The following is a 72,089-nucleotide window of genomic DNA, read 5'->3' as shown; positions in this document are numbered from 1 at the left end:
AATTTTTTATTTATTTTGGAGGAAATCGACTACAACATTTAAGGAGCGAAGGAGGAGATACTCGGGCCTACACGTGAAAAATTGAACAGTTTTTAGATTGTTAAAACAAAAGTTTTCGTGACGCAAGCAAATCGTTAGGCATATTCGTGGGATTATTTTTTTTCAAACCATTCATAATTTTGTTTGAACTTAAAAAATACATATACGCCTCTCTCGTTATCTCCCTCTACTCCCCCTCCTCCTTCCTTTCCGCCTTTTTGTTTTTATTGTAGCCTTCAAGAAAGACATGTTAATCTATCTATATACTACTAAAACTCAACTTTGTTTACATGTTTGAATATTTATTTGTTTGCCTGATCGACTATTGTGATATGTTCGACTCTATCTGGAAAGCTGTAAAATAGTATGCAGGTAGAGAATAATTTTTTAATGCAGACAGACTGTTGATCACAAATTTATTTAAAGACGTTAATTAATTTATTGATTTATTCATAGTTAAATTAACCGTATTTTTTTAAAAATGTTAATACTTTGAATAAACTTTGTGGGGATAGTGACGTCCCTTGATGTGTTTACTTTTTGGTTCAATAAAAATGGCGGACTCATCATAGACTTTGTGGCCCATACAAAAGTTTAACGCGTTACAAAGCTAATTTTCTGCCGGCTATAACTTAAACAATACGTCCGTTTGCTGTATTTATTACGTTCCAACACTTATATCAATTTTCAACTGTCTTTTTCATTTAGTTTTACGATAAATTTCTCTAGATCTAAAGATCAGCTGTCGAAGGGAAGTTATGAATCTAGCCTAGATCTAGCCTAGATCTAGATCTAGATTCTAGGTCACTACTAGACTCAGTGTAAATTCTAGATCTAGACTTAATGTAAATTCTACATCTAGAATCTATTTCAGGCCTTAATACATCTAGAATCTATTTCAGGCCTTAATTATTTTATATAAATCTTTGTTTGGCTAATTTAAGATTAAATTTAATTTGAAAGTTACTACTACTAGATCTATGCGCGGAGACTCAAAAGTATAGTATAAAAATTCATTTGTGACGTCACGAGTAAATAGCTAAGTTGGTAGCGTAGCCCGCTCTCATGTGGGTGGCACAGGTTCTAGACCAATATGTCAATGATATTTTTTTTTCAATATTTTTTTTTTAGATGTGAATCATAAAGTTGCCTATCTGAACTTGGCAGGATACAGGGCAGGTGAAGTAGAGTTCATCTGTTTCTTTGTCCTAAGCATATGAAAGGATAGTGTGGTCAGAGACATGCTCGGCTGGAATCGTTTTTTAAACGATAAAAACAAGTTGTCTGAGACTTGGCGGGACACTGGGCAGGTGAAGTAGAGTTGAGTAGGTCACATGTGACGTCAGTATATGAAGGGATAGTCCGAAATCGGTGTTTTCGGTGTTTTTAAAAGATAAAAAACATATTTTTGAATGTGGGGTCTGTTTTTTGTGACCATAAGTGACCATAAGTGACACTGCAGTAGCGTAGCGAGGAGGGGGGGGGCGGGAGGGGAGGCGGGGGGGAGGCGGGGGGGGGGGGGAAGGGGAGGCGGGGGGAGGTGGAGGGGGGGGGCGGGGGGACATATGTTGGGGCGCCAAAATGGTTTGGAAAAATAAATTGAAAGGTTGAGGGGGGTGCAAATCGAAAGTTTGAGGGGGGGGGGGGGGGGGGGTTGAAAATCGAAATCTTGGGGGGGGGGTGGGGTTAAAATCGAAAAGTTTGTTCCCGGGCGCCGGGAAGGGTCGCTATGCCTCTGAGTGACAGACGTGATGTTTTTTTATGGATGACCCCCGAAACCCACAGTTATCCAACGGATGACGGGTATTCTAGTATACTACTAAAAGTCAAGTTTGTTTACATGTTTGAATATTTATTTTTTTGTTTGTTTGCCTGATTGACTATTGTGATATGTTCGACTCTACCGGGACAGCTGTAAAATAGTATGTAGGTAGAGAATAATTTTTTAATGCAGACAGACTGTTAATCACAAATTTATTTAAAGACGTTAATTAATTTATTGATTTATTCATTGTTAAATTAACCGTATTTTTTTTAAAAATGTTAATACTTTGAATAAACTTTGTGGGGATAGTGACGTCCCTTGATAGTGACGTCAGAGTTTTTTGTTGACTCTTTAGTACAATAAAATGGCGGCGTCTATCGAAGAAAATTGTGTTCCCATTCCAAAGTTTAACGCGTTCTAAATCTAATTTTCTGTCGGTCATAACTTTAACAATACGTCCGTATTTATTACGTTCCAACACTTATATCAATTTTCAACTGTCTTTTTTCATTTAGTTTTACAATAAATTTCTCTAGATCTAAAGATCAGCTGTCGAAGGAAATTTATGAATCTAGCCTAGATCTAGATCTAGGTCACTAAACTCAATGTAAATTCTAAATCTAGACTTAATGTAAATTCTACATCTAGAATCTATTTCAGGCCTTAATACATCTAGAATCTATTTCAGGCCTTAATTATTTTATATAAATCTTTGTTTGGCTAATTTAAGATAAAATTTAATTTGAAAGTTACTACTTCTAGACTAGACGCTCGAAATCAAGTTGCATCAAAGTATAGTATAAAAATTCATTTGTGACGTCACGAGTAAATAGCTAAGTTTGTAGCGTAGTCCGCTCTCATGCGAGTGGTACAGGTTCTAGACCAATATGTCAATGATATTTTTTTTCAATTTTTTTTTTTAGATGTTAATGATAAAAAATGATATTTTTTTTCAATTTTTTTTTTTAGATGTTAATGATAAAGTTGCCTATCTGAACTTGGCAGGATACAGGGCAGGTGAAGTAGAGTTCATCTGTTTCTTTGTCCTAACCATATGAAAGGATAGTGTGGTCAGAGACATGCTCGGCTGGAATCGTTTTTTAAACGATAAAAACATGTTGTCTGAGACTTGGCGGGACACTGGGCAGGTGAAGTAGAGTTGAGTAGGTCACATGTGACGTCAGTATATGAAGGGATAGTCCGAAATCGGTGTTTTCGGTGTTTTTAAAAGATAAGAAACATATTTTTGAATGTGGGCTCTGTTTTTGTGACGATAAGTGACACTGCAGTAGCGTAGCGAGGAGGGGGGGGGGGGGGCGGGTGGGGAGGCGGGGGGGGGGGGGGGGGGGGAAGGGGAGGCGGGGGGGGGGGAGGGGAGGCGGGGGGGGGAAGGGGAGGCGGGGGGAGGTGAAGGGGGGGGGCGGGGGGACGTATGTTGGGGCGCCAAAATGGTTTGGAAAAATAAATTGAAAGGTTGAGGGGGGTTCAAATCGAAAGTTTGAGTGGGGGGGGGGGAGGGGGTGCACATCAAAAGTTTGAGGGGGGGGGGGTTGAAAATCGAAATCTTGGGGGGGGGGGTTAAAATCGAAAAGTTTGTCCCCGGGCGCCGGGAAGGCTCGCTATGCCTCTGAGTGACAGACGTGATGTTTTTTGATGGATGACCCCCGAAACCCACAGTTATCCAAGGGATGACGGGTATTCTAGTTGCTTTTAAAAATTCTCAATGGTATAGTCTATGTTTTGTTCGTCAGAAAAGAGCCAGTGTTATTTTTAGATCGCCCTGCATTTTAAATTTCTCAGATACTTCGAGATTTCATTTTTCAAAAGAATTTTCTCGAATAACTTAAAAACCTGATAAGATCTTGGCAAGCGAAACGTATTGTTTTTAAGCGCTTCCTAAAATACCCCCGCTGAATTTTTAACGATGAAAGATCTTTAAATCGATTATGATTAGTGTATTGATTTATTTTGATTGTTTATAATTTTTACTTTCTCGTATATACGAAGTATAGAGAAAGTCTTGTAATCGTGCAAAAAAAAAAAAATCGAGATTTTTGCAAATCTCGACGTTTTACATCTCACTGATACGGAAAAACATAATTTTGCAATCTTGTCCGTATGTCTGTGTGTCTGTGTGTGTGTGTGTCTGTGTGTGTGTGTGTCCGTGTGTAAACACGATAACTTGAGTACCGTTACAGCTAGGTTGATGAAATTTCATATACAAGTATTTTATCAAAATCGTAGATCCGTATCAACTTTTGAGCGATTTCCGATAACCGGAAGTGGTACTTTTCCTACTTTGAATTTTTTAAAAGCCTATAACTTGAGTACTATTTCAGATAGATAAATGAAATTTCACATGTAAGTAAAAGATCTAATTCTCTACCTTCTGTTAAATTTTGAGTAATTTCCGTTGACTGGAAGTAGTAATTTACGCTACTTCCGATTTCTCAAAAAACTAATGTAAATTTTAAAAGTACTAATAATATTGCGCACTATTATGCGCTTTTTTTATTTGCGTTCACTTGGTGTGCAATTAATTTGTCTACGAGATTTTATTCTATTTTTAAAACTTTAAGTATTTAAAATGGATTAAAAATCATGTCTATAGCCCGAGTTTCCATCCCCTGTTATTTTATATAAGAATATTCGAGAAAGTTTAGGGGAGATCACTCCCGGTTTATTTTAAACGTGAGCTTCAGACTAATTTAACTTCAGCCAACTTAACGTGGTGATTGTGTTAATTTTTTTTTATATTCCAAAGAAACTATTGAAAAATGGATTTTTGTTTTGCGAAACTTTTTTTTTGGCGTATCCGGTTTTACTTTTTTTATTGGACTGCTGTAAGCTAGACTAGTGGTAGGGCATGGATACATTGAAGTGATCAAAAACATTAAAATTTATGATCGGAAGTTCGGCTCTATTATCTACATCCCAAGCGCCCTTAAGCCTTAAACAATAGACGCTAAGGGCTAGATAAAAAAAAAGTGTACCCACTCCCAAAATAAAACAAACAAATTTGAGTCTCTAAGGAATTAAAGACTTTTGGAGGCTTTAGTGCCTTTAGGGTTTAAGAACAATCCGCAATAAGATAATGTGCCGGGTCTTAAACTTGTATGAATTATGTAGAAAATGGCAAATAGATTATTTACTTTACTTTGTTTTAAACTTGTGTTTACATTTCTTTTGACACGTAGAGGATATTACGTTAGATTGAAATGACAACGTAGAGACTATTACTTTGACAAGGTGTAGGTTTAAGTACTTAATGGTCCAGTATGTTAGAGGTCCAGTATGTTAGAGGTCCAGTATGCTAGAGGTCCGGTATGTTAGAGGTCCAGTACGTTAGAGGTCCAGTACGTTAGAGGTCCAGTAGAGGTCCAGTATGCTAGAGGTCCAGTACGTTAGAGGTCCAGTACGTTAGAGGTCCAGTAGAGGTCCAGTATGCTAGAGGTCCAGTATGTTAGAGGTCCAGTACGTTAGAGGTCCAGTACGTTAGAGGTCCAGTACGTTAGAGGTCCAGTACGTTAGAGGTCCAGTACATTAGAGATCCAGTACATTAGAGATCCAGTACATTAGAGATCCAGTACATTAGAGATCCAGTACATTAGAGATCCAGTACATTAGAGATCCAGTACATTAGAGATCCAGTACATCTAGAGATCCAGTACATTAGAGATCCAGTACATTAGAGATCCAGTACATTAGAGATCCAGTACATTAGAGATCCAGTACATTAGAGATCCAGTACATTAGAGATCCAGTACATTAGAGATCCAGTACATTAGAGATCCAGTACATTAGAGATCCAGTACGTTAGAGATCCAGTACGTTAGAGATCCAGTACGTTAGAGATCCAGTACGTTAGAGATCCAGTACGTTAGAGATCCAGTACGTTAGAGATCCAGTACGTTAGAGATCCAGTACGTTAGAGATCCAGTACGTTAGAGATCCAGTACGTTAGAGATCCAGTACGTTAGAGATCCAGTACGTTAGAGATCCAGTACGTTAGAGATCCAGTACGTTAGAGATCCAGTACGTTAGAGATCCAGTACATTAGAGTTCTAGTAAATAAGACTTTCAAACATCTATCCAAACGACATAAAAAAAAAACTTTATTTTTGCTCATTTACTAACAGCTGTTGTGCGACTTCCATGTTTGGTTATGTTTTTGTTTTTAAGCTAAACCTGATACCACTGGCTCACACTCTCAGACATGGCTGACTACCAACAATAAAACTCATGTTACTGGAGCTATTTCACGATCACCGGGGACACTTGACAGTTGTTTGAAGCCGTTGCTATGGCAACTGCCATCAAATGTTATTGGTTACTGGGATGCCTGTGTGATCGTTCCCAAACATATATACACCGGACTGACACTGTGTTTATATGTAATAAAAAAAAACTTTAAAAACTTTAATCTAGATCTAGATCTACCATTTATCCTAACACCCCCCCCCCCCTCTCCAGCCCTTAACAACATAACAACATTGATAATAACAGATTATATAATACAGTTCTGGTATTTTGAGAGGGTAGAAATGAAGTACCCTAGTAAATCTTATCTTTAAACCACTGGTAGGTTTCAACAAGGTCGCCCTGATCCAGAATTTATTCAGGCGCGTCTCGGGGAGAAGTGAAACTGCCTGGAGGTCTGGGTGTCGAGTGGTCGTGAGAGAGACAGTCTGACAGGTATTCATCGACCGTTCTACTCATTGATCAGGGGTAAAGCATCCATCGGTGTTGTGGTGCAGTGTTGTGGGGAGGGGGGGGGGGCATGTGGGTGTGGGTGTGAGGGGGGCTTGTAAAATAGTCATGAGAGTGCCTTGTGTTAAAGGAAAGAATTGCCGTGAACGTGTTGAATAACACGAGGAGATAAGTTAGGATTGGGATACATATTGGAGATAAGTTAGGATTGGGATACATATTGGAGATAAGTTAGGATTGGGATACATATTGGAGATAAGTTAGGATTGGGATACATATTGGAGATAAGTTAGGATTGGGATACATATGGGAAATAAGTTAGAATTGGGATACATATGGGAAATAAGTTAGAATTGGGATACATATGGGAAATAAGTTAGAATTGGGATACATAGGAGAGATAAGATAGGATTGGGATACACAGGGGAGATACTATAGGATTGGGCTACTTAGGGGAAATAAGATAGGATTGGTATACATAGGGGAGATAAGATAGGATTGGGATACATAGGGAGATAAGATAGGATTGGGATACATAGGGGAGATACTATAGGATTGGGATACATAGGGGAGATAAGATAGGATTGGGATACATAGGGGAGATAAGATAGGATTGGGATACATAGGAAAGATAAGATAGGATTGGTATACATAGGGGGAGATAAGGTAGGATTGGGATACATTGGGGAGATACTAAAGGATTAGGATACAGAGGGGAGATAAGATAGGATTGGGATACAGAGAGGAGATAAGTCAAAGTTGGACTACCCAAGGAAAAGAAGTCTAGGTTTGTGTGGGGTTTGTTGTTATAGTTTGTTTGGTGCTGGTTGCCACGGTTTGTGTTGGGATGGTTGTCACAGTTTAAAGAAAGGTTGCCATAATTTTTGTTTTATCACAGGTAACCGTGGGTTGTCTCAGCTTGGTTAGGTTGTCCCTAATGACCGGTTAGGTTGTCCCTAATGACCGGTTAGGTTGTCCCTAATGACCGGTTAGGTTGTCCCTAATGACCGGTTAGGTTGTCCCTAATGACCGGTTAGGTTGTCCCTAATGACCGGTTAGGTTGTCCCTAATGACCGGTTAGGTTGTCCCTAATGACCGGTTAGGTTGTCCCTAATGACCGGTTAGGTTGTCCCTAATGACCGGTTAGGTTGTCCCTAATGACCGGTTAGGTTGTCCCTAATGACCGGTTAGGTTGTCCCTAATGACCGGTTAGGTTGTCCCTAATGACCGGTTAGGTTGTCCCTAATGACCGGTTAGGTTGTCCCTAATGACCGGTTAGGTTGTCCCTAATGACCGGTTAGGTTGTCCCTAATGACCGGTTAGGTTGTCCCTAATGACAAGTTATTATTGCTTCATTTGTGATAGATACCTCTTTATAGAACCAGTGGTTCCCCGTGTACTATTTATAGTATGTATAACTAATGTATTTTTATTATATGTAATATTTTTCTACCCTTTAAGTCTTTATAATTCAAAAAAGTTAAATCTTTGAACTTAATCCGAAAACCTTTTACTACTAAAACCACTAAAGGGTATTATCAAGCTTTAGATTGTTAAGAAATGAAAAAAAAAATGTACACATAAATCTAACGGCTTTTAAAAATGTAGTCCTAATTTAAAAAAAAAAGATCGTTTTTACCTGGTAAAAAGAAATAGCACAATCCTCACAAAAATATTAAATTAAAAAAAAAAAAACAACAAAAAAAACTGCTGTGTTGTTTTTTATCTCCTTATCTCTGTTATTTTGGAAACAGCCAAATGGTGAACTACACACTTAAGTAGTCTTCACACTTCTAGGTAAATAACATGTAGCTAACTCGCCCTTGTCCGAACGTCTACGGTAAAATCGTGTTCATGTTCAGCTGAAAAAGTGCCTCAGTTCTAACGCGCCTCGCTCTTACACTTTTTTTTTAAAACCTCCCACAAGACTCTCCTCAACAGGTAATCGATCCAAATCGATAAATCGATAAGTGGTTTCGTAAAGCGCCGCTTTTAAAGCCTCACGTAGGGGGGAAAGGGCTGTTTATATTACTGAAAGCAAGGGGTGGATTCTTACATTTAAATTTTATTTGTTACTTGAAAAAGGTTTTTTCCCCCGTTGCGCATGTCAGTGGCGTGACGTCACGCGGTGATTGGTGACGAAAAAGATGGGGGCCGACGATTGTCGCGACGTCGTGTTGTTGTCATGTGCGGGGTGAGAAACGTCAGCGAGGTTAGGGGTCGACCGTAAACGACGTCACACCTCATAGGGTCGGACTTCCGTAACGATGTGTGACGAAGGGAATAGGGAGGGGGGGGGGGTGAGATTTTGTTACATCACACGTTAACATTTTTAACAATAAATGGGTTTTCGATTTGTTAAGAATTTTTTTTTCGTAAATTGCGACAAACAAAATTGACCCAGCCCTGTTAAGATTTTATTTTTAAAAAATCGCTGTTTGAAAAATGTATACAACAGATGTTTTTAAATAAACTAAAAATTAAATAAACATCCGCTCATATAAAATCGAACCGCTGAACTAAACTATCGCACCGAATGGTGTGAATAGTGCAAAATGATGAATACTTTATATAGCAATCTATAATTAATTAAAACATTAAATCTAATTATTTTAAAATTCAGGTCACATTGTGTTACCATGGGATCTCGACTTTGAAACAATATCAGTTGGGTAAACGTGGGGGGGGGGGGGGGGGGAGGAGGGGGGAATTACGTTTGCGTGTTTCGTCTCTTGACGAAGACAATCGAATGAAGCACGAATGAGGAATCAAGTTAAATAGTCTGTATGTCAAATTGCCGTAAAAAAAACGCCGTATTCGCCCGCGTCGCCCAAATATAGTAGCTTTTCACTTCATAGTTTCGATAATAAAAAAGGCTCGCATAATAATAACCTTGGTACCATTAAAAATTAGATTTTAAGCCCTCTAATTATGAGTAATTTTTTATAGTTATTGATATTAAACAATATATTTCATTTACCAATAGAAAACTATCACCGAGATGATTTTTCAACGGCAGTCGAGTAACGGATTTTGACCCCTCAATCATTCAACTCGCGGGCCTTTTTTGACCGTTCAACACATTTTTTACAAATATCTGTAAAATGTGCAGAGCCTTTAGTGCAGTGGTTCCCAAACTTTTTCGAGTGGCGACCCCCTTTTATAAAAAAGTAAGTGACCCGCGACCCCCATAGAATTAAAAAGCCGATATTCATATTTTTTGTGTCTTCCGAATAATTGTTTTGTTTCCTTGGGATGTTGCTAGCGTTTCTTTATAAAAGTTGTCTATGTCATTTCCCCCATAGTGTGGTGTTGTGATGTAAAATTTTAGAATGCTCTTTATGTTTAACCCTATGTAGTTTGTGCTAATGGATGATAATGTGGTTCTATCCTTATTCTATCCAGGTGTTTTAATCGGAAGGTGTTTATTTTAGTATGGATGTCATGTAGCCCTATAGGGCTAGTAAGTAGGTCACCAATCAGTTCTATGGCTCATGCAGGTTTTATTGAGCCGTAGAACTGGTTGGTGACCTACTTACCAGCCCTATACCTCAATTTAATTTCTTTTGTATTAGGGTTTTTTGGCTAATGTTTCTAATCGTGTTTTTGAAAATGAACTCTCTAATGTGCTTGTTTGTTTAATAAACGAGTTGGGTATTGTAGAGTTTGTCGCTATGAAAATTATTTTTGGAATAATAAATCTGTTTTACTAATGCAGCTCTGTAAAAGATTGTTGTATTACAGTATTGGTATTTTTCCAGAAAGTGATTTATTTTATTGTACAGTGTGGTCCAAGTTTCTTTGTTGTCTTTTGACGTTTAGCTACAGGAAAAATAATTTTAATACGTCTGCTTATTGATCCTAGAAAAGCATTCTTTAATGGAAGAAATCTGTGTTCACTATAATCAAACAGAATTTTAACTAGCGTGAACTTATATGTATACAGGTTAAATATTATATTTTATAAAATATTTAACTTGTATATATACTTGTGTCAAAAAATAATAGAATATACATGTTTATGCTAGTAAATTACACTGATAACACGTGTCAATTTCCTATTAATTTTTTTCTTTTTTCCAATTTTATTCAGTAACAGAAAGTTATCTCCCTTTAACGATATTTAACTTAAGCTGCTAGTAGCAAGATAGGAAGTAGCCAGTTAGCACTATTCCGCTCTTTAATGCAATGTTTGGTTGTCATCTATTTTTATTCAAATGTATTTCTAAAAGTAAAACCAACAACAGATATGCTACATGTTTTAATTAGTTTAAATGAATATTTTAAAGATATGATAACTGGTGTGCTCTGAATTAAATGGGAATAAGCGAGAATAGTTTATTAAAGTTAAGGCAAAGTGAATTTTGTGGCTATCGCTATGTCGATTTAAATTTTTATTCGATAGGTTACAATGTATCATATAGAGAGGCCCTAACGATTAGAGATAAACTTCAATTGTTTGACATCTACCATTTAGAGAGGTAGTAATGAGTATAGCTAGGTTTAGATTGGTTGAAATGTCCTATTCATAGATGCCAAGCTTGGATTGGATATTGTCTTTGGCTAACGTTATTCTTAAATGTACTGTAAATGGTCTCGAGTTCAAATCCGGGTTCAAGTCAGTAGAACACTCCAGAGTCCACCCAACTCTGATGGGTACCTAACTTAGAGAAAGTAAAGGCGACTGGGTATAGTCCTGACCAGACCACACTATCCCTTCATATGCCGAAGTCACAGATACAGGTGAACTCTACTTCACTTGCCCCAGCCCATGGACCGTCGGGTTCGAAAAAGGAACTTTAACTTTTTAAATGGCCTCAAGGATTGGAACTTTGATCATTGTGTAGCTTATACAAACGACTGAAACTTAACATTAGTTGTTTAATGAATGAAGGCGAATAGTTTAATATCATCAATCACGACCAAGTTTAAACACGAAATAAACAAAACATGAAACGTTTCTCTAGGCCGGTAAGTAAAGTGGAGTGTGAAATGTTTTTTTTTTCCTTAGTCATGTAATTAACAAAATCAGTTTGCCGTGTCCCCATATTCGCTTTACTGTTACACCTTTGATTATCAGCTTGTGAAAATTGATGCAGATTTCTGAGTCTGACATTCATTGAAATGTTTAATTTATACACATTACAAAACGTCAAATTCAGTTTTTAGATCCTGAAAACTTTAAATTTTATTGTAACTTAGTAATTTCTTATCATGTGAGGAGTTAAAGATGTCGCAAAAAAAAATTGAACCTGAAATAAAAATTGTATTTGTATTTTATAGTCTGTGGCATTTCCTTATGTGTTTGTAACGGGGGGTGAAAATAATGTGGTATTAAAAAGATAATAATATTATAAGTAGTAAAGGTGGTGTGTAGGGTAGAATGAAACATTTCAAGTTAAACATTCCTCAATTTTAAACAATAATATTCAGTATCGTGACGAGCCGGGGGGGGGGGGGGGGTGCGAATTTGGTCTACACCAGCTGACACCATTTAGGATGCGACATCTAAAAGAAAAATGTTTATTATTAATAAAGTTATTAGTCTTTTTTTTTTTGTTGAAATGGCTGAAAATGATAGGGCCGTTGTTTTCATTAAACTCCTCTTTTTTTAATAGCCTCGGACAAGCATCGCGATGTTCGCTTAATATTAGTTACCTGAAGATGTAAATGTGCAATTAAATTTTGTTTCAACGTTTTGTAGAGAGACGAGGTAAAAAAATGTAAATATTAAGTATAAAGGTAAATTTGGGTGGGTTGAGGGGTATTGGCATATAACTAGAGCTTATATAAATTTGGGATAAAACATCGAAACTTTGGCTTACCAGCTACATAATACTTTCTTAATATATATTTATTTCATCTCTATAAGCTGGATATTTAATAAATCTTAGTGTTGCCAAGTTAAACTAGAATCAATAATAATTCTATAGCCCTTAAAAATTATATAATTTTTTGCACGGTTTTTTTTTTTGTATTTATGTTCAATTAAAAAAGTGTTATACTAACTCGGTTACTTGTTCTTGTTTATATTTTCTTCATTACTGAATTTCTCTCTAATTTAAAGCAGTGTTATTTCCCTTATTTATGTGGATTATTCTATTTTTAAATGGGGAATAACTAACAAATAGTATATGAAATCAATTCAAACTATTCATAACACTTAAGTGTGTCTATAATTATTAAATAATTATGGCGAACATTACATAATTGATTGTGAAAATAAAAACAATGAAAATAATTCGTGTATTTTATAATTGAGTACAAATATGAAATATTTAAATGTTTTAATGCAAAATATATGTTTGTTTTCATAAAACTGATAATATCGTAAGCAACTGGCAGTGGCGAAACCAATACTATGAAACACGGAGGTTTGATACGTTTAATGGTTTCTGTGTGTGTTTTATTCTTATTTTTTTTATGCATTTAAATTTTATAGCTGTCATTCTTTATTATGCCGAAATTTTAATAATAATTAAGAGAAAAAATTCTTTTTAATTTGCTTAGTACAAAACTATCTTAGATGAGCTTTATGGGCAGCTCTATTAGATTATTAAACGATGAACGGTTACTCATGGAAGCGGTGTGAAAATTTGCCTATCTTTCACACTACAGCTAGTGTAGTTATTTTTGTCTACGCAAGAAAATGGGTAAGTTGCTGTAGAACAATCACTGAGGTAATAGATCCGTTTTTTTTTTGTTTTACAAAGCCACTAGTCTATTTAGGTGGGGACAAATATTTTTTCTGGTCGGATTTCAGGCCCAATAAATGGTTGGGGCCCCCTAAATGACTTGGGCCCCTTAGCTTGCTCTCCCCGCCCCGCCCCCTACGTTGAGGGGTCTAGCGGTATATATATATACTAGCTGCATCCCGTGCTCCGCCACGGTAAATCTTTTTTAAATGTACCAACAGAACAAAACTAAACACAATACAAACGAACGCAAAAAAAAAAATAAAAAAAAAAAAAAACAACGAAAAAACAAACACAACACTCATAACATAAACACAATTTAAATGCAATCATAAAGGCATATTGCTCACAGTCTAGCCCGTAGCGCCTAATCGCGCCCTTTCCGGTGATTTGCAACCCCCTCAAACTTTCGATTTGCACCCCTTCCACCCACCCGCCCTAAAACTTTCGATTTCCACCCCCCCCCCCCCTCGCAAATTTTTTCCAACCCACTTTGGCGCCCCTTAAGGTCGGCACCCGGGGACATATGCCCCCCCTCGCTACGCCTCTCCTATAAAACCCGAAAGATAGAATAATAATTAGAAAACAGTATAAATAATAGGCAGTATCCATAATATATACAATATTTCACTTTATCCATTCACGCATTTTTTTTTCCAGTACTTTAAATTTTAAAAATTTACAATAGAGTTTCATAACTAAAACCATTGCGCACCTAATGAACGTGATGACGCGCCTATAATAGTGCTGAATAGTTGATTAAAAATTATAAGTAATAAATAGTAGGGCCTACATTCAGTGAATAAAATAAATAAAAGATTGCCTTTTATCAATCCATGCTAATTAAAATTTTCTAACACTAATTTCCTCTTACACATCCGAATAATTTGCATTCACATTTTGCTAATTATATTATTGCAACACTAATTCCTTCTATGACGAACGTATATTTGCATTCACATTTTTTATTAGCGTGAGTTTAATGTATTTTTAAATTACTTCCTTTGTCAAAATTAGAAAAGAGTTAAGTTAATTTGATTTTTCTACCCTGCTGTTATTATGTTATTAAAATGTATCCACTTTTTCTTGGAGCCTAAACGAAAATGATATTTGACATTAATCTTTTTAATACGTTTTAGCAGTTTGCGTGTATTTAATATTTTCTTGACGTTATGCGAAAGAGTAAAAACCGTGGCAATTATAAAATAGCTCTATGCCGCTATATAAACAAACCCTACTCTAATACTTATAATAAGACACTGCTGTGCACTGAAAAGCACAGCATGGTGCGAATGTTTACTTTTATGGTTCAAAAATCTATAGCGATGACGGAAGGAAGGAAGGAAGGAAGGACTGACACACTACCAGCAGCGTTATATTATAGACTAGCTGCATCCCGTGCTCCGCCACGGTAAATCTTTTTTAAATGTACCAACTTGGGAACAGAACAAAACTAAACACAACACAAACGAATGCAACAAAAAACAAAAAACAAACGAAAAAACAAACACAACACTCATAACATAAACACAATTTAAATGCAATCATAAAGGCATATTGCTCACAGTCTAGCCCGTAGCGCCAAATCGCGCCCTTTCCGGTGATTTGCACCCCCCTCAAACTTTCGATTTGCACCCCTGTCCCCCCCCCCCCCGCCCTAAAACTTTCGATCTCCAACCCCCCCCCCCCCCTCGCACATTTTTTCCAACCCAATTTGGCGCCCCCTAAGGTCGGCACCCGGGGACATATGCCCTCCCCTCGCTACGCCTCTCCTATAAAACCCCTAGCTTGTCCTCAAACCGAAAGATAGAATAATAATTAGTAAACAGTATAAATAATAGGCAGTATTTTAAATATCCGTGTTTTACCTACAATATTTCACTTTATCCATTCACGCATTTTTTCCAGTACTTTAAATTTTAAAAATTTACAATAGAGTTTCATAACTAAAACCATTGCGCACCTAATGAACGTGATGACGCGTCTATAATAGTGCTGAATAGTTGATTAAAAATTATAAGTAATTAACAGTAGGGCCTACATTCAGTGAATCAAATAAATAAAAGATTGCCTTTTATCAATCCATGCTAATTATAATTTTCTAACAATAATTTCCTCTTACACATCCGAATAATTTGCATTCACATTTTGCTAATTATATTATTGCAACACTAATTCCTTCTATGACGAACGTATATTTGCATTCACATTTTTTATTAGCGTGAGTTTAATGTATTTTTAAATTACCTCCTTTGTCAAAATTAGAAAAGAGTTAAATCCATTTGATTTTTCTAACCTACAGTTATTATGTTATTAAAATGTATCCACTTTTTCTAGGAATATTAACGTAAACTATATTTGACATTGATCCTTTTAATATGTTTTAGCAATGTGCGTGTATTTAATATTCTCTTTACGTTATGCAAAATTGTACAAACAGTGGAAATTATAAAATAGCTCTATGCCGCTATATAAACAAACCCTACTCTAATACTTATAATAAGACACTGCGGTGCACTGAAAAGCACAGCATGGTGCGTAGTTTACTTTTATAGTCCCAAAATCTATAGCGATGACGGACGGAAGGAAGGAAGGAAGGAAGGAAGTACAGACACAGCCCGCTTATATTATAGATGTATATATATATATATATATATATATATATATATATATATATATATATATATATATATATATATATATATATATATATATATTATATACTATCCATATACTATCTATTCACCGTTGGTTTCATGATGTTTATCTCATGATGCTTGAGTGTTTCATGATCTATATATGTTTATTTCTCGTGAACTTTGGTTGAGTGTATTCCACTATCTTCAGTTGTGTCCGCCCCCACAGGTCTGGTATCTCTAGAACTTTGATACCAATGAAACGAAAAAAAAAGGATTGCAGTAAACAACGTTGTACCGACGTCATTATACCCACCCATCAACACCAAACGGATTATCCCAATCTTACCTCCACATAGATTATCCTCAGCCCCACTCAGATTATCCCACAAATTATCCCTTTCTCCCCAACCCCACACAGATTACCCTCATCCCCCCCACACACACATATTACCCCCATCCCACCAATCCCACACAGATTACCTCATCCCCCCCCCCACACACATTACCCTCATCCCACCAACGCCACACACATTACCCTCATCCCACCAACCCCCCCACAGATAACCCTCATCCCACCAACCCCCGCCCACATATAACCCTCATCCCACCAACCCCACACAGATTACCCTCATCCCCCCCACACACATTACCCTCATCCCACCAACCCCCACAGATAACCCTCATCCCACCACCCCCCCACATATTACCCTCACCCCCCACACACAGATTACCCTCACCCCACCAACCCCACACAGATTACCCTCACCCCACCAACCCCACACACGACAGCGTGTGGCACATGTATCAGCCATTGATCGGCGTCACGGCTCATTAGTTTTCTTGTCACTCTCATGGTCTCGCATGAATAAATTATGACAATTTCTTTCAAGACTTTTCAACACAAGGACTGATGACGTAAGCCGGAGAAAAAGAAAACTAATTTTTTTGTTGTTGACTAGAACCTAGTGCTTTTGTTACTGACGCGATGCTCGTGTTCTTATATACAATAAGGGTTTAGAAAATTCTTGAATTCTTTGAAGCAGGTTGAAAGGGGGGGGGGGGGCAGATAGATGTAAAATGAGGTGGTGTGTGTGGAGGGGGGTGTTTCTTCCAGGCATCTCTTCGTCCCCCCCTCCCCCCGAACGAAATGGAATTTATATAGAAAATGTATACTTTAACCGTGTCCGCCTCCCCCCTCCCGGAGAAAAAAGGCTGGAAGAAACAATGGGGGGGGGGGGGCGTGAGGGGGGTACATACTATTTAAATTCCCCAGCGATGTGTATTTGAGTTGTCAGAAAACTTGAGGTGGTTTAAATCTGTTTCGTGTGGGTTTGTGCGCGCAGTGTGTGTGTGTGGGGGGGGGGGAGGCTGTGTAGGACATTACACCTGGTCATCTCTCCCATGCTTTATCCCAACGTCTATTACATATGTAATTACTAGAGTGTAATGTCCTGCTACTCTATTACATCTGTAATCACTAGAGTTTAATATGCATCTGAAATGTCCTGCTACCTTTGCTGTTTATACCTTCAGAACTTCGAATATAAGGTTTTATGACCCTTTTAAAAAAAATAAGATCTGGTTTGAGAGTAAGTGCTCTGTCTCTAGACCACACCATACCACTGGTTACCGACAGCATAACCTGAAACTTATGTCGTCTTTATACCGTCACATGAACTTCTTGCTCAAGAAAAGATTTATTTGCCTTTTTACTTTAGGGGAGGGGGGGGGGGGGGTTAGTGAAAAAAACAACCCTTTTTATTTTAGGGAAAAAACAACCCTTTTTATTTTAGTGAAAAAACAACCCTTTTTATTTTAGGGGAAAAACAACCCTTTTTATTTTAGGGAGAAAAAAAAACTTTTTATTTTAGGGAAAAAAACGACCCTTTTTATTTTAGGGGAAAAAGCAACCCTTTTTATTTTAGGGAAAAAACAACCCTTTTTATTTTAGGGAAAAAAACAACCCTTTTTATTTTAGGGAAAAAAAAACAACCCTTTTTATTTTAGGGAAAAAACCAACCGTTTTTATTTTAGGGAAAAAAACAATCCTTTTTATTTTAGGGAAAAAAACAACTTAGCTTTGCTGTATATCTGGAATAATAAATTAAACATAGAGTATTATTACAATGCTGAATGTAGACATAGGTATGGAATAAAGTCCTAGAAGAATAGACAGAGCAGTTTACACCTCTGATCTGGGACTATATTGTATATCAAAGTCATAGTTTTGTATTGTATATCAATGTCATAGGGTTTTTTAAAATTATATCATTACTATATCGTCATATTTTTGCATTGCATACAACTATCATAACCCATAGCCCATAGCTTTGTCATAAAATAAAATATAACGCAATGTCATATGTTTGTATTACATATATCAATGTCACATTTTTTTGTATTGCATTTAAGTGTCATAATCCATAGATTTGTCATAAATATCAAATATATTGGAAAGACATGAGAGTCTACTATGAAACACCCCCTATTTACTTTACAGGTTCAATGTGCTTCCTAAGGAATAGCATACAACCTTAAAGTAATGGACATATTAAAACATTCATTAATATTCAATGTTAAAAAAAAATCATAACTTTGATTTTAATTGCTTTAAGTAATTTGAATATTTCTAGATAAAGAAAATTCGTAATTTGTGTGTAATTGAAAATAATTAGTGACGATGGATCCGACACGAAAACGTGAAGAAAACCTAACATGACTAGTTATTTGTATTTCTTTAATGCTTTTTCCCCGTCCTAGATTTTGGACAGCAGAAGTTCAGATACGCCGCGGCGAATTTCCTGCTCATGGTGACGTAGATGACGATGTTGATGGAGGCGTTGAACTGGTATAGGACGTAGTTAATGCTCTGAAGGAGGGAGATCAGGTTTACTTGTGAGGAATTGTTATTATAAGCGTACGCCTTGTACATGTCGGCGATGTCCGTCGGCAGGAACACGATCAGCGCCACCAAACACACGGTGAGTAGCATTTTACCCGCTCTCCTGTCCTTCACCTTCTTTCTTCCTTGACCTGACGACGACATGACCAGCTGCTTGGAATGACCAACGGTCAGTTTGATGCTTATGACAATGGAGCAGATAAGTATTGTAAGCAATGTTGCCGTGGTGAAAGAAGCGTTCAGAAAAAAACCTGCGTAGATGTTAAGGGCGTTAAAATTATCACTGTAAAAATTGCTGTAGATAAGCGCAGCGGTGGTCCGGTTTTCTAAAGGGTCGAACACCCATTCATAGTCGAACAGGAACGACATAGGTGACGATATCACGAGCGTGTAAACGTACAAGAAAACGACGACACATTTCACGCGGAAAGGCGTGAATATTCGAGACACGTGAAACGGGAACAAAACCGCGAAAAACCGCTCCACTGCGATGGCGGTGATGATGCTGATGCTGATTCCAAGCCAGATTTCGGTGCTGGGCACGTAGACGGTCACAAATGCTTCCACGGTGTTGGAAAGTGACACGTCGAACTTTGACACGATACACTTCAGGCCGTACATCGGCTGGATTATGGAGAACATGAGATCACTGACCGAGAGACTGACCAAGAAAATATCGCTGGTTTCCTTGAAGCCGCGGCTGCTCAGCACCAGAATGTTGAGGGCGTTGCCGACGATCCCCAGAAAACTGAGAAGGTGGATGAGAAAACAGTTGAGGAAAACGTCCAACTGTTGCATCAGCTGGTCAGATATGATGAGGTTGTCTTCAGGTGAAACAGCAACATTGGTGCTGCTTTCGTCCATCTTGGCATCGTTTGTAAATAAGTCTCGGCGTTTGACAAAAAAGTAAATGTTTTTTGTATGGTGTTTGATGTATTCTATAGCTACTCACTATTTGTAGCATTGGCATTTATGACCCATTAATGGCAATGTATAAAATGACATGTGTCTCACAGCAGACAGTGACTTGAATGCCACAAATATACAAGAGTGTATGTCATACTATATACATTGACAGTAGCTTCACTACCTCTGGTGTGTGCGTTATGACCTGAATAAAAATAAGTGGCTTATGATTGGCCAAAGGGTAGTCACGTGATCAGTGTACCCGATCACACGCGTTCTACTGCCTCCAGACGTGGCTAAAATTAACGTAAAATTTTTGCAAAAAAAAATTATAACATCTAAAAAAATAATTTTCTTGTTTCTCGCTAAAATTGCGATGCAAATAAATGTATCTATTTCAGCTACGCGCCAAATTATTTTTTCAATCGTTTTAACGATTAACGAATTCACTTTATTAACTTTGCTAGATTCGAACGTCGATCGTCGGTTGTTATAATTTTATTCACGGGTAAATTATCACCGTTTATCTTGTCTGACTGGATGTGTGCGGTTTGTGGGGTGGGGTTGTGGGGGATTTCGTCGACCTTGAGAATTTTTATTTAGTCCCACCAATTTTCAGATTGATTTGATGACTGCTGACATTGTCCACAAAACAAACCCATACGTGACATTGTAACGACATAATTTGGCAAAGATCGAACAAGTTACTTATTGGTTTAATCGATCACAATTTTTTTTTTAAATATCCTCTTTGTGAGGGGTGGTGGAGGATGATGGGAATTTTTTTTATTTAGGTCAACGCTAAGTGAACAACTTTTAAAGAAAAGCTTACAGGGCATTGCCTTTTTTTTTTACACAAAGAAATTGAATTTTAAAGAGAGGAATATATTTTTTGGTGTACATGAGTCGCAGCGAATTTTTTTTTAGAGTAGTCGAATTGAATATATATATATATATATATATATATATATATATATATATATATATATATATATATATATATATATATATATCCAGAGGCAGTACTGTATATATATTTTATTATAGTTAAGCCGAAATGAATAGGCCAAAATATTTTATTATAGAAAACCGCATTGAATAAATATTTTTTTTGTTATAGTGGAGGTCAAGCGATAATCCGAGATCAGGGATGAGCACTATAAACATATTACTTTACGAACGACTCTGTTGTGCCATAATATTTTGGTATCTTTTACATTTTCTCATTGTTGTAACCAAATACTTGCTTGTGTATAACATGAACCTTTATTAACTATGTAGTTGGCGCTAGATCTAGATCTAGTCGTGTTAGTTTCGCGATGAGTTTTTTTGCTTTGTTTACATTCTGATGAATGGTCAACGACAGCCTAAGAATGACGATTGAAACGAATTATTTGTACTTTACGTTAGAAATTGTGTGGACATCGGCTGAAGAAAACCACGCAGGCGGAAGGGTGTATATTAATTTACGGATATTATAAGTTAACAATATTTATGTAACAGAATCTAAACGAAGTAGTAAAAAATTCTGATTAAAAATACCACAATAGGATATGTTTACTTCGTTTATAATAGTATTTTGTAAAAGTTCAATTTAATATTTGGTTACTCGTTGAAATACTTGAGGCTGAATCAAACTCAAGAATGTCAATTTTTCTAAACGATTTCCTCAGCCTGTGCTCTAGTTGTGTGTCAACATCCACCAGCTGGTCAGCTACCAGGTGTTAGAAGAATGCTCTTATCAACATTTTCATTTATTTATCATAATCATGTCGTGCGCTTATCAACATGTTCATTATCAATTATCATGATCATGTATCGCTCCGTCATCAAGGGAAAGCACTCTTTTCTGACATAAACGTTTGCACTTCGCTAGAATCATATAAAGGCCATTTGTCTACAGTCTACATAGTAGCAAAAGGTAGGCAATAGAGGAGGGCGCGGGAGAGGGGGGGGGTGATAGTCCATGTTCTTTGCCCGGGGTAGAGTTGGATTATAGGCCTTGTTCTTTGCCCGGGGTAGGGCTGGGTTATCGTCCATGTTCTTTTTCTGGGGCAGGGGTGGGTGATAGTCCATGTTCTTTGTCCGGGGCGTGGGTGGGTGACAGTACATGTGCTTTTCCCGTAGTAGGGGTGGGTTATAATCCATCTTCTTTTTCCGGGGCAGGGGGGGTGGTTTATAGTCCATATTCTTTTTCCCCATGGTAGGGGTGAGTTATGGGTGATAGTCCATGTTTTTCGCCAGGGGTAGTAGTGGGTGACAGTCCATGTTCTTTATCCTGAGTGATTGATAGTCCATGTTCTTTGTCCGTTGTAGGGGTGAGTTATATGTGATAGTCAATGTTCTTTGTCCTGGAGTGACAGTCCATGTTCTTCGCCCGGGGTAGGGGTAAGTGATAAGCCATGTTCTCTGCACGGGGTAGAAGTGGGTTCTGATAGCCCGTGTTCTTTGCCCGTGGTAGAAGTGGGTGGGTGATAGTCCATAATCTTACCCCGGAGTAGAGGTAGATGATAGTCCATGCTCTTTGCCCGGGGTGGGTAATAGTCGATGTTCTTTGCCCGGAATAGGGGTGGGTTGGTGATAGTCCATGTTCTTTGACCAGAGTGGCGGTGGGTGGGTGGGTGATAGTTCATGTTCTTTGCTTGAGATGGGTGATAGTCCATGTTCTTTGCCCGGGGTAGGGGTGGGTGGGTGATAGTCCATGTTCTTTGACCGGTGTGAACTACTTAGGTCTTTCTTTCTTAACATAATTTAGTTCTTGGTTTAGGTAATCGACCTTGGGAGAGTTGTACAATCACCTGAACTCCTCCGTCACGTCATGCGATGAGATTTTAATTGGTTGTTCCGATCCTTAGTAAATCCTCGACCAATGGTCTTACTACATTGAAGTAACCTCCCTTGGTTTTGATCCTGTTTAAAAACCCCTGAACACGAAAGCTCAGTGCAGCTTTTGACTAGGTAGTCCAAACTGAAATTAACCATTGATTGCAGACTTCTGGAGTGAGTATGTCATGAAAGAACTTTTAATTGTAAGCTCTATGCCGCAAATTTTATAAAAATATCTCAATAAATAAAAAAGTTATGCGATTTTTTAAAAAGCAAAATTTGGTAAAAAACTGATTTTCAAAAAGGGCCATTTTTGAGAACCCATATTTTCTAAACTAAATAACATAGAAGTGTAGAAATTGGTAAAGTTACTGCAAAGTTTGTAATATATATGCCCAATTTTTTCAGTCATCTAAAATGAGTCTTTCTAAGGTAAAAAAAATAATTGAAAATGACAAAAATGCGCTTTGGTCACTTTTATTTTCATTAAAAAAAAATTCAATTTTTTTTTTTTTTTGCTTTGGACATAGAATAACTCTAAAACTATTGTGTTGGTAACATTAACAGGAAGAATGTGTTCATTATTTTCAAAAATCACATGAGTTAAAATATTATTTTTTAAAAAATGCCACAGTTATCTAGTGCAGGAGAAACAGAATCAAAATTTAGTGGAGTAATATAATGTAATCTAATAAAGACGTCATGCCTACAAGTGATGTAGCAGTTGATGCTAGATTCAAACCTATCGGGTTGATAACTGCTTTGGGGGAACAGTTTTTAAAACCACAACTCCACATTTTTGTATGTCTTGTTTCCCTCAACCTTGATCTTGTGGAGCATCAAGAGCAAGTGATATGTTTTGGGAACTGTAGGGGGGGGGGGGGGGGCTTGGCCTTCTTCCCTTCCCTTGTAAGGAAAGTTCTGGATAGGCCACCATAAATGTCTCCAGCTATGGAATAAATAATTTATTTAGTGATTAATAAAATATATTTAAATTTACTACTAGCCTATTTGTCCTATGACTAGCTGGAAACATGAAAAAGCCTGAAAACACCTTTTTGTTAAAAGTAATTATACTTGATAGTATATTTTTAATATTAATTCTATTGAATGAAATATTCGTTGCTTGTGCCACAATGGTTGAGATATTCAACGATGAAGGTGCCATACTGTGGTTCTCAACATACTATAGGACAACTTAACCGTCCTTCATTGTTACTACTATATGCATATAAAATAAATAAATAATGAGAAATACTACTATTACTACTTACACTTACAACTAATATAACATTTAAAACTAAGTCACAACATGTACAATCTTAATAAATTACCATCTAAAAATTGATCTGGTACATTTTATTAAGGAGACTGGCGCAGACCATCTCACATTATTCAGCATTATTCGGGGGAATCAGAATCAGAGTGCACAACAGAAAATAAAAAATTAATCACATTAGTCCTTAAAAATTAGTGTCTTTTGTTTTAAATAAATTAATAAAAATGTAGAGTTATTATAATTATAAATTTCTTTTGTGTTTCATTAATATTTTATAAGTATTTAACCTTCGTTCCCTGTAAATAATTGAGTTCGTCCACATAGTAACCAGTATTGTCTGGTGGCCATTTTGAATTTGTCGATTCATAATTTTGACGTGATAGTCCAGATAAACTGTAGTAATACGACCCTATCATTATTCCCATTAGACAGATTTTAAAGAATTAGTAAACACTAGCATCTAATAGTTAAGTGCATCCATATTTTAAGTCCCTAGAATGTCCTGAATTAAATAGCTTCACGTCTAAACACACCATGTGTACAAGCGTAGTTCACACGCTAAAACCGTGGACTAGTAGCGTTCAAATTTACATTAATAACGTGTACTAATTAAACCAAACTGACATTCAAACTTAAAATTCATTTATTAAAATGGAAATGAAACTTTAAAAATGATACTTACAACTTGTTTGAAGGCTCTAGCAAGGGTAAAATCCGTTTAGCATCATCGGTCGTCAACCTTTAAAACCGTTCGGCGAGCTACTAATTCGCGGCTGAAAGTTGACTCGAGGGTTATATGCTTGATGAGGGCACGGCTTCGCGACGGTAAATCAGAAATACTTGAATTTACAACACAAAGTAGTTATAAAAGCGAACTTTACATCGGTGTAAAAATTGAAACAGAATTAGTTTGTTTTCGTGTATATATCGTCATTTAAATTTTAAAAACTGATTTTTTAAAATGAAATAAGCAAGTTATTTTTTCAATTTATACATCAAACGATAGACTAGAATTCGCTCTTTAAAATGACATTAAGATTATGCTTCTACGATGCTTCGTCGCGAAGCCGCAACCAAATGAATCAGTGTGGGGTCGATCGGTACTCGAAAACGGTGATATTTGTTGACGTAACTGATACTTTTCAAACAAATATAAAACACATTCAAACATGTGTTACAGATATAAAAATACCAGATTACGACAGATAAAGACTTAAACTTTATTGACATATAATTTTTATTCTTATAGGACAACTAGAAGTAGTGTAATTTTTTTTTTTTGAAAACCGCAAAAACTGACCCTAAAACGCACTTTTTCGCCAGTTTGGACTACCTATTTTGACCCTAGATCTCGAGAGAGAGAGAGTGCCATGTGTGTGTGACGCCATTTTGTGTTGCTTAGTTTGTTTCGGCATTTTTTTCCCTATTATAGGTGTTTTTAGCGCCATTCAGTGTTTCCAATATTTTTCCTTAAGGTGTATTATCTCACTAATGCCACATCTGTGATCTAGTCTAGTGATTTATCTCATCAACTGTGAGTTGGCTGTAAGTTGGTTTTTGGATTACTATTTACTCTTAGTTTCTATTATATTTTGGTATTGAACAAGTGTCATTTTTTTTTATACTTGTACACTTAATAAACAGTAGCTGACAGTTTCTCCTAGTTGTGAGTCACTTCATTTCAACGTGTTCATTCCCCTAGAGCCCTAGATCATTTTGACGAGCCCACGTTGTAATTTGTTGTGTTCATACTCTGCCCAGTAGATCTCTGTCATTAACTACATCAAAACGAACCCGGGGTGTTCGCTAGATCTGCGGCTGTCAGATAGCGATCATAGTACCGGGCTTGGGTGGGTGGGTGATAATCCATGTTCTTTGCCCGTGTTATGGGTGAGTAATGGTCCATGTTCTTTTCCCGGGGTAGAGGCGGATGATAGTCCATGTTTTTTGCCCGGGTTTGGTGATAGTCCATTGTCATATCTTGGTTCTAATGTGTCCCGCAGCTATGCAGTGAGAGGGTTGAACTATTTGATCCAATAGAATACCCAGATACCACTACCATTTTATTATATCTTGCCATTCAGTTGTTCAACTTGAAACTCGACGGTATTAACGTATAGAAATGATTCGACAGGACGACCTTGTTTACTGTTTCTATTTATTGCACTATAATAAATACATCGGACGACTTGAATAAACAATACTAGACTGGACCACACTACAAAATCAATGTTCTTTGCCGTGTAGTGGTGAGGGATAGTCCATGTTCTTTGTCAACGGCAGGGGTGGGTGATAGTACATGTTCTTTGCACGTGGTAGAGGGTGAGGTAAGGTCCATGTTCTTTGCCCGGGGTAGAGGTCGGTGATAGTCCATGTTCTATGCCCGGGGTAGAGGTGGGTGATAGTCCATGTTCTATGCCCGGGGTAGAGGTGGGTGATAGTCCATGTTCTATGCCCGATGTAGGGTTGGGGGATAGTCCATGTTCTTTGTCCGGGGTAGGGGTGGGTTATAGGCCATATTCTCTGTCCTGTGTGAGTGATAGTCTATGTTCTTTATCCGGGTTTGGTGTGGATGCTACTCCATGTTCTTTACCCGGGGTAGGGGTATGTGATAGTCCATGTTCTTTGTCCAGGGTAGTGATGGGTGAAAGTCCATGTTCTTTACCCGGGGCAGAGGTGTTTTATAGTCCATGTTTATTGCACGGGGTAGTGGTGGGTGACCGTCCCTGTTCTATGCCCGGGGCAGGGCTTGGTTATGGTCCATATTTTTTCCCTTGGTATGGGTAGGTGGGTGATAGTCCATGTTCTTTGTCAGGGGCATGGGTGGGGGGGGGGGGGTGACCGTCCATGTTCTTTGCCCGGGGTGGGTGATAGTCCATGTTCTTTGTCCGATGTAGGGTTGGGGGATATTCCATGTTCTTTGCCCGGGTTAGGGGTGGGTGATAGTCCATGTTCTTTGCCCGGGGTAGGGGTCGGTGGGTGAGAGTCCATGTTCTATTTTCCGGGGCAGGGGTGGGTGGGTGATAGTCCATGTTCTTTGCCCGTGGTAGATGGGCGTGATAGTTCATGTTCTTTTCCCGGTATAGGGGTAGGTGATTGTCCATGTTGTTTGCCCTGGGTAGGGGTGGGTGATAGTCAATGTTCTTTGTCCTGGGGGATTGATAAGTAAATGTTCTTTGCCCGTGGTAGGGGTGAGTTATGGGTGATAGCCCATGTTCTTTGCTCTAATCCAGTTGTCTAATCCAGGGCTCTCTTTGTCGACATGTAGAGCTCCTAGCAACAGGGGTACACCATCTTCGTGTATGGCTGCATACACTAGGAAAGGTTTTTCTTATTTGTATCCTGGTTGTGTCTTTTGTCCCTCCCCACCCTGACCCCACAGTGTGTAGTTCTCTGTTGGGTACCGGATGCCAACAATGTCTGTCAGGTCCACGTCTAACGGATCAGCTGTGGTTGTGAAGACATGCTACATGAAGAAGGTGAACCGCTCTACATGTCAATAGTGAGAGTCCAGCAATAGACAACTGTTACAAGGATTTAACAGAGGAAATGGCTGAACTTCCTCTGTCGTCAGTCTGTCGTCCGTCTGTCTAGATCGAAACGGCTGAGCGAAATTGCACACATTTCTAACTGACAGATACGGTTCGTAGTTGGTACGTGGGTCAAGACATGAAGACAATGCATCATGACATTCAATTGACTTAATTGGATGCCTGGTTAATTTTTAAGGAATTAATTAAAATTTTAACCAAATTAGTAGGCAGTTCTATGAGGCTGAAATCACCGCCATCGTGGCCACACTCATCGAAGATCTACTCACGAGTGGGGATGCCGTAGCTAGCGGTGCGGTCATCTTTACCGACTCCATGTCTGCGCTGCAGGCAATGGGGAGCTATGGCACGGACGATAATGATTCTGGCGTCCTATCGATGCTCTATGGTGCCGATTGCATTGCGAGAATCCTAGGCAGAGCTATCTGCCCGGCCACGTCGGTTTGGTTTAGCAGGGAATGAAAAAGCTGACTCTCTTGCGAACAGGGGGGTGAAAAAAACGACCGCTACCATTCCCGATACATACGGCGAATGTCTCGTGAGACTAAAGGAAAGTTTCAAACGGGAATGGAAAAAGGATCGGATAGAGGGTCCAAAGCCCGGGCTGTCTTTAAGCACATGAAGAAGAAAGTCCGACTCATGGTGGAACTTGCAGCAGCAGCAGTCCATTATCACACAGCTCAGGACAAGACACTGCCCAGCAGCGCCGGGAGCACATTGACGGCATCTGTGACGTGGACAAGCTCTTGTACAAGAGTCTGGGTCTAATGAAGGACGTTTGCGGTTTCGTAAGAGAGTCTGGTGTCCTCTCATACTACCGCGCGGCGGACCATGGTGCCTAACTTAGAAACAGGCCTAGGACGAACCGAGTCCCCACCAGAACCAACTTGAGACCCCCTACCGACGACCTAGTTGGTGCGCGGGTGGGAGGAAGGAATCAAAGCCAACGAAGCGGCAACCCGGCCATAGGCGGGCTAGCGGGCGAGTACCCAAGTTGGGTCGATAACCGTGTAAGTGGCAGCTCGCGATGGATGCCTCTTCCTCCCCCCCCCCCCCCCTCGTGTGAGATGTGCGCTAGCGTGGTTGCCCGAATGTCCCTATTCGGCGGGGTACGGAAGGGCCTCCATAACTACGACTTACCCACGGAAGCACGTAAAGAACTATGTCCGGTAACGCCGACGTCCACCTTTGGCTAGAGGCCCCCGTGTCGCACCCCCCTGCGGTTTTTAGGTGTTCCTGGCTGGCGACTGGGACACCAGGACCCCCTACGAAAGAGCATCGCCCGAGCACCGTAGTAGGGGGCCAGACAAGGTACGGCTCCCAGGACGGGTAGTGCGAAGTACTGGAGCGGTAGACAAGCCCGAGTCCACCCAGCAGGCGAAGGGGTACGCCTAGGAGTAACGGGGACGCACTGTGAGATACCATAGAACAGGTGTCTCCAAACTTTTCAGTCCGAGGGCCGCATTAACTATCAAATTTTAGTTCGGGGGCCAGTTTCTTCAGGGCATGTTTTTGATTTTTCTAGGCAAAGCTCCTCAGCCATCACCAACAAACGTTTTTTTCCGTGGACAAAAAGATCTCCACGGGCCGGATGAGATGACATCGCGGGCCGTAGTTTGGAGACCCCTGCCATAGAACAACGTTACCTCCTGCCACGGCGGTTAGGGGAAGCCGCTTCGGGGGCCCGACTGGGGGGGGGGGGTTGTGCCACCGGGACGGTGAAACCTACCTGCTAGAGCAATCATCAGAAGTTCCCCGACCCTGTTTTTAAAACGTCCGAATGCCATCTACTATCGCGCTGGGTACCACGACGGTGGGACGATGTCCTGCGTCGGGTGGTGGGGAAGGCAAGCCTGGTGAGAACCCACGGAAGCAAAGCGACCGATACACATTGTTCAACCCGATATCTTCGTGAGACTGCTAACAGCCCACAACTAAGACAGTTAGTCGGAGTATGCTGTGTCGAGGCCGGCCTGGCTCATAGGAGCGCAACTCCTGAGCCGGCGATCCGTGTCATTTGAGTAGACAGTTCTATCCAACTACTCCACACGCGTCATCACGTTCAATAGCGCGTCATTACGTTCAATAGGCGCGCAATGGATTTTAGTCATGTTTACTCTATTGTAAATAAAAACATGTAAAGTACTAAAAATCCATAAAAACGTTTTAATAACTAGCTTTTATGTAATAATGCACCAAAAAGTAGAATTATAAATTATACACTACTATTTAAATTACTATAAAGAAAAGCGTGGGTCTCTTCCTAAATATTAGTAAAGGTATCCAATCTATCTATCTATCTAATACTACTAAAACTCAAGTTTGTTTACGTGTTTGAATATTTATTTGTTCTTTGTTTGTTTTTTTGTTTGGCTGATTGACTATTGCACATGGTTGCACTCATCGTGGAGAGCTGTAAAATAGTATGTAGGTAGAGAATTTTTTTTGTTTTAAGACAGATTGTTAATCACACATTTATTTAAAGACGTTAATTAATTTATTGATTTATTCATAGGTAGAGTAACCTTTTTTTAAAAAAAAGATTAGAACGACCACTACACTCGGCGGGACCGTGACGTCACAGTTTTTTGTTTACTCTTTAGTACAATAAAATGGCGGCGTCTATCGAAGAAAATTGTGTTCCCATTCAAAAGTTTAACGCGTTCTAAATCTATTTTTCTGTCGGTCATAACTTTAACAATACGTCCGTTTGCTGTATTTATTACGTTCCAACACTTATATAAATTTTCAACTGTCTTTTTCATTTAGTTTTACGATAAATTTCTCTAGATCTACAATCTGTCCAAGAAAGTTATTTATAGATCTAGATCTAGAATCTAGAATCTAAGTCAAATCAAAGATTTATTAGTTATAAATACACTCCAAAAAAACGAGACTTAAGCAAACCAGTCGTAGATCTAGAATATAGATAATTCTATCTAGATTTAGATAAGAGTTTCTATATACTAAACTATTTTAGATCTTTATTATTTTGTATAAATCTTTGTTTGGAATATGGTAATTTTGAAATGCTCGCTCCCGGGCCTATTGGCGTAGCTTAAGATTCATACGCGGCTTCGATGCCGGTAATTTTGCTAAATTATAAACGTAAATTCTAAATATAGCTCAGTCGTAGATCTAAAATATAGATAACTTTCTATCTAGATTTAGATAATAATGATTTTCTATATACTAAACTATTTTAGACCTTTATTATTTTATATAAATCTTTGTTTGGAATATGGTAATTTTGAAATGCTCGCTCCGGGCCTATTAGAGTAGCTAATGATTAGATCTAGATCTAGATCTAGATCTAGATTCTAGATCTAGCAAGAAAACCTAAACTTAAGACTTAAGCAAACGAGTCGTAGAATCTAGATCTAGATAATCCTATCTAGATCTAGATAATTTCAGACCTTCTTTATTTTAAATAATTCTTTGTTTGGCTAATTTAAGATAAAATTTGATTTGAAAGTTACAACTACTAGACTTAGATCTAGATCTATACGCGTAAATCAGGTTGCATAAGGAGACTCAGAGTATCAAAGTATAGTATAAAAATTCACTTGTGACGTCAAGAGTAAATAGCTAAGTTGGTAGCGTAATCGGCTCTCATGCGGGTGGCATAGGTTCTAGACCAATACAACAATGATATTTTTTTTTCAATTTTTTTTTAGATATGAATGATAAAATTGCCTATCTGAACTTGGCAGGATACAGGGCAGGTGAAGTAGAGTTCATTTGTTTCTTTGTCCTAAGCATATGAAAGGATAGTGTGGTCAGAGACATGCTCGGCTGGAATCGTTTTTTAAACGATAAAAACATGTTGTCTGAGACTTGGCGGGACACTGGGCAGGTGAAGTAGAGTTGAGTAGGTCACCTGTGACGTCAGTATATGAAGGGATAGTCCGAAATCGGTGTTTTCGGTGTTTTTAAAAGATAAAAAACATATTTTTGAATGTGGGGTCTGTTTTTTGTGACGATAAGTGACACTGCGGTAGCGTAGCGAGGAGGGGGGGGGGGGGGGTGGGGGGATATATGTCCCCGGGCGCCGACCTCAGGGGGCGCCAAAATGGGTTGGAAAAATAAATTGAAAGGTTGAGGGGGGTGCACATCGAAAGTTTGAGTGGGGGGGGGGGGGGGTTCAAATCGAAATCTTGAGGGGGGGGGGGGTGCACATCAAAAGTTTGGGGGGGGGGGTTGCAAATCGAAATCCTGCGGGGGGGGGGGGGGAGGTTTCAAATCGAAAAGTTTGTCCCCGGGCGCCGGGAAGGGTTGCTATGCCTCTGAGTGACAGACGTGATGTTTTTTGATGGATGACCCCCGAAACCCACAGTTATCCAACGGATGACGGGTAGTCTAGTATACTACTAAAACTCAAGTTTGTTTACATGTTTGAATATTTATTTTTTTGTTTGTCTGATTTGGTACTGTAAGGAAACTGCTCTATATGGGGGGCTGTAAAATAGTATGTAGGTAGAGAATAATTTTTGATTGCAGACAGACTGTTAATCCCACATTTATTTAAAGACGTTAATTAATTTATTGATTTATTCATAGGTAGATTAACTACATTAATTTCAAAGTTTTAGAACAATGGCTAAACATTGACTGAATAGAGACGTTTGATAACTAATTTTTTTTTAAATTGTTATTGGGGAGAATCTGCATTATATGTAGAGCTGTAAAATAGGATTTTGGGTGGTAAATATTGTTCTTTCTTAAATACACTGTAAATTATAAACTAATTGTAAGCCGTTAATTAATTTATTGATATATTCATTGGTAGATTAACCACATTAATTATAAAAGTTTAGAACAATGACTTTTTTTTTACAACAATGATTTCAACTATTTTTTCTTAAGGCCTATATGTGAATGATAAGGTTGACTATCAGGACCTCGCGGGGCACAGGGTAGGTGAAGTAGAGTTCACCTGTTTCTATGTTCTCAGCATATGAAGGGATAGTGTGGTCAGAGCCATGCTCGGCCGGAATCGTTTTTTTTTAAAATACAAACATGTCTGAGGTTTGGCGGGGCACTGGGCAGGTGAAGTAGAGTTTAGTAGAGTTTTTAAAATATAAAAAACGTCTTTTTGAATGTGGGGGTCTGGTTATTTTGGGATGATAAGTGCTGGCAGACGTGATGTCATTTATGGATGACCCCCGAAACCCACAGTTATCTAACTAGATAACGGGTAGTCTAGTAGATACTAAAGTGGCCCACGCTTTTCTTTGTAGTAATTTAAATAGTAGTGTATAATTTATGTTCTACTTTTTAGTGCATTAATACATACAAGCTTGTTATTAAAACGTTTTTTTTTACGGAAAAACAATTTTAGGGAAAAAAACAACCCTTTTTATTTTAGGGAAAAAACAACCCTTTTTATTTTAGGGAAAAAACAACCCTTTTTATTTTAGGGAAAAAACAACCCTTTTTATTTTAGGGAATAAAACAACCCTTTTTATTTTAGAAAAAAAAACAATTAGCTTTGCTGTATATCTGGAATAACAAATTAAACAGAGTATTATTACAATGCTGAATGTAGACATAGGTATGGAATAAAGTCCTAGTATAGACAGAGCAGTTTACACTTCTGATCTGGAACTTTATTGTATATCAATGCCATAGTTGTGTATGGTATAACATCGTAGTTTTGTATTGTATATAAAAGTCATAGGGATTTTTTATTATACCCCGCTGCGCCACCAATATGTGATCGGGAGGGGGGTTTATATATATAACTTTATAACTTTAACTTCTCTATATATTCTGATCTAGTCTACTACTATTCATACGGCATACTTGTGAGGAGGACGGGAATCACTTTTATGTTCCGCAGACACTTATTAATAATGTCAACAACTTCGTTTATGAAAATAACACTAACTTTATTACCACATATATAGATCATTTGCACAACATCAAAGAATACATCCGTCTTCTAGTTTATCTAATCCCCAACTTACTTCACTGCTGTGGTCTACGTCATCGGTATATTGTTGCGTCATGCTCACGTCGCACTCGCGCCACAAACATTTTATTGAACACGCGCAAAAATACTCTCGCACCAAATCGTCTACCGTCAAGTTCGCACCAGTCCAGTCCAATTCTATATATCTACGCTATGACAATTGCTATATCGTTGTCACATTTTTGCAATGCATAGAAATATCATAACCCATAGCTTTGTCAAAAAAATAAAATACAACGCAATGTCATATTTGTGTATTGCATTTAAGTATCATAATCCATAACTTTGTCATAAATATCAAATATATTGGAAAGACATGAAAGTCTATTATGAAACACCCCTATTTACTTCACAGGCTCAATATGCTTCCCTAGGAAGAGCATACAACCTCAAAGTAATGGACATATTCAAACATTCATTAATATCCAATGTTAAAAAAACAAGTAATTAAAAAAAGTCTAGTGACAATTTTAGCGCAATTTCCTTGTGTTATCTAAAAAATAGCTCTGTCGTAGCGTAAATCAAGAGCAGGGTTAGTAAAAACATTGGTTAGTTATTAAAACGTTTTTTATTAATTTTTTTTTCAGTATTTTACATGTTTTATTTACAATAGAGTATCATGACTAAAAACCATTGCGCGCCCAGCTACCGAACGTGACGTCGCAGCCATTGAACGTGATGGCGCAGCTATTGAACGTGATGACGCGTGTGGTGTGGTTGCATAAAATGCCTACTAATTCAGTCCAAATTTTAATTAATTCAAAAAAAATTTTGTGACCGAACGAGAGGATATTTTTGAAAACTTTCTTCGGCAATATTGTTTTAAATTATGGCAGGAATCGATTGGTACATGTTTCAAGTCGCTAAGTGGTCTGATTGCCGAGATATGGGCCAAAAACTGATTTTTTTCGAGGTTTTTTGGCTTTTCCGGGAAATCCATGAAAGAAACCCGGAATTTTTATGGCCTATGTTCATCCTCGTAACTTGCTTAACATAATTGCTTTGAAACTAGTCATCGATATTGCTTCGTTGAGGAGGAGATACGACTTAAAGCTGCGGACACACATCCATCCATTCATTCATACATTCATACATCCAGAAATGACGGGTTAATAAACGCAATTCTCCAGAATGGAAATTGCGCTAAAAATTTCATAACTTTGATTTTACTTGCTCTAAGTAATTTGCATATTTCTAAATAAAGAAATTTGGTAGTTTTCGTGTAATTTAAAATACTTAGTGACCATGAATCTGAAACGAAAACGTTAGCAAAACATGACTAGTAATTTTTATTTCTTTAATGCTTTTTCCCGGTCCTAGTTTTTGGACAGCAGAAGTTTCGGTACGCCGCGGCGAATTTCCTGCTCATGGTGACGTAGATGACGATGTTGATGGAGGCGTTGAACTGGTACAGGACATAGTTGATGCTCTGAAGCAGGTCGTTCAGTTTCAGGTTGTCTTGTGAGAACAGGTTGATTTCAGCGTACGCCTTGTACATGTCGACGATGGCCGTAGGCAGGAACACGATCAGCGCCACCAAACACACGGTGAGTAGCATTTTACCCGCTCTCCTGTCCTTCACCTTCTTTCTTCCTTGACCTGACGACGACATGGCCAGTTGTTTGGAATGACCAACGGTCAGTTTGATGGTTATGACAACCGAGCAGATAAGTATTGTAAGCAATGTTGCCGTGGTGAAAGAATTGTTCAGAAAAAAACCTCCGTAGATATTAACGGCATTGTAATTATCATTATAAAAATTGCTGTTGATATACCTAACGGTGGTCCGGTTTTCTAAAGGGTCGAACACCCATTCATAGTCGAACCGGAACGACAAAGGTGACGTCATCCCGAGCGTGTAAACGTACAAGAAAACGACGACGCATTTCACGCGGAAAGGCGTAAAAATTCGAGACACGTGAAACGGGAACAAAACCGCGAAAAACCGCTCCACTGCGATGGCGGTGATGGTGCCAATGCTGAGCCCGACCCAGATGTCCGTGATGGGCACGTAGACTGTCACAAATGTGTCCACGGTTTTGGAGAGCGACACGTCGAACTTTGACACGATACACCTCAGGCCGTGAATCGGCTGGATGACGGAGAACATGAGGTCGCTGACCGACAGACTGACCAAGAAAATATCGCTGGTTTCCTTGAAGCCGCGGCTGCTCAGCACCAGAATGTTGAGGGCGTTGCCGACGATCCCCAGAAAACTGAGAAGGTGGATGAGAAAACAGTTGAGGAAAACGTCCAACTGTTGCATCAGCTGGTCAGATATGATGAGGTTGTCTTCAGGTGAAACAGCAACATTGGTGCTGCTTTCATTCATCTTGGCATCGTTTGTAAATAAGTCTCGGCGTTTGACAAAAAAATGAAATGAAACCTTTTTTCTATGGTGTTTGAAGTATTCTACAGCTAGTCACTATCATTAACATTGGCATTTAAGATACATCAAAGAGACTGCATAATATGACATATATCTCACGGCCGACAGTGACATTTATGACACAATATACAATGGTGTATGCCATACTATATACAGTAGAGTACCAATCTCTGGTGTGTGCGTTATGACGTGAAGAAAACTAAATGGCTAATGATTGGCTACAGGATAGTCACGTGATGAGTGTACTCAGTCACACGAGTTATACGGCCTCTAGACATCAGGATGTAGCTTAAATTATTGAGAAAAATATTATTATTACATCTTAAAAAAACAATTTTCTAGTTTCCCACTAAAATTGCGACGCAAATAAATGTATCTATTTCCGCTACGCGCCAAATTATTTTTCAATCGCTTTAACGATCAACAAATTCACTGTACCCAAGTGATGTGCTTAATTAACTTTACTAGGTTCGAAGGTCGATCCTCGGTTGTTATGTTTTTTTTTTCCACGGGTAAATTATCACCGTTTATCTTGTCATATGTCGTTTGCGTGTGTCTGACTGGTTGCGTGCGGTTTGTGGGGTGGGGGAGTGGGGAATACGACAACCTTGAGAATTTTTATTTAGTCCCATCAATTTTCAGATTGATTAGATGTCTGCTGACATTGTCCAAGAGACAAACCCATACGTGACATTGTGAGGAAATAATTTGGCAGGGATCGAACAAGTCACTTATTGGTTCAATCGAACACAATTTTTTTTAAAAAATATCTTCTTTGTGAGGGGTGGTGGAGGGGGATGGGAAATGTTTTATTTTATTTAGGTCAACGCTAAGTGAACAATTTTAAAGATTAAACCTTACAGGGAATTGACATTTTTTTACACAAAGAAATTGAATTGTGAAGATAGGAACCGCTCTGAATGTAATTTTTGTTATACAGGAGTCACACAGAAAATATAATATAATTTTTTTTAAAAATGAGCCGAGTTGAATATATATAATTATGTATATTATAGAGAGGTCACGCAGAATATATGTTGCTATAGAGGAGCTGAACTGAATATATTTTTGTTACAGAGGAAGCAAACTGAATATATATTTTATTACATAGGAAGCGAACTGAATATATATTTTATTACAGGGGAAGCGAACTGAATATATATTTTGTTATAGTTAAGCCGAAATGAATAGGCTAATATATTTTATTATAGAAAAACCGCACTGAATAAATATTATTTTTTGTTATAGAGGAAACCTCGCGATATTGATTAGAACAGAGATGAGCACTATGAACACATTACTTTACGAGCGTCTCTGTTGTGCCATAATTTTGTGGTATCTTTTAAATTATCTCATTGTTGTAACCAAATACTTGCTTGTGTATAACATGAACCTTTATTAACTATGTAGTTGGCGCTAGATCTAGATTTAGTAGTGTTAGTATCGCCATGTGTTTTGCTTTGTTTACATTCTGATGAATGGTCAAAGACAGCCTAAGAATGACGATTGAAATGAATCAATTACACATTATGTTAGAAATTGTGTGGACATCGCATGAAGAAAACCACGCAGGCGGAAGGGTGTATATCAATGTATTCGTGTACGGATATTATACGTTAAACATATTTATGTAACAGATTCTATACTAAGTTGTAAAAAATTCTGATTAAAAAAATAATATTATGTAAAATAGCACTTTAATATTTGGTTACTCATTGAAACACTTGAAGCTGGATTCGACTCAAGAATGTCATTTTGGCTAAACGATTTCCTCAGCTTTTGATCTAGTTGTGTATCAGATATTAGATTAGAAGAATGCTCGTATAGGGTACATTATCATAGTCATGTGTCACACCGCCATCAAGGGAAAGCACTCTTTTATGACATAAACGTTTACACTTCGTTAGAATCATAGTAGCAAACTCAAGCGCAAATATTTTTGTTGTTGTATTTTTTTTCCCCCAAAGGTAGGCGATAGAGGGATTGTAGGAAAAAAGACACAGGAAAAAAAAATCCAAAAAAAAAAATGTTAGAGGAAAAAAGTCACAGGAAAAAAAGTCACAGGAAAAAAGTCACAGGAAAAAAGTCACAAATGTATATTTGCATGGAATTTTTAAATACTTGTTTGTATTAAATATTCAGAAAGTGCAAATCAACTCACAGTTAATTTATTAAATGTGCATAGGTCGTACACGTATAGTGAATAGTGGTAGTAATAACACGTTCTAATTCCCTTATACGTATAATGTTAACAGAATTTAATGTAATGTTCCAACCTTCTCGGTTTTCATTGTGTTTGTTAAATACTAACTTTAAGTTAGCGCGAAAAGGCATTAAGACGGAGTTAATGGGATTTGCTGCCCTCAAAGCATCGCAACAATAGGTCAACCACCTGTACTGCCCACATTTATCACGCTCATTAAATATCATAGCAAAGGATCAATACAAAAAGCCGACACGGTACAAAGACTGTCATTGACGCAAAACGTCAACAACACACAATATGGACGGACAAGGCCGACTGAGGATAAGCCGAAGGAGCGGCGAAAAAAAAACATGCAAAAAAGACGATGTGCCTAAATTTTCATTTATAATTAACATTTCTAGAGTGTATTTAACTAAATTCATTACAAAAGTTGAGGTTGCTGTGTAAATGCTTTTAGTAATTATAATTATTAGTGTTTTATCATAATGCTATTAACCAATAATAATCCCCACATCCATTAACACCCACAATTTTACAATTCTCAACAATTAAAATCAAAATATTTATTAAAAGATTTTTGTGACTTTTTTCTGTGACTTTATTTCTGTGATTTTTTTCCAAAAAAAAAGTTCTCCTTTGCTACTTTTTTCCTGTGACTTTTTTTCCTAGCAAAAAATGACTTTTTGTCCGTTCACCGATAGAGGAGGGGGGGGGGGGGGGGAGCAGCGCAGAGTAATGAATGCGACCTAGTATACATTATACTTTTAAATGTGTGGAAATTTCGATGTCCAGTTGGTCATTTGGCGTAAACTAAGTGACGCATATATATATTTAATGTTAAATGTGCGTGAAGAAAATACTCAAATTGTCTTCAGACCCGTACATTAGAGGTGCATCTCATTTCGTAACTATGGTAACATAAAGTGTACTTGGGTTGGGTCATGGGTGATAGACCATGTTTTTTGCCCGGGGTGGGTGATCTTCATGTTGCTACCCGGGGGGGGGGGGGTGAGGTGGGTGATAGTCCATGCACGTTACCCGTGATGGGTGATAGTCCATGTTCATTGCCCGGGGTGGGGTGGGTGATAGTCCTTGTTGCTACCATGGGGAGGGGGTGATAGTCCATGTTTTTTTTTGTCTTGGTGGGGTGGGTGATCGTCCATGTTGCTACCCGGGGGGGGGGGGGGAGGGGGTGATAGTCAATGTTGTTTTTTTTTCTTTCTTTTTTTTTCGCCTCAGACATGTAGTTTACAGCGTCCGTTTGCCTTGCATGTTCGCTTTAGTATTACAGTTTTCATCATCGGCTTGTGAGGACTGTTATAGATTTACAATAGTAATATTTCTTTCTTACTTGTAGCCTACTGTCATTCATTTAAGATGGTTTAGATCTAATACAAAACGTCTAATTACAATTTTATTTTTAAAAAAAAAGAAAAAAACCACCTGAAAATGCAAATGTGTAATTAAATGATGATTCAATTTGATTTTTTTTCCATCGGCGGTGTGGGCTGAGGGGGGTTTGGGCATTTAAGTAGAGCTGAAATAAATTTGGGATTACAGAGAATTAAAATGATACAAATTTTAAGCAACCGGAAAAGTTGTGTTGATTGCAATGAGACACATCAAATCAAACATTCTTCCCTTTCAAACATCTATATCTATAGCAGTCCTCCCACAGTTTTTGTGCATTGCTGTATATTATTTTTATCCATGGTTTAAAATAGTGTCCTAGGTTGTAAGCATCTATTGTTTTCATTAACTATGTATGATGTACTCTATGGAAAGCTTTCTGTTGGTCGATGCTAAGAATTGCTAGTTGTGTCTTTCTGCGTGCTATAATGTATGTTTCTGATTAAGTGCGTGTGGTTTCTACCTGGTATGCTAAACTGTTGATCGGGGTGTATTAATTTAGGTATGAAAGGTTCGAGTTTCTTAACTAAAGTTTTTGTCAATATTTTATAATCACTGTTGAGTAAAGATATAGGTATGTAATTTATAATTTTTGTCCTGTCCGTATCATTTTTAGGAATGAGTGTTGTATATGCCCTATTAAAATCTGTAGCACAATCCTCTCTTTCATGTATGTCTTGAAATGTAGTGTGTTGTAATGGGAGGGCTCTTCATTCTTCCAGGCATCTGTTCGCCCCCCCCCCCCCCCGAAGAAAGTCTACCTCCCTCGCCCCCCGAACAAGATGGAATTTATATAGTAAACATACACTTTTACTAGTGTCCGCCCCCCCCCCCCCCCCCGAAAGTATCAAGTGCCCCCACCCCCGGAGAAAAAAGTCTGGAAGAAACACTGCTCTTTGTTGCCTATCATGTCTATTTTACTTAGTATTAGCGCTCCCTTGTGTCTATGTGTTTGTATTTTGTTAAATTCCGATTCTACTTTTTCAATTTTGTCCTGCGATGCGTTATGACTGATTAATGTATCTAGTTGTCTGTGCAGTAGTTCTTCCAATAGTCAATGTTCTAAAGTTGGACGGGACCTGCTAACTAAGGTTTTGAGCATGTCGCCACGAAAGTACGCCTATCAAATAAGACGATAGTGTCGTGGATAAGAAAGGAAATGTTTTACACACAAAACAAACTCGATCAAAATATATTTCCATAGTTTATCCCTGCTATTTTTATGAACCTCAATCATATAAGAAAAAGTTGCTAGTTGTTTATAAAAGGAAAAAAAATTAAAAGGTAATCTTATCAGTTACCCTTATTTACCAAAAATTTTTTTTAGATCCCAACTTTTCAACATTTATTCTTTCCCTTTCCCAAGTAAGATATCAAACTCATCTCCATTCTAAAAAAATATTTATTCATAATTTAAATACATGCTTTCAGCTAATAAATTAATTTAATTATGTACATGTCAATAGCTTCAGGGGACATAACCAACTGCCATGGCCAGACCATATACACAATGATAAAAATAATATATTAGATGTATAAAAGCTCTACATATAATAAATTAGCATAAACTTGTGAAAATCGAGTTAATTGAATAGGTATTTGTGTTTTACAATTAAACTTCTACCACCATCCCCTTTCGCGATTAATGATATAGCTAATAACTTAAAAAAATAATTTTCAGAATTTGAGTAAAATACTGAATATTTTAAAGTAAAAACAAAATATTTTAAATTTGTTTTGTTAAAATTTATGGAGTAAATTTCAAAAGAGTGATAAAAAAAACCAGTAATAAGTTGATAGAAGTAATACTAAAAAAAAAAAAGGATGAACCAATTATTAAATTAAAAGTTGGGCAAGACATAGCTGAAACTCTTGTCTGACACTTAGAAGTTTTGAAGTTAACAAATAATATTTGGCCTACTAACAAACAGCTTTATCAGCCTTGTCTATTTAGGTCTAGATTGTGAAATGTTCCACATTTTAAACTTTTCACAAAGAAGTCATGAAATAAATTAAATTTTCTAATCTAGAAGAAAGTAAAAATAAAATAAATATACTGATTTAACTTGTTTACAAACAAAATTTTTTACACATAGGCAAGCTGGCAAATACATTTTTGGCAACAATTCTGAGGAAATCTGCCTCCTCAAGTCTAAATACACAGACAGCCCCCTGTGATTGTTGGCTACCAGAAATTATCTTCTTGTGAGAAAAATATTTGTACAAAGTTAGAAAATGACAACGTAAAAATATAATTTAATATAAAAAAAAATTGTATTCAATATTTGTGACTTTTTGGACGGATTAAAAATGTACATCAGATCACAAAGAAATAGGATGTGAAACAAATAACATTTCTTTTACATAAAAAATACTGTGTACAATATATTATATAGTGTGATTGTTAATTTTTCATTGTGAGGACTGTAAGTAATATCATTGTAATTTTATGTTATACATTATCTTCAGGCAACAATGAGAAATATTCCAAAGTTTCAAATGAATTGAATTTCAATGTTCAACATTAAAACTATATATCAAAATTATTTCAGAATAATGTTAACCATAGCATTAATAGAGAATTAAGAAAAGGTATGAATTATTGGTCATTAATTTTACATGAAGAGACAGCCGTCCAATTTATAAATACTTTATTATCAATACATATTAGCGAACTTTGGTCATTAAGGTACACCTTATTTAATGATGTGTCAAGTAAACAATATAAAAATGAAACTAAATAAAACTACATACAAGAGCATCACAAGATGCAGGTCTAATACAGCACATCAGCATTCATTAACCCTCCAACACCCAACAATGTGTTGAAGTTTACGTTCATCTTTTTTATAAATAACATGGCATCAGAGGGTTAAAAAATTCCCCATGTTCCTATACAAGCAAGGGTTAACTAGATATTGATAAAGCACAAATTTATTTGGCACCAGTTGCATGGAATGTGTATCACAGATGATGGAGGAAACAAAGGGACATGAAAACTGTTTCAGACAAGACTAAACAAAGGGACATAAAAACTGTTTCAGACAAGACTTACACAAAGAAACACGTAATTCCATGACAATATGGAGAATGATGATTTATGGTTACGTACAATGAGATGAGTGAGGTATGTGTATTAACATCTGGGATTTCTTTCGGAATGATCTGATTTGGGTAAAAAAATATCTCATTGAATATTTGCGTCAAGTTTAAAAATATTTCTTTTACTAAGATCAAGCTTTCTTTAAAAGAGGCTTGTTTTATGCTTCAGTTGATGTTCAGATGTTTTGTTTTTTTAAATCAGCTTTTATTTATCATTCTTTATGTCTTGGTAAATCTTTTTTTGGTTTGAAAACAAAGGGCTTGTGTTATGACAATTTCTGTTTTTCAAGTCATATTTGTCTTGTTTATACTTTATGATTTGCTGATAGTAATGTTTATATTGTTTTATATCTTATGGTTTGTTGAATTTTTTAAGTAAAGTAATATTTGTAGAACATGTTTTTCAAGTAAAGTAACATTAAATAACTTTCTTAGGTAAAGTAATTTTGTAGAGCATGTTTCTGAAGTAAGGTAATATGATTATAATGTATTAAGTTATATATCATGGCCAGATATTTGTGTTTAAAAGTTGCCAATTTGTACAGCCACTCTTGTCACATTTGACTGACCACTGTTGTCACATTTGACTGACCACTCTTTATTCTGCTGTGGTGCCTCTGGTCAAGTCCTGGCTACTTTGTCCATCTCCCTGTGGCAGGTCTGACCCTGATGTTGTTCCACCTCTGTTGGACAGCTGACCAGCGCCAGGTTCCAGCTGGTCTGCGAGGTTAGCTCCAGTCTGTGACAGGTTATCTGTCTGCGACGCAACCGTGGTTGAGGTGGGTTTGTCTCCTGGTGTGGATGTGGCTGACCTCTGGTGCTCCTGTCTAGAGAGTCTCCGAGCCTGTCTGTGACTAGAAGTGCTGGCTGGTGGTGGAACAGTGTGGTGGTGGTGGTTCACGAAGGAGTTGATCTGGCGCTGTCCACGCACCAGATGATCTCTGGCGTATTCGGTGAATGTTGATGGTGTTGATCTTGATGAATGTCGTCTAAAAAAACACAAATAATTTACCTATTAACATCTAAACTAGGTTTGATTTTTTAAAAATCTTTACACTTGAATTAAAATTATTCTTTTTAGTTTTCTTTAGCTGTGTGTAATTTACAAATAACTATTACAATTACCCCCATTGAGCATTAGATTAAAAATACTACAAAGAGAAATCTAATCAAACATCTACATAAGAAAATTCTGATTTGTATCCTATTTGACCATTATGAGGATAGATACATAATACAAATATGAGGATAGATACATAATACACATACTAACAACGTAATGGCTATGCCTATAAAAAAATAGAGTAGACAAAACAAGCCGTAGGCCTCACCTGTTGTTTAGTCCATGGTCTGGTGTACCTAGACTTGCTAGACTTGTGTCCAAGTGGTTCGGCTGGAAATGTAGATAATTGTTAAATGATTTTTAAAAAATAATGGAATCAGACATTTAATTAAGAGCAAAATGTTTTCCCATCCTGCTCCATCAAAGTACACATGCGTTTGAGAGTTACACAACTTTGCTCAACAGTTTTATTCATCTCACAACCTAAAATGGGTTGATAAGTTAAAAATGTTTTTAGTTAGTTTTTAAGTTTGATAGATACAGATAATTTAAGATCACCTACCTGAGGTCTATTAGGGCTGCCTTCCATTTGTCTCCTGTGAAGCAATTAGTGAAAATACCATTGTAAAAATAATAATACATAGAGCATATACTATACATTCAAATGATATATTCTATATTGAAATTATTTTCAAGCTTAGACCAAAGTGTTCATCAATAAAAAATAAATGTCTATAACAAACTAAATTTTTTTATAAATTTGAATACATTTCATAAATAAATTTATTTTAAAGCAAATGCCTAAAATCACAAAATTACACATTTCATCAGCATATCATGTATGCTAATACTGAAACGGTTTATATAACTACTCAAATTTAAATAAAACAAAAAAATAACTACAAAATTCAAAGTGTACCATTTATATATTCACTACTCAAACAGCTGTCCCCACCATCCCCCAATGTCCCCCCCCACCCATATCTCCCCCCTGCCCCCCAACCTACCTCTCCAGCTGCCTGACTTGAAACCTCTTCTGGTCCAGCTGTCTCAACATCTCCTGAGCCTGCTCAATCTGGATCTGGTTTTGTCTGCGGATCTCATTGGACTCTTTGATCAGCTGGTCCGGGTTCAAACCCCTGCTGGAGTACGAGCTCATGACGTTGGCTCTGTAGTCTGAGGACAGGTTTCTGAGAGCCGAGGTCATCCTCTCATACGAAGGACTGTAGTAGCGATCCTGGTGTCTGACGTAAGACCCGTTTCTTGACCGGTAGGTAAACGGACTTAAGGAAGGCACCGAGCTGATGCTGGAGGTTTCAGACCTGGTGGGGGAGCAGGATGATGCTCTCAATGTCCAGGGCTGGTCTGGACATCTGAGTGTGTACTGTGGTGACACTGACCTGTGTCTGTGGTCCAGTCTCTCACCCTGTGAACCTTGAACTATATCCCGCCTCAGCTTCACCAGGTATTGCCGCCTCTGTGTCGGGGTCATCAACCTTGGCATTGAACTTTCTGTGGATTGCGACCCGGTGGAGGAGAGGTTCTCAAAGGATGAAGACAGGGAATAATTCAAGGGGCTGTAGTTTCTGGATCTCAGTTTTTCTCTTTCGTAACGACACTGCTCTCTCAACCTCTCCAGTTTAAACGCTTCGATTTCTGACCTTCTCTTAATGTCCGTGATGTCACTTCCTCTCGTCTTACGCCTGCCGCGGACGCCATTTTGTTTTCTTTGGTGCGTCTCCAGGCATGACTCAATGTCTTTCATACTTCTGCTCATCTGGGATTTGTACTCTTCTAAATACTCTTTGGTTACTTTGATGTAGGTCTTAGACTTCCTCGGGGAGGTGTCTTCTTTGTCCCAGGCTTCTTCTAAAGTGGAGAGAAGTGCGTCTGTTTGACCGATGCAGTAGTTGAGTTTGGCTTCCAGAAGTTCTATGGTTAGACTTGAAGGCAGGTAGTGCAGAGAGAGGAGTTCGATGATTTCGATTCTCTCATTGTGGAGCCGGTCTAACTCTTTTTGGATTCTGGACATATCATGGCTGTCCCCTTCTGAGGAGAAGGACGTCCCGTTGTCCTTGACGGTCAGTAGACTCAAGTCCAGGAGCTCTGTCTGGGTGAAGTCGTCCAGGTTGTCCACGCTGACCCCCACCCCCGTGGTGACCATGTGACGCGTGTTGAGGGTGGACATGGAGAAGGCAGAGTCCGTGTCGTCGTCCATGATGGCCTGGAGGGTCAGGGGCGAGAGGGTGGAGTCTCTGGACATGGTGCTGGAGCTGTCGTCGTGGTAGAACCTGTCGGTCATGAACTGGCTGGAGTACTCATCAGAGCTCCGGCCGTCAACTCTTTCTTCCATGAAGGACTTTGTCTCTTTCTGGCCAAACTGTGTTCCAACAGAATTCATAACTATATTGTTGCTGTTCTTTTCTATGCTTGATTTTGATATATTCTTTGACGTGATTGTAGATGTTGAAGAACTTGTAGATTCTGAAGAAATAAAAGAGTCTACGGATCTGGTAACAGAATTTGTATTTGTAGATACGTCTTGAAGGAAATCTGGGATAGTTTGGCTAAAGGAATCCACGGTGGATGCTCTGCTGTATCCATTCACGTATCCACTGGCGTTGACAGTGTTGGTGCTGACGCTTCTCGTCTGTGGATGTGACCTCTCGTGGTGATACGCCCCCTTGGTCAGCTCTGTGTTGGCAGATCCATCCTTGACAGTCACCGGCCGGAACCCCGTGTTCCTCTCCCCCATACGCTGGTCATCTCTCCTACCCACAATGTGAGGGGGCGGGGCCAGACTGGACAGGTCAATGGGACTTGTCCCTGTGCTGCCGCCTACTGAACCGTTCCTTGGGATAACTGTGACAGGTGAATCCCCACCTGAGGAATCAGACTCCAGCAGGTATCCAGGTGATCCGTCAGACCTGGATGGCAGGTTCTGCCGCATCCGTTCCTTCTTCTTCCTGTTCCTCTCCAGCAGCCCCATCATCTTGGAGTGTTCAGACTTGAGTTTTTCTATTTCATTTAAGATCTGGTAGTTGGAGATGTCGATGTCTGGGATGTTCCTCCTCCTTGATAGTGGCGACCGCTCTCTGTCTCTTGTAGTCAGATCTCCGCTGTCGAAATCATAATCTTCCCCTTCTGTTGTAGTCAGCTCTAGGGAGAAAGTTTCTGATTGGTCCATTTCAGCCATGTCTTCAGTGGTGGAATCTTTGGTGAAATGGTTCTCTACAGAGCTGTTTAGGTGGTTGTTATTTATAGATAGGTTATTGTTTGAGTTATTGGCAGGGTAGTCTTTGTCTTCTTGGTGAACAAATGTCTTATTAGTGTCTTGGTCTTCATGGTGGCCAAATATCTGGTGAGTGTCTTGGTCTTGTTGTTGACCAAATATCTGGTGAGTGTCTTGGTCATGTTGTTGACCAAATATCTGGTGAGTGTCTTGGTCTTTCTCGTGTTGGCTACCAAATATCTGCTTAGAGCCAGGAAACTCTTGAGAAACATCTTCCACGTATCTGGGACTGAGCTGGTTGTTCTTCTCAGTGCTAAAACCTGCCATATCAGTTCTCTCATCACCCGGTGTCTCCTCAGCTTGTGGCTTTGACAGAAGAGGACCCGCCTCCATGTTCTTCATAGGTTGCAAAAGTTGCCTGTGTTCTCCAAGTGTTTCTTCCTTTCTGAAGCTCAGCTCTCCAGAACTTGGAGTCTTGTCTGTGATCTGGTTGGTCTTTGAAATACTCTCAGAAGAAACTTCACATTCAGATGGCCTGTTGATATCTTGCTCAGACGGCATGTTGACTACTGGCCCGGATGGTACCACTGCAGTGACTTTGTTCCCTGGAACAATGACGTCAGGGAACTTGGCCAGGGTCTCCTCCTTCCTGTAGCTCAGCTCCCCGCCCCTACCCGTGTGGTAAAACTCCCACTCGCTTAGCTGTGGTTTGTCGTCCCATTCTTCTATCAGGGCAGGGTCCACGGAGTCGTCATCTACATCGTAGCACTGGTTACTTCTGTTGAGGATTTCTTCAGCCAGTTCGAGAATTTCTAGATGTTTCCTTCTCAGAGCAGAGTTGTCACTTGAAATATTCATTCCATATTCATCTTCATTGGCAATATTTCTGTTGTATTGTTCTTCACCATCTTCCAGTGCAAGATTCCTGTATATTTTCTCAACCCCATCTTCACTTGCAAATTTTTTATCTTCTTCTGCATTATCATTGCTGGCAAGATTCTTGTGTAGTTTTTCACCATCTTCATGTGCAAGTTTCTTGTGTTGTTTTTCACTAGTTTCATGTGCAAGACTCCTGTATTGTCCCTCACTTCCACATTCTTGTGAATCACTCCCGTCCTGGTCTTCAGTTAGACTGATCTCACCAGTTACTTTCAGTGACTGACTGTTTTCTGTCTCCTGACATGGTCCAGCTAACTTGGTACCATCTCTTGTAGGGATACCATTTAGTTGTGACAGCTGTAAAGGTCCATCACTGCCTGTTGCGACACTAGATACAGGCTCAGAGATATTTCCTGGCTCAGTCTTCAGATTAGATGCATAATCTTTTTCTTGTGTGATGGAATTGTTTCCAGATATTTCACCTTGTGCCTGGAATTTAAATGCTTCTTCTGATTTTTGTTCTATTTCTTCATTTGTATTGATATCTGTTGTGTTGGTAATTTCAGTTCCAAACACTATTTTACTTTCAGCATTATTAGAAGAATGTGTATCAGCTGTTTCCTTGCCTGTTGCACTCTGGCCAGAAACATTTTCAGCTGTAGAACCAATTTCTCCCTCCACAGCAACTGAATGACCACCAGCTACATTAGGCATTTTGATTTCTTCAGAGTTGCCATGTTGGCTTTCACTTTCAGTGTCAAAATTAGTATTAGCTTCCTCTAGATTACTTCCAGTTATTTGCTTGTTTCTGTTTTCAGATGGTGTAGTTACCTTAGTTTCATCTTCCATGAAGGATTCATCAGACACATGGTTATCATACTTTCTGTCACTTTCAATGTAGGAATTACTCTTGTCATCAATTTTACTTTTCTTGGATTCTGAATGTTTGTCTATTGCTGTCTCATTATTGTCTGCCCCTTCTCTGTTTACTTCATCTTTATGAACTGTTTCAGGTTCAATAACTCTAGCACTTCCAAGTTCTTTAACTCCACTTTCACTGGTATAATTTTTTGAGCTTCCTGGAGCATTCTCAGCATCAGTTGTGAGTCTAGACAAGCTGTCATGATCTAATTGTCCAGTGCTGGTCAAGCCTTTAGACAGACCAGATGTGGTGGGGTCGGTGTAGGTAGCATGTGGCCATGTGGTGAGGTCAGTGTTGTGGTCAGTGTGGGCAGAGTGTGGCCATGAATTAGCACCTGCAGCAGAGAACAGGTGGGCGTTCTCTGAGGGTCGACTTGTCCACGCCGGGTCAACAGAGCTCTCACCCACAGCAGGCCTCAGCTGGATGGAGTGGAAATCTGTGGACACCCCCAGGGCAGAGGGGTGGGGTGACGTGAACCCTTTGGGTGTGTGAGAAACATTGCTGTCTGTGTGAGTTAGTTCATTGGAGCTGTTCTTTTCGGTGAGTGATAAGCCTTTTGTTGTTTCACCACTTGGAGATGAAAGTTGACTACTTGTCTCACCTCCAGAGAGTGAGAGTTGACTAGTTGTTTCACCACCCCTGTGTGATGTTGTGTCACCATCACTGTGTGATGTGTCACCACCACTGTGTGATGTGTCACCACCACTGTGTGATGTTGTGTCACCACCACTGTGTGATTGTTCTTTCACTGTCTCACCTCCAGGGAGTGAGAGTTCTTTGTCACCACCGGTGGCTGTTGTTTCCACACTTGAGTGCCCTTTAGTGTCAGTTAGTTCGTTTGTTGTGTCACCTCTTGATGGTGAAAGTGCTTTAGACACGTCATCTACAGAAAGTGATAAATCTTTAGATGTGTCACCTCCAGAAAGTTCTTTAACTGTGTCACCTCCAGCGAAGGAGAGCTCTTCATTTGTGTCACCTCCAGTGAGGGAGATTTCTTTAGTTATGTCACCACCAGTGAGGGAGATTTCTTTAGTTATGTCACCTCCAGTGAGGGAGATTTCTTTAGTTATGTCACCTCCAGTGAGGGAGATTTCTTTAGTTGTGTCACCTTCAATGTGTGAGAACTCCTTAGCAGTTTCACCTTTATAGTGATCAAGTTCAGTTACTGTCCCTCTACTTCCACCATACGACATACCATCAATTCTAACATCTGAATGTGACAATGCTGTATTTCTTTCATCAGCAAAATGTGGCAGCTGACTGGTAGCACCACCTTCTGTGTAGGATTGTTCTTCAGATGTATCACCTCCTGTGTGGGATTGTTCTTCAGATGTATCACCTCCTGTGTGGGATTGTTCTTCAGATGTATCACCTCCTGTGTGGGATTGTTCTTTAGCTCTCTCACCTTCTGTGTGTAACAATTCATTCCTTCTGTTCATTTCAATTGCGTTTGAAACATCACCTCGTGTGTCACCTTCAGTGTGTGACAGTTCTTTAGTTCTTCCATCTGATAAATCACTAATTGTGTCACCTCCAGTATGTGACAGTTCTTTAGTTCTTCCATCTGATAGATCACCACTTGTGTCACCTTCAGTGTGTGACAGTTCTTTAGTTCTTCCAACATCTGATAGATCACCACTTGTGTCACCTTCAGTGTGTGACAGTTCTTTAGTTCTTCCAACATCTGATAGATCACCACTTGTGTCACCTTCAGTGTGTGACAGTTCTTTAGTTCTTCCATCTGATAGATCACCACTTGTGTCACCTTCAGCGTGTGACAGTTCTTTAGTTCTTCCATCTGATAGATCACCACTTGTGTCACCTTCAGTGTGTGACAGTTCTATATTTCTTCCAACGTCAGCCAGATCACCACTTATACATGACAGCTGATCAGTCCTGTCAGACACCACATTCTCTACCAGATCGTCCTCCCCATCCAGCACTGACAGCGCCATCTCCATTGACAACCTCTCGGCATCCGATGAGTCAGCAAGGATCAGGCTCTCCTCTAGAGAGTCCGAGGTCAAGGTTATCCTCGGATGATCATAATGTCCTGGTTTATGCAGATCAAAGCCGCGCGATTGGGTGGGCACTGATCCGAAGAAGTTTGAACCTGGTGGTTGTAAACCTGCTATTGGGTACAACAAACTGTCGAGGACTGGGTTTTCAGGTTCAAAAGGTTCGTCAAGGCTTGAAGCAGCTAGAGGGTTGTTGATGGAGTAAACGCCAAACAAGTTTTTGGTGAAAGGTTTGTGAACAGAATGACCTGGTGCTTTGTTTATTTCCCCATCAATATTTTTGTTTTGTAGATCTTTGTCACTCTCTTGAATAGGTTGTGTGGGTCTACTTCTAGCCTTACTGCTCAGATGTTCTTTGGGTGAATGCACGTCTTTGCCTTCCCATGGTTCAAGTGACGGATCACCAAAATACCAGTAGTTAAAAGAACCATCAGACGGCTGGAGATCTTCATCATGTGCTGCTGCTGGTCCAAGGCCAGTGAGTATAGAAACCATTCTCAGATTCTCTGATCTCTCGGGGCTGTCTCTGGCAGAACTCAGCGCTTCCTCGGCTGCTTCTTCTAGTGATTCTCTCAGAGATTTTCTTGAAGAATCTGTGTCGTCTGATGTGGAAAATGCTGCTCTTTTTAGTCTCCAGGCGCTGGCTGGTGAAGCTGATCTGGTTTTATCAGCATGTGAGGGAGTAATTCTTACATTCCTGTGGATGACAGTGTGGCTTGCAAATGGGATAATTGTTGTGGATAATTTCCCTTCTTCACTAGAGTCTACTTCTTCAACATCCTCAAAAGATCTCCCTTCTTCATCTGATGTTATCTCCTTAAAATGTTCATCATCAGGCAGTGTTTCTTCAACAGCTTCAGATGTAGTGGCAACACTAGGTTGGTAGTGGCTGCCTTGATCATGTGATGAGACTAGAGGAATGTTGCCTTGAGTGGTGCCTGTGCTGAGCTCAGAGAATGCTGTGATGGTACTTGATGTGAGGCTTTTGTCTACACTAGTTGTTTTGATGTTTCTATCCTCATCAACATTGATGCTACTGTCTGCAACTGTTGTTTTGATGTTTCTGTCTGCATCGACATTGAGGCTACTTTCTGCAACTGTTGTTTTGATGTTTCTGTCTGCATCAACATTGAGGCTACTTTCTGCAACTGTTGTTTTGATGTTTCTGTCTGCATCGACATTGAGGCTACTTTCTGCACTAGTTGTTTTGATGTTTCTGTCTGCATCACCATTGAGGCTACTTTCTGCACTAGTTGTTTTGATGTTTCTGTCCTCAACATTGTAGCTACTGTCTGCACTTGTTTTGATGTTACTGTCTTGACCGTTAGCTGTGACTTTTTGATGTTGTAGCACTGTTGCATCATCTGAAGTAGGAATAGTTTCATCTTTCTTGCCTGCTGTTGTAATTGCTGTTGCCTGAGTGGGGTTTGTTCCTTCACCAGCAAATGCTGCTGCTAAATCCAGTCTTGCATCTCTTTCTGCTATGACCAGCATCCCAGCTTTCTCGTCTTGGATTCCATCAATATCTTTCTCCTGTTTCCCAGCTCCTGTCAGTGAAGAAGGTTCTTTACGCTGGCTGTCTTCACTTAAGTTGTCAAATATTGCCTGTACTTCAAGTTTAAGTATGTTGATCAATTCCCTTCTTTCAGGTCTTCTAAGACTCTGCCTAGCATTTTCACCTTGGGCTGTAGGTAGAACCAGCTCACTTGGGTGTAAAACCTCTGAGCTTACATCAAATAAAGAAACAGCTTTTCTAACAGGCCTCGAGTCTAGATACCCTTCTGCGTGTTGAGATTGCTGCTGTGAAATGTTGGGTGAGATTTGGGATCCACAGGGGTAGACAAACCGAGGAATTTTCCATGGAAGTTTCTGGCGTTTGTTCTTGAAGAGAGCTGTGAGTTTGGCGTTGAGATCCTCTGGGTTGCTGGCCCGTCTGGTGTGGCGTTGTCTTATTTGGGCTGGGTTAGAGGTATGGGCTTGTAAGCCTGAGGGCTGAGTGTCTGTCTGGGCTTGTAAGCGTGAGGGCTGAGTGTCTGTCTGGGCTTGTAAGCCTGAGGGCTGAGTGTCTGTCTGGGCTTGTAAGCCTGAGGGCTGAGTGTCTGTCTGGGCTTGTAAGCCTGAGGGCTGAGTGTCTGTCTGGGCTTGTAAGCGTGAGGGCTGAGTGTCTGTCTGGGCTTGTAAGCCTGAGGGCTGAGTGTCTGTCTGGGCTTGTAAGCCTGAGGGCTGAGTGTCTGTCTGGGCTTGTAAGCCTGAGGGCTGAGTGTCTGTCTGGGCTTGTAAGCGTGAGGGCTGAGTGTCTGTCTGGGCTTGTAAGCCTGAGGGCTGAGTGTCTGTCTGGGCTTGTAAGCCTGAGGGCTGAGTGTCTGTCTGGGCTTGTAAGCCTGAGGGCTGAGTGTCTGTCTGGGCTTGTAAGCCTGAGGGCTGAGTGTCTGTCTGGGCTTGTAAGCCTGAGGGCTGAGTGTCTGCCTGGGCTTGTAAGCCTGAGGGCTGAGTGTCTGTCTGGGCTTGTAAGCCTGAGGGCTGAGTGTCTGTCTGGGCTTGTAAGCCTGAGGGCTGAGCGTCTGTCTGGGCTTTACTGGCTTGTGAGCCTGGAGGTTGTGTAACTGTCTGGGCTTTGCTGGCTTGTAAGCCCAAGGTCTGTATGTCCCTCTGGGCTTGTAAGCCTGAGGGTTGTATGCCTGTCTGTGCTGTGGTCAATTGTGTCTTTGTGTTATTCCTTTCAACGTTGAAGTTATTCTTCTGATGTTCAGTTACTACGGAATGTGCTGACTGTGGTGGTATAGTACCTACAGGGTATGTGAGGTTCATGGGGTCAGAGGTCACAACATCTGCAACAGTTTCAGACACTACATGTGAGGAGAGCTCACCCATATGTGGGCTGTGTTCATCTGATGCCCCAATACCTAAAGTCTGCTGGAGAACCTTGTCAGCCTTGTTCTCATCTTTACCCTCGGTATTTGCATTGCTCTTGTCATTCTCTTCCGTGTCATTTTGACTGTAAGGTAATGATGACTCGGATTCTTTCTTCAAGTCCATTAAGGAATCGCCTACAGTTTGAACTAAATTCCCAGGGATATTCTGTCCTGATATGTCTTGACCACCTAATACTTGAGGATAAATGCCATTGTCTGTAGAGGATTGATGAGTTCTGCTGGGCTGGGATGGTCCTGTAGCAGACTTTGATTCTGTGTCTCCAGGAACCAAAGATGTAAGAGAGTTCAATGCTAAGACACCTTCAGGTAAACTGGTGTGGCCTGTAGCAGACTTTGATTGTGTGACTCCAGGCACCAAAGATGCGAGAGAGTTCAAGGCTAGAGCGTCTACTGGTAGACTGGTATGGCCTGTAGGTAGCATGTTCTTGAACTCCTGACACAGGATGTTGTAGAGCACCGAGTTGATGATCAGGTTGGCTTGACGGTGCAGTTCAGCATCAGAGGGATCTCCGTCTGACATTTGAGTAGCTGGTTTGGCCTCTGATGAAGACTGAGTTAGTGGAGCAGATTTAGTGGAGAACATAACTTGCCTTGACTTTGCTGGAGTTTTCTCATCTTCACTTAGACTTTGTTGAGCAGCATTGTGGCACATGTCCGTAGTTGTTGTTGTTGTAGAGATTCCTTCTGAAGCTTTATCTTGAGCATATTCTACTTGTTTAACAGATGCTTTTAGCATGCTGGAACTATCTGTTATCTCTGTTATGTTTTCTCCATTAGCTGATGTAAACAGCTGACTAGCATGTAGTGGTATTGTGAATGTATTCCCTACTCTAGTGAGCTCACTGACAAGGTCAGGTTTTGATTCCTGTATGTTTTCATGAAGCAGTGGGTCACAAGGCATTACTGACACGGTTTCAGTTAATTCATGTTCCCCAGAAGTTGTGCTGCACAACAAACTTCTATCTGTGACCTTCTCCACTGAAGATTTCTCCATCCTAGGACTAGTGACCAACGGTGCTAAATCACCTCCTGATGTCCCATCTCTGGTTGATATTTCATTACCATGGTAACTCTCACCACTAGTTCCTGACCTCTCAGTCACAGACTGGTATTCTTGGTTGGAACTGAACTCATCAGTCATGACCCCTTCACCGCCTGCTGGCTTGTGTTGTAAACTTGGTTGGCCTTGAGTCTCCACCAGTGCTGTTTGTGTGGGATGTTCGCCTTGCTTGTCTTCAGTATTCAGCTCTCTCTGTCTGAGGTCAAAAAGACCTTGTTCATCAGCATTGTGACAAAGTGTGTTGTCATCCTCAGCTGCTGCATGTGAGCCTATGGGACCACTCCCTGCACTGGAGTTCTGTAAATGTCTTGTACCAGACAGCTGTGATTGTGTCAACAGTTCACCAGTCTCAGTTGTGTCATGTGGTGAGACACCAGTGCCATCTGATGCAGTGACACCAGTTTCCTCATTGTCTCCCCTCATACCCTCCAACACCCCACTCTGGTCTCTACCACCAGCATACTGTGAACCACTAGACAAACCACTTTCATCTAATTCTGTTAGTCCATGTGGAGTTGGTGGTGTGGCTTTGTTTACCTGGTCTACTATGTCACTGATTGGTAAAAATGGCACAGTCTCAGTTACCATGGATACGTCAACTGAAGATCCATCCCTAGCTTCACATGAAGGCGAGCCTTCAGTCTTAGCATGCTGTTTATTTGTTTCACTCCATGTTCCATTATCATCAGTCAGTAATTTCTTGTTATTTTCATCTTTAGTGTGCAAGTGATCATTAGCTTCACTACTTGATTCTCCTTTCTCCTCTAGGGACTGTACTGCTCTTTCAACACCGTCATCGTGACATCTCTCTGAGACTCTGCTGATTTGACTTTGTGTCACATCCATTTCCTGCTGTTCTACAAGAAGAGAAGAAGTTTTTGATTCTACAATGTCTTGACTGCCCTCACTAAATCTTTCCTCAAGTTTAAGTGCTTGTTCTCCCTCTTCAAACGTATCATTCACCTGCTGTACGTGTGCAGTCAGAGTTTGGTCCTGGTGTACGTGAGCACTAGATGTCACATGATGTGACTGGGTGACTGTATCTAGTAGCACTGGATGATCTGATGTGCTGGTAGTGGTGCTGCCCTCTACACTCAAGGCTGGAATAACTTGAATGTTTTCTTCAGTGGAAGACTCAACTATGAGCAATGAGGAGTCTGTCGTGGAAATGGAAGCTTGCAGTGGAACTGTTTGTGGGTCATGTTCTTTAGTATTAGCTGCAGCTAAAGACTGACCAGTGGTTGTTTCAGTTGTGATTGTGTCAAGTTTCTTCTGATCTGCTTCAGCTAAAGACTGACCAGTGGCGACTGTTTCAGTTGTGATTGTGTCAAGTTTCTTCTGATCTGCTTCAGCTAAAGACTGACCAGTGGCTACTGTTTTAGTTGTGATTGTGTCAAGTTTCTTCTGATCTGCTTCAGCTAAAGACTGACCAGTGGCTACTGTTTCAGTTGTGATTGTGTCAAGTTTCTTCTGATCTGCTTCAGCTAAAGACTGACCAGTGGCTACTGTTTCAGTTGTGATTGTGTCAAGTTTCTTCTGATCTGCTTCAGCTAAAGACTGACCAGTGGCTACTGTTTCAGTTGTGATTGTGTCAAGTTTCTTCTGATCTGCTTCAGCTAAAGACTGACCAGTGGCGACTGTTTCAGTTGTGATTGTGTCAAGTTGCTTCTGATCTGCTTCAGCTAAAGACTGACCAGTGGCTACTGATTCAGTTGTGATTGTGTCAAGTTTCTTCTGATCTGCTTCAGCTAAAGACTGACCAGTGGCTACTGTTTCAGTTGTGATTGTGTCAAGTTGCTTCTGATCTGCTTCAGCTAAAGACTGACCAGTGGCTACTGATTCAGTTGTGATTGTGTCAAGTTGCTTCTGATCTGCTTCAGCTAAAGACTGACCAGTGGCTACTGATTCAGTATTATCCACGTTTATTTGCCCTGATTGTGCTACGATGGGGCTGGCTGCCATGTACAGTGACTTGCTACTGTCGGACACTGTGGCCCTAGTATCACCTATCTGTGAGCCTTGATGACCTGCAGCCTGTCCACTGTGGTCATGTGATTCACCTGTATGTGGCCAGCCTCCTTCATCAGTTGGCTGTTGGGACAGTTCGTAGAATGTGAAGTAGTCAGTGATGGTCAGTTCATTCTCTGAACCAGAGGACCTCCTGGAGTCTACGGGTACTTCAAGAGTGTTGAGACTGGGTGACTTTCTGATGGTGTCACTAGCTGTGGTGTTGGCCATGTCAATGGCCATCTGATCAGTGGTTGTGTTCTTGGCCATGTCATTAAATGTTTTCTTGGCCATGTCATCACTGAATGTGGCCTTGGCCATGTCATTAGAAATTATGTTGTTGGCCATGTCATTAGTGGTTTTGCCCTTGGCCATGTCATCAGTGGTTGTGTCCTTGGCCATGTCATTAGTGAATGTGGCCTTGGCCATGTCATTAGTAGTATTCTTGGCCATGTCATTAGTGGTTCTGTCCTTGGCCATGTCATCAGTGAATGTGGCTTTGGACATGTCATCGGTTGCGTCCTTGGCCATGTCATTAGTGGTTGTGTCCTTGGCCATGTCATTAGTGGTTGTGTCCTTGGCCATGTCATTAGTGGTTGTGTCCTTGGCCATGTCATTAGTGGTTGTGTCCTTGGCCATGTCATTAGTGGTTGTGTCCTTGGCCATGTCATCAGTGGTTGTGTCCTTGGCCATGTCATTAGTGAATGTGGCCTTGGCCATGTCATTAGTAGTATTCTTGGCCATGTCATTAGTGGTTCTGTCCTTGGCCATGTCATCAGTGAATGTGGCTTTGGACATGTCATCGGTTGCGTCCTTGGCCATGTCATTAGTGGTTGTGTCCTTGGCCATGTCATTAGTGGTTGTGTCCTTGGCCATGTCATTAGTGGTTGTGTCCTTGGCCATGTCATTAGTGGTTGTGTCCTTGGCCATGTCATTAGTGGTTGTGTCCTTGGCCATGTTATTAGTGGTTGTGTCCTTGGCCATGTCATTAGTGGTTGTGTCCTTGGCCATGTCATTAGTGGTTGTGTCCTTGGCCATGTCATTAGTGGTTGTGTCCTTGGCCATGTCATTAGTGGTTGTGTCCTTGGCCATGTCATTAGTGGTTGTGTTCTTGGTCATGTCATCGGTGGTTGTATCTTTGGCCAAGTCTTTATTCATGTTTAGGGTTATATTAGTAGTCAAGTCATCAACTGCTGTTTTAGCCATGTCTCCGTATGTGTTTTTGTCAACATTTGTTCTGTTTTTGGCTACGTCATCAGTAGTTGTGTTATTGGCAATGTCTGCAGTTATGATGTTGCTCATGTCATCAGTTGTTGTCTGCTTGGCCATGTCATCAGCTCTTGTCTTCTTGGCCATGTCTACAGTTGTGATGTTGCTCATGTCATCAGTTGTTGTCTTCTTGGCCATGTCTATAGTTGTGATGTTGCTCATGTCATCAGTTGTTGTCTTCTTGGCCATGTCTACAGTTGTGATGTTGCTCATATCATCAGTAAATGTGTTATTAACATTGTCACCAGTGACAGATTTTGTGACAGCAATCAGAATAGTGTCAGTGGTGTTTATTTCTTCATCTGAATCAATGTCCAGCATCTTTCTATCTTGTTGCTCTATGACTCCTGTAGCCACATCTGTTACATGGCCTGGTCCATGTTGTGGAAGTGTTGTAGTCACATTGATGTTCTCATTGCTGATGTTTGTAGTTGGTAGATAGGTTGATGTAAATGGTTGGCCAATGTCTGCACTTGTTGCAAGTAAAGTTGATGTCTGTGATTGGCCAATGTCTGCATTTGTTGCAAGTAAAGTTGTCTGTGGTTGACCAATGTCTGCATTTGTTGCAGCTAAAGTTACTTTCTGTGGTTGGCCAATGTCTGCATTTGTTGCAATTAAAGTCTGAGTTTGACCAATGTCTGCATTTGTTGTAAGTAAAGTTGTATGTGATTGGCCAATGTCTGCATTTGTTGCAAGTAAAGTTGTCTGTGGTTGACCAATGTCTGCACTTGTTGCAAGTAAAGTTGTCTGTGGTTGGCCAATGTCTGCATTTGTTGCAAGTAAAGTTGTCTGTGATTGGCCAATGTCTGCATTTGTTGCAAGTAAAGTTGTCTTTGATTGGCCAATGTCTGCATTTGTTGCAAGTAAAGTTGTCTGTGGTTGACCAATGTCTGCACTTGTTGCAAGTAAAGTTGTCTGTGGTTGGCCAATGTCTGCATTTATTGCAGCTAAAGTTGTCTCTGATTGGCCAATGTCTGCATTTGTTGCAAGTAAAGTTGTCTGTGGTTGGCCAATGTCTGCATTTGTTGCAAGTAAAGTTGTCTGTGGTTGGCCAATGTCTGCATTTGTTGCATCTAAAGTTACTTTCTGTGATTGGCCAATGTCTGCTGGTGCAGCAGATCCATGTCTTGGCACCTTCTGTAGTTTCTCCAGCATGTACTCACCAAGTGGGAAGTTGTCTGTAACACTTATCTCAGCATCAGCCTCACTGGCTGCTCTGTCAACCTGCCCCTCCTCACTGGGTGCTCTGTCAACCTTCTCGCTGGTTGCTCTTTCAACTTGTTCCTTGTCACTGGTTGCTCTGACAGCCTCACTGTCAACCTGTCCCTTCTCTAACAACGAGACACCTCCACCTGCCATGCCTGACTGGTGAACTTCACATGCTGCAGCAGCTCCTTCAGTGTAAACTGTTGAGCCGACACCTCCAGCCTTGAACAGGTTGACATTCGGCTTACTGTCAGTTCCTAACTTCTTCTCTCCACCCTGGCTGACCACACCCACAGTTTGTCCAGCTGAGTCTTGACCTACACTCTCTTGTAGATCAGCAGGGGCAAGCGAGTACATGCTGTCAATAACCAACAACTCTTCATCAGAATCAGACGTTCTTGCTTTGTCTTCTTTGTCTGATCTCATAAGTTCATCATTTAATTGTCTTTTCTCACTGTCGGTTTGTTTCATTTCTTTTTCAGGAACCACTCCAACTTTTTGGTTTTCGTAGAGATTAGGATCTTCATTCATCCACTGAGTAGCTTTCTTGTCTCTTTGACTATAGAATTCTGTAGAATCAGATGTGATTAGCGCTGAACCACCTGACTGAGCTGGTTGGCCAGATAGAGCTGTAGACTTTTTGTTTAGAGTGTGCTGAGGGTGTATGGGCATGTTATCTGTGGTGGTGATTTCCTCATCAGACTCTACTTCAGTTTTCTCTATGATAGATGGCTGCTGATTTTCTTTCAAGGCGATTGTTTTACCTGCGTCGCTCTTGGAGGAACTGAACCCTTGTTGGTCTCTGCCCATCTCTGCTTCTTGGGTGGACTTTGTAGGCTTTGGTGTGTAGGTAAGAAAATCAGTCATCGAGGTTACCTCCTCTAAGTCTGTTTCTGGAACATTCTGAAGGTCTGGAACATTCTGAAGGTCTCGAACATTCTGGTCAGCTCCTGACTGACCTTGAAGACTGCCCACCATGCCCATGTTCTGTAAGGACTCACTACCCAGTGTACTTGTCATCTCCCTGGGTTTAGCCGGGTCAGCTGATGGGTCAGCCTCCACCTCTCTGTGTCCAGCCCTCCCAGGTAGGTGCTCGTAGCTGAAGACAAGCCCCTGCTGTCTGGGTGAGTGCAACATCTCTTCATGCAAGCTGGACGTGCTCCTTGTCACCTGGCTGTTGCCGTGGGATACATCCGACCTTGACAGTGGGCTGTATAAAGGGGACCACTCCGACCTTGACCCATGACTGTAAGCGGGGGATACATCTGACCTTGGCAGCGGGCTGTACAAAGGGGATTTGTCTGACCTTGACCTCTGGCTGTAGGTAGGTGACCTCTGGCTGTATGTAGGTGACCTCTGGCTGTATGTAGGTGACCTCTGGCTGTAGGTCGGTGACCTCTCTGATACGCCAGCATAGCCCCTGGCCTGCTGAGGGAACACAAAAAAATATGGCGGAGTCCTTGAGTCCCTCTCTGCTGAAGACAGCCTAGCCCTGGGACTGCCGGTCGACATCATCTCTCCCTGGTGTTCTTGTTGGGGTAGTGGGATGATGTCGGTGATAACAGTTTCCTCTTCTGATGAGTCGCTGCCATTTTCTTTCACCCATCTCTCAGCTGTGGTTGGTGTGTCGTCGGCGTATGTCACACTGGAGCCACCTGCTGCTGTGCCTACAACTTCAGTCTGTTTGTGAGCACTGAGGCCAGATACATCAATGCTGAGTGCACTAGAGAGGTCTGCAGTGTTTGGAATAGCAAATGATTGTAATTTATGTTCCTTGTCTGAATCAGTTAAAGCAAACGTGTCTGAAACATGTGTTGTGACTGGTTGTTTACTGATGGTTCCTTGTTCAATGTCATCAGTTAGAAGTGTGTCAATTCTTGATGTTAGTAGACCTGAGTCTGACAGAGTGTCAATTCTTGATGTTTGCAGGCCTGAGTCTGATACAGTGTCAATTCTTGATGTTTGTAGACCAGAGTCTGACAGAGTGTCAATTCTTGATGTTTGTAGACCTGAGTCTGAAAGCATGTCAATTCTTGATGTTAGTAGGCCTGAGTGTGACAAAGTGTCAATTCTTGATGTTTGCAGACCTGAGTCTGAAAGGGTGTCAATTCTTGATGTTTGCAGACCTGAGTCTGAAAGGGTGTCAATTCTTGATGTTTTTAGATCAGAGTTTGACAAAGTGTCCATTCTTGATGTTTGTAGACCTGAATCTGACAGAGTGTCAATTCTTGATGTCCAGAGGCTGGATTGTGAAACACCCTCAGAATTGTGTACGTCTGTTTGTGTAATGTCCACTTTGCCTTCAATGACTCTTTGTAAACCACCATCCCTCAGCTGTTGAGGTACCTCTGCTCCCAAAGTTTGGACACCTGAATCTCCATTGCTTGAAGTTAAGGAGACCAGTGACAGTGGTCTGATTGTTGTGTTTGCTTTAAGGCTTGAAGCAGCTAAATTGTCCTCTGAATTGTCTATGTGTTCAGCCATTTCTTCTGTTAAATCCTTGTAACAGTTGTCTATTGCAGGACTCTCTTTGTTGACATGTAGAGATCCAAGCAACAGAGTTCCACTTTGTTCGTGAATGGCTGCAGCTATGCTCTCTTTGGCTGCAGCTATGGTGTTGTCTAGTGAGGCTGGCATTGCTGCAGCTAAGGCAGTGTCTGAAGCCTCCACCTCTTGTATGGCTCCAGTCAAAGACTCCAGGCTGTCTTTAACCCCAGGCTGGTCTTCAGGTCCTATTCTTAGATCACTGTGACCTTCAGTACCACTTTGAATTCGATTAGGGAGAGTTGGGTGGTCATAGTACATAACATCTTCAAGGGAATGGATAGTTGCTTCTGTGTTTGTGTGTACATTCTCTAAATCAGGCTGAATCTGAGTGTTGGTTTCTGTATTGACATGAGCACTAAATAAGTCAAGTTGTCTTTCTTCCTGGCTAGTTGTTTCCCCTGCTACATTTTCTTTGCTCTTTAAGACTTGCATTCTGCTTTCACTATCTGATCCTTCATTGCTTGCTTGACCAAGGTTAACACCCCACTCAGCTTCTTCTAGATCTTTCTTTTCCAACCCAATGTAGTCATTGCTCCTTGTTTCTTTTACTTTATCAGATATGACTTTAAGCAGATTTTGTGTCTCGTCTGTTGTAGTATTTTCTGTACAACCCTCATTAGTGAACTCCCTTTTGCCATCAGCCAGTTCTTTCCCTTTGACCAGATTTATTTGATTCTGGCTCAAAGTATCTCTTGTCTGTAGTAAATCCATATCCCTTACTTCATGGTTTCCTTCATTCAATGACTTCGCTGTGTCAAGAGTGGAGGGTGTTTCTGATGCATGCACTGATGATGTTATTGGTTCATCAATCTGTACAGATACCTTCCCTTGTGTAGACAAAACTGAGGGTTTTTCTGATTTGTTTCCTGATGGTGTCCCTTGTCCCTCCCCACCCTGACCCCACAGTGTGTAGTTCTCTGTTGGGTACCTGATGCCCACAATGTCACTCAGGTCCACGTCTAACAGATCAGCTGTGGTTGTGTAGACATGCTCCGTGGGGTTGGGGGCAAAACTCTGCAGCGTCAGGTCTGTCTGTATCTCTTGGCTGACCATCTCAAGGTGTGGGCTGGTGTTGACCACATCATGGTGTGGGATGTTGCTGACCATCTCATGGTGTGGGAGGTGACTGACCATCTCAAGGTGTGGGCTGGTATTGACCACATCATGGTGTGGGCTGGTGCTGACCACATCATGGTGTGGGCTGGTGCTGACCACATTATGGTGTGGGATGTGGCTGACCATCTCGTGCCCTGGGATGTTGCTGAAGTTCATGTCCAGTGACTGAACCCTATCTTGCAGTGGAAGGTGTCTAGAGGTTCCTTCATCACTCAACAAATTCCCAACAGTTTGATGTTCACCTACTGGACTTGGAGAACTTGACCTAGGAAAGTAGTGCCCATCAGGGCTTTGTATAGTTTCATACAACTCAGAAATCTGAATGTTTGTTTCTGTGAGTCTTTGTGTAGTCTCAGCTTGTTGTTTATATTTAGCTGGTGTCAATTTTTTGACAGACAAATCTTGATTATATTCAAAGTCGGAGGACGTTTGAGTTGCAACTGAATCAAAATATTTGACTAATTTATCAGTCTGGGTCTTTCGTGACTTTGATGTTTTCTTACTGCGAGATATGGAGGAAGAGAGCAACATGCCTTGGTTAAACTCATCCAAATCATCCATGCTAGAATCACTGGACGCCTGGATCACTTCAGCCAAACTGCTGTCTAGTGAAGGTCCTGTCTGGCTTCTAGTGTCCCTGACCTTGATGATGACTTTCTTGGGCTTTCTGGACGGGGGCGGGGTTGTCTGGGTGGAAACCTCAGACAAACTGGCGTTGTCTGTCATCACTTCCTCATCCACATAGCTGTCAAACGGCTCACTGTCCCCATCCTCCTCCCCACTCCCTGGATAAGACTGCCAGGGTTCCTCAGAGTCTGAAAATGGTGTTTGTTTCTCTGAGCTTTCAGACTGCGGAGGTGTCGCTGGTGTTCTGTCAGTGGTTTTCATGGTGTTGGAGTTGATGAACTTTCCAAAATCAGAGATTGGCTTCACTTCATCTGCACGTGAAGATACTGACTTTGCTTCATTTGTAGTCAAAGATAACAGATTCGTATCATGAATATCAGTGCTGTTTATATCTACACCAGTTGCAAGTTCTACAGACTGCCGAGATGCTTTCTCATGTTCATCCTGGATGTTGGGCATGTGATGACCTTCTGTGGTATGAGCAGTGAGAAGATTCTGTTGGGATGTAGACACATCAGCCAGAGGCGTCACCCCAGTCTGGCAGCTTTTCTCAGAGAGTGCCAGGAGCTGGGTGGGTTTCACTTCTTTGTAATACGGCGCCTCTGTGTCCGTGTAACTGGCGTCAGAGTGCTCCGAGCACTCGCCGTCTGAGAGGTGCAGTTGACCAGAGGAGTCCGAGTTGGCTGAACTGTTCATCTGCTGCTGGAGACTCTCCAGTTGTTTCTTCAGCTCTGCGCTGAATGCCCGGAGTTCTTTAACCTCAGGTGACTCTCTGTACTGGTACTTCGCCGTGTGTGAGCTCAAGGGTTGCTTCTCTTCCAAAGTCTGGGTTATCTCCCCTGCGCTGGAATCCAGCACATCCTCCACCACTGTGGGTGGGAATATCTGATCGTTGGACTCATCCACCTCACCCCCGCCCGCGTCCAGCATGTCCGCTGACCTTGACCTGTGGAAACTTTGCTTGTGCACGCGCTGCTGCTTGAGGTGGTACAGGTCGTCAAGGGAGGCCGCTCTCTCGGACAAAGGTGGGTTGGGGTCGTCGTACCCGGGCAGGCTGTAGTCGGTCATGCTGCTGCTTGTCCCGCAACTGTCTCCCGACCTACTCAAGAACTGGGACGCGTCCTGTAAGTTTTGGAGCTCGACATCCCCTGCCTTGTTGGGAAAGAGATACCAGATGCTGTCGTTGGAAGACGTGGATCTATCGAGGTGTCGCTTGATGTCGATGATCTGGTCGGCTGAGAAGCTTCTCTCTTCCACAGCTAAACCTTGAGCACTCACTGAGATCACATCAGACTCTGAGTGAGATTTCTTCTTCACGTCCCTTCTGTCAAATGTCTGCAGCTCATCTGGAACACCAATATCTGGGGTTGTAATCATGGGATCTGATGGGAATTGTAACTCGATGTCTTTCTCTGTTACTGGAATTGATTGTTCTATAGATGTATCAGTAACATCAGTATCTAAGTTTTCTTTCAGGCTGAGTTCATTTTGCCGTTCTGTAATGCTTTGAACTGTACTGGGTTGTTCAGCATTTATTTGAATAGAATGTAACTCTTCTTGAGAAGTGTTTTTGTTAGTTTTCATTTCATCATCATCTCCCTTTGGTTCTTGAGAGTGGGGCAAGGGTTTAACTTTATGCATGACGTACTTGCTTTGTCCATGAAGGTCATCCAGAGACCTAGTTCTTCTGCCAGGGAGTCTGCGGTTGAATGACCGCTCCTCTGAAGGACTCAGCACCAGTGGCCAGTTCTGTATTGCCAGGATGGCATTGATGTGCTTTTCGGGAAATCTGCCATGTGGTTTGGGTAAGGGGAACCTCAGGTCTCTTTGTCTGGTCTTTAGTAGTTCCTTCTGCTCATTGACATCTGTGAGAAGAGGAGGTAGATTTTCTTCCAATGAAGGCAGGGTATGGGTAGTGTGTGGTGCAGATGCCACATGTGACTGTGGTGATGTGACCCTGCCCTGAACATCACGGGTTGTATACATCAACTTAGCTCTGGTTGGTGAAGCCACGTTCATGTGTTTAGGAGATGTTGGATGTGTGACATGACTCTGCATGTTAGCATTAAGAGACGACACTTCTGTCTGGTTAGTTATTACAATCATGCCCTGGGTCCCATAGAATGGGCTGTACTGGGAAGATTCAAACGGTGATTCAGATTCTGTAAAGTCTGAACTGATAGCAGAGTCACTCAGGCTTCTAGGTCTACGGTGTTTAAAATCCTGAAACGCTTGTGACTCCTTGTTGTTGATGTTATTGTCTCTAGCAGTTTGTTCAGATAATGCTTGAAGATGTGTTTTGTGTATTGAATGCCCTGATCTTTGATGACCTTCGAGGGGAGATCTCTGGGAGTATTTTGGTTTGGGTACAGAACTGGTTCTTAAATATTTATCAGAATGTTTCCTCTGAGTAGAACTGTAGTCTGGGTCAGGTGGGCTGTTGGTGGAATCTTCCAGAAAGGTGTCCTGGTCGTCTGAAGTGTAGGAGTACCACCCGGACGAAGCGGTCAGCGTGGTGGAACCATCGTACAGGCTAGACCAGGATGTGGCCACACTCTCCCCAGACATGTCCGGCTGGTAGCCAGAGAGAAAGCTGGTCTGGCTCTCCCGTCCTGCTTCAGACAGATGCTGCCTGTGCTCGTTGGGGAAAGATCTTCTCCGCAGAGCTAGCTGGGATGGCCTGGTGCCTGGTTTAAAGTCATTTGACTCTGGTGGTAGAGCTGTGTCCTGCGCATGGCCAGCTGATAACAGTTTTTGTTTGATGCTCACCGGCTGGGTGCTGGCTTCTGCGTTTGCTTCAGCTCTGTAGAATGGTGCAGAGCTACTGTCTTTTGTGGTCAGTTTCAAGTAGGAGGGAAGCTCCGGAACAGTTTGGCCAACAGTTTGACCATGTGGGTCAACAGTTTGATGTAATTGGCCCACAGTTTGACCATGCAGGCCAACAGCCTGATGTAATTGGCCATCTTGACTAACTTCTTGACCTAGTTGGCCAACAGTTGGCCAACCATGCTCACCACTCACCAATATAGTTCCGTGCCCTACATTTTCCCTTGACAATGACACAGTGCCACCCACCACAACCTCAGCAGGTTTAGCTTTCTTAGCCACTGGCTGGCCATCCACCCTGTCATTTATCCCTTCTGTAACTGTTATATTCACACTTCCACGAGGCACGTCTTTGCCTAACTCAGTTACTTCCCCTGAATTCACAACACTGCTGCCAGTATGGAAAACCACTGAATTAGCAACCACATTGTTTGTGCATTCACTGTGCGGTGGTAATTCTGTCACATTTTCGTCACTTGGTGGTAACACTGTTACAGTGTCTTTGTTTTCACTGTTTGGTGGTAAATGTGTCACTTTTTCATATCTTTGTGGTAATATAGCTGGGTTGTATATGTTAACATTTGGTGGTAGTTCTATCACATTGTCAAACTTTTCATTACTTGGTGGTAATACTGTTACACTGTCTTTGTTTTCACTGCTTGGTAGTAAATGTGTCACTTTTTCATATTTTGGTGGTAATATAGCTTGGCTGTATGTGTTTGTAAGATTTAGTGGTAGTTCTGTCACATTGCCAAGCTTTTCATTACTTGGTGGTAATACTGTGACATGGTCCACGTTTCCACAATTTGGTGGTGACTCAGAGAGCTGACTGGTGACATCTGTCTCACCTTGCTGTGGCTCTACACTGAGGTTAGTGTGGGAGCCATGAGCCGAGCCAGATACACTCGTGGAGCCTGTGAGCTCTAGGTCTTTGATTGTTGCATCCCGTGCCTGGTGTACAACTCCATGTGTCGTGTCACTACCTGTTGTGTCACTTGCAGGGATGACACATTTGTCAGTAGTGTCACCTCCTTCTGTCGAATCACATGTGGGTACTACACCTCTGTTGATTGTATCACCATCGTCTGTTGTATCACCACCCGTAATGTCACCTACCATTGTCACAACTTTGTCAGTTGTTTCACCACCATCTATCACATCAACATCGGTCACTTCACCAACAGTAGCGACATGTCTAACTGTTGAATCAAATATCACCTCGCTAGTCACATCTACTAGATCACCATCCATGTCATTACCCATCTCTGCCATATAAACACTATCCACCATATCCACACTATCCACCAGATCATCATCCATATCCACACTTGAATGACCACCACGTCGCCTGCTCCTGTCCCCCTGCCCATCCGCCAACAAGCCATACTTTGAATGCAGCTTCCTCAGCTTCTCCTGTTTCTCTTGGTCCTCCTTACTCTCAGCTGTCTGTTTCTTGCTGCTTCTCTTCCCTTGGCGAGACGATTCCGGTTTGGGAACATCAGTGCTGGGTACTGAGCTATGGCTGAGTTTCAGCTCTGATGGGGAGACTTGACTTGCAAGGGGAGCATCAATACTCTGATATTGTCCATCCTCAATTTGTAAAGTCTGGGCTGGTTCACTATCATCATGTCCGTCAACACTATCTTCAATACTGCTCAAGTTGTTATTCAGTGATGTGTTGATCTTCTGATTGTGGGCTGGTGATGACAAAAACTCTGTGTTGGAATTTAACTCATTATCTCCCGTCAACTCATGCTTCAAGTTATCTCCCTGTAAATATTGTTCATGGTTATCTCCCTGTAAATTTTCATCTTTACCTCCCTTTGAATATTGTTCAGGATTATCTCCCTGTAAATCGTGCCAGTGTTTACCTCCCTTAAAATCAACGCTGCTCCCTTTACTTCTACGTTTAGGCGTGACATCAGATGACAACTGGAATTTTGAAGACATCACCTTGTCTTTACTACCTGAGTCCTGATGTCTTTTAGAATCTATCCTGTCTTTATCCCCAGTATTATAAAACTCCTCAGCGTCATCTGGATTTGACCCCAGGTGTTCTGGAACAAATCTACTTCCCCTGTCATGCGACGGCACATGACGACTCCTTGCGGCAGCCCCGAGTTCAAAAGAATCGTTGAGTGAATCAAAAGTATCACTTTCATTAGTCGCATTCCTATCACTTTTCTCTCCTAGGGAATCTTCTGAACACAAATCACGTGATGCCATGGGGTGTGGGGTGCCCCTCAAGACTTCCCTGGTGTGTCTGGGCTCTCTGCCCTTGTCCCAGTCCATGAGAGAATCATCAGAGCACATGCTGCTCTCAGTGTGCAGGCTCTCCCCTGCAGCAGGCAGGTGGGGGCTTCTTGTGGAGGAATCTTTCACCTGAGGGACTCTTCTTCTCCTGCTCCTGCTGCGAGTCAGGCTGCCTGGGTTCTCTGTTTGAATTAAAGAATAGAAAAAGTAGTATGCTTGGTCTACTTGTTTCAAAAAGTATTATGCTTGGTCTACTTGTTTCAAAAAGTATTATGCTTGGTCTACTTGTTTCAAAAAGTATTATACTTGATATATTGGTTTGAAAAAGTATTACACTTAATCAAGTTGTTTGAAAAAGTTTTATGCTTAATCTTTTTGTTTGAAAAAGTATCGTACTTGATCTCTAAGCTTGAGATTGTGTTGCATTTGATCTAGTTGTTTGAAAAAAAGTATTACGCTTTAAAAACTAATTAAAGTTGTGTGACTTGAGACACTATAACCTTCAACAGATGACTGTCAATTATTTTGGCCAACCACATTAATACAATATATGATCTATTGATATCTCTTTGAGACAGTTTTTTACTAAAATGGACAATTTAAGCCATCAAATTTTCCTTTTACCTAACCAGCCCTTAAAACTCTATTTTACCTAACTAGACAATAAGAACTATCACAACTCCTTTTTAACTAACTAGACATTACGAGCATCAACATTCCTAATACCAGCCACGACAACAAAAAATTATCCAATGCAATTCCTGAGAAAAACTGAAATTTCCTTTTCACCAATCTTGACAATAAAAGCTATCAAATTTCCATTACTTAGCCAAGAGAACAAAATGAACAACCAACTCCTTTAACCACTGAAGCTCTGAACAACTGAAACCTTTTATCTAGCTAGATAATAAAATGTGAACAACTCCTTGTGCCCATAAAAGCTGGTTCAACACCCAATGCAAGGTGAATAAATATTTCATGATTTCCTACTCTAGACTCTAAATTACTCTGTTTAATTAACTGTTAATCAATACATTTTTTTTCTAATTAGAATGTTGCTGATGAGACATTTTAGCCTATGCTTGAAATAAGGCTGTCTTCAACAGGGTCCCCCCCCCCTCCACCTCATTAGAGATTACAAAAATATAGCTTGATATAATCTAATTGAAAAATAGTTCCATTTGGTCATGATAAATACATTTCTTTAACTCATTTACTGTCCTAGTTCTGCAGTTTGTTAGCAGTCATTTTATCTAAAGAAAACCTTTACTTAAGCAAAATTCACAGGATAGACTAATAGTAATGGAGCTAAAACTTAAAATACCTGGGTCAGAAGACTCCTCAGACAAGTTTTTCTTCTCACTTTTCTCTTTCTCTACATGCTTCTTTTGTTTCTTCCTCTTCTTTTTCTGTCCATGTTTTTTAGATTGATGACAGGAGGACCTGTGGAGGTATGTCGTGATTAGCCACAAGGTCAATGAAAAGGGTACAAACATGGAGGTACATTGAAAGTTACTTTTTTTATAGAAGTCTGATTGTCATTAGCATTAATGTCAATAGATATTAAGTTGCTGGGGGGGTCCTTTTGTTGGAAGCTATAGTGTAAGAAGTCCTAAGTCAGGAACCGTAAGGTCATTGTGTTAAGTTTCCATAAATTTACAAAGTGACAACTTTTTTACCGGGGCCTTAGCCCAATAGGCCTAATTGCCTGCCATTTTATTGTTTATGAATTTATGGGTTGTCAATTTCAATTTTATAGAAGACTGTTCAAATTGTATCACATTAAGACTTTCCCATTAGTGGTGGGTACTTGGCAAGTTTATAAATAGCTTTGGCATTTAAAACTCAACTTTAGGACATGATGGTCAATGTGTCAGATAAAGCAGAATTCACTCATTTCTGTGACCGTGGCATATGAAAGGACAATGGGGACAGTTTTATGCAACCTTTACTTTCCATTAGCCAGGTACTCATCTAAGCGGGTTGGCCTCAATTCTGTCCTACAGACTTAACCCTAGGATCCGAACTCAAGACTTTCTAGTTAGCAGTCTTGTGATCTACCACCCAGCCATGCTGTCCTATGAACCTTTAGCAAGTAGGTGATGGTAAAGGGACAGAACCACAACTACATGTAAGCTGTCTTAAACAAACCTTAAAATCCAATATATGATGGGGATAATACAAACAGCAGTTAGAATCCAGATCCACATTTCTATTGGTCAATGTGGCAAACACATACTAATTAATTAGTTAATTAACCACAGAAAGCACATTGTTCACTATTTAAATGAAGTCACATCTGACGTATTCTACACAAATTTATTGATGTATGAGGTGACATATTTCTCTGTTGTTTACAAATATACAAGTTCTATAACTTATCCACAATGTAGTGGATCTAATTAGGTATGACCAGGACAGATAATCCAATGAAACTGGTAAAGAATTGAAGCTCACACGAATTCACTTTTAAATAAACAGTAAACTTTAAATGTGGCTGTTGTGTTGTACGAAAATATGTAGATATACTTGCTTAACTATTTGTTTAAATTAATAATTATAAAGTCTGATCTAATCTGATAAGATGGACTTTACTATAATTATAAGGGTGATTTCTTTAGCAAAAGACAACAAAATCTAACAAAAGAAAAAGCTTATCTATAATACAAATTCTTCCAATGCAGAACAGCTAATGTAAACAGGTATGCCTATACCGTTTAAGCAAGACACACGACAGTGCATAATCAGGTGCGACCTATTTTTTTTTTACTAAACGGTAACACACAATTAATTAGCACGCGAAAAAAATGGATCTATTCATTATCCTAGACCTAGATTGCTAGAGAGTAAACATAGGTCTTTAAATGGATCAATGTGGTTGGTATTTGGATTCTAGCTATAGACTTCTATTACCTAGTCGAGAATACAGAGGTAAAATTGTCCCTTTACGACAGTCCTATGTTTGCATACAAAATCTCCCTTTACTACTTTAGGGGTCGTACGCAGTGTTTCTTTCAGAATTTCTCTCATGGGAGGGGGGGGGGGGGTGGCGGACACGGGTAAAAGCATACATTTTCTATATAAATTCTATTTAAGTTTAGCGGAGTTGGAAATGCCTGAAAGAAACTTGTCAGTTGTCACTATTCAGGACGCGTTCAGGATTTTGTGACGATGCGGTTCTTCTTCTTCTTCTTCTTCTTCGTTCTTAATTTTTAGTGTTGAAGGGGATCGAGATTTATCTGCCAGTGGGTTTGAACACGAGACTTTGTTCGAATTTATCAACCATGAACTTTTTGCCGACTCGACCACGCCTCCAACACAATTAAGCCTGCTTTTCTTTTTTGGATTTGCTTCCATAGCCTTTGTCCAACCAAGAACAAACTACAAGGCAGCAGTTGTTTAATTTTGGAGTTGTCTCTCCTAGAAGAGTGGCTGTCCCAAGCTAACGAGCCTCATCTGCCCGAGGGTTCGAACTCGAGACTTTTCGGTTTAGCAACCATGAGCTTTACCGACTCGACCACGCCGACCCCCACGATGCGGTTGAATTTGTTTAGTTGCAATTATAAAGTATCGATGTCGGCCAAAAAAAATTGTCTTTCATTTCTTACTTTTGGTTCACGTTTAGTGGCTGAGACTAATTTTCATTTAGTCGAGATTCTTAAGGTCTAGATAAGTTTATCTTAGTACTAAAAGTACGAGAAGTGTCAATGACTAGTGATTATTCGGCGATGAAATATC

General features: G+C 40.3%; 3 protein-coding genes across 4 annotated transcripts; all 3 read right to left on the bottom strand.

Annotated features, from left to right (window-relative positions):
* Nucleotides 1-18,585: 18,585 nt before the first annotated feature.
* Nucleotides 18,586-19,614, bottom strand: LOC131932372 (growth hormone secretagogue receptor type 1-like). Its single transcript, XM_059289292.1, has one exon. The coding sequence runs from the start codon at nt 19,612-19,614 to the stop codon at nt 18,586-18,588; it is 1,029 nt and encodes a 342-aa protein (XP_059145275.1).
* Nucleotides 19,615-34,583: 14,969 nt separating this feature from the next.
* Nucleotides 34,584-35,618, bottom strand: LOC131932371 (growth hormone secretagogue receptor type 1-like). The gene has a single exon (XM_059289291.1). It carries the CDS (start codon nt 35,616-35,618, stop codon nt 34,584-34,586), a length of 1,035 nt encoding a protein of 344 aa, XP_059145274.1.
* A 5,059-nt stretch (nt 35,619-40,677) lies between these two features.
* Nucleotides 40,678-57,126, bottom strand: LOC131932373 (uncharacterized). 2 transcript variants are annotated; one of them, XM_059289294.1, is made up of 5 exons: nt 49,164-57,126; nt 44,464-49,118; nt 44,019-44,052; nt 43,725-43,786; nt 40,678-43,382 (listed from the first exon to the last, which is right to left on the bottom strand). In XM_059289294.1, the coding sequence occupies exons 1-5, from the start codon at nt 57,117-57,119 to the stop codon at nt 42,992-42,994; spliced, it is 13,098 nt and encodes a 4,365-aa protein (XP_059145277.1). In that variant the 5' UTR covers nt 57,120-57,126; the 3' UTR covers nt 40,678-42,991. The 2 variants fall into 2 exon arrangements, with proteins under 2 accessions (XP_059145277.1, XP_059145276.1); XM_059289293.1 differs by having other exon boundaries at nt 44,464-57,126.
* Nucleotides 57,127-72,089: the final 14,963 nt, after the last annotated feature.

Source organism: Physella acuta, unplaced genomic scaffold (assembly GCF_028476545.2).
Source record: "Physella acuta isolate Inbredline_101_S28 unplaced genomic scaffold, ASM2847654v3 ptg002151l, whole genome shotgun sequence".
NCBI lineage: Eukaryota > Metazoa > Mollusca > Gastropoda > Physidae > Physella > Physella acuta.
This window is presented reverse-complemented; position numbering and strand designations above follow the sequence as displayed.

What these genes read in the sequence shown, in the direction of transcription:
- LOC131932372 (XM_059289292.1), bottom strand. Translation starts at nt 19,614, where the DNA reads ATGGACGAAAGCAGCACCAATGTTGCTGTTTCACCTGAAGACAACCTC.
- LOC131932371 (XM_059289291.1), bottom strand. Translation starts at nt 35,618, where the DNA reads ATGAATGAAAGCAGCACCAATGTTGCTGTTTCACCTGAAGACAACCTC.
- LOC131932373 (XM_059289293.1), bottom strand. Translation starts at nt 57,119, where the DNA reads ATGGCCAAGGACACAACCACTAATGACATGGCCAAGGACACAACCACT. An exon ending in GCAGCCCTAATAGACCTCAG is followed by an intron (nt 43,787 to 44,018) that starts GTAGGTGATCTT and finishes CTACATTTCCAG; the next exon opens with CCGAACCACTTGGACACAAG. An exon ending in GACCATGGACTAAACAACAG is followed by an intron (nt 43,383 to 43,724) that starts GTGAGGCCTACG and finishes GTGTTTTTTTAG; the next exon opens with ACGACATTCATCAAGATCAA.